Here is a 71606-nt window from a genome sequence, read left to right as displayed (position 1 = left end):
AGTCTTATGATATTCTTGTCGAGTCTCTTTTTAGGTTCTAGCTATATACCTCATGGAAGTTTTTGCAACGATAGCTCTGCGATGGTCATGGTATGGACTCTGTCACTCAGAACTAATAAAGAATCCAAAGATGATGAAGAAAGCACAAGGAGAAGTAAGCAGAGTGGTTGGAAACAAAAGAAACATGATGAACTAGTAAGTAGTAACTATAAATCTCAGTTGAAGTGAACGATGATTAGTCACACATTCAAAATTTGCACAAATGAAACACACCCAAACAGATTATATTTGTCCCACACTGCTTGTGTCCATACAAGAGACGAGCAAAGAGAACTACAAATGGGTGAGGCATGGGAATGTAGACCTGGACGGGGTCTATGGATGATCATGAAGGTCCATGGCCTAGGTTACTGATCTCCACTGCACATTTGGGAAGGGTGCTCGCCTAAGATCTCCCCATAGAGGGAGATTCTACGTCATAATTTGTTCACGAGGGGGAACGCGTCCGCGGCCCCTGCCAATTTCACTAAGCTAAACCTTGCATCCTTTGCTTATTCAAGGAGACCCTGGCCCTAGCAGCATTTTATCACCAGCATCAAGCAATGTCCTCGTTTAGTTTAGAAATTTGTGGAATTTTTGAATGGATTATGATTTTATCACACGATTCACACCTTTATAAGCTAACAACCCATTCACAATCAATGCCATCACTTCAACAATATGGTTTGCCACCCCAATACCACCTGAAATAGAAGTATGTAGTCCGGGCTAATAATGCCAAATGCCCAAATCCAGCATTTCCTGGATTCCCTAATTACCATGTGATGATTATCATCTGAAGTCTTTTTCTTTTGGTTTCATATCTCATGACTTGATAGTTTGTAAGAGGGAATCTTATTTATGTCGCTGAATTGTTTTAGTGCTGCTATGACTATGAAGCCTAGCAGCCAGTATATATGCGCACAAAACTTCACATCATTTAGGCACTGCAGTAAACAATTGAAGGAGCTAGCTGGTAAATAGTCAAATTCATTGTCATTTCTCGACATGCCAGTCATTCACATCTCGAACCATCTCCAAATACATAAGTAGTTTTAATACAAAACCTAACCAACTGCATTCACATCAAACAAACCTAAATAATATATCAGCCGCCTTCTTGGAATTACATAAAAATTATATAAGCATCTGAGAAAAAGCTCAAGTACAAATGATAGACTCTAGCATTAGACAACATATCTCCAGCATTACAGGATAACCTCACCAACTCATTCAGCAGAAATTGCACATGCTCAACACTGCAGCGCTCCTTTTTTATTTTGTGGGCGCAAAGACTGCAGTGCTAAAATCAGAGTTCACAATAACCAATTCATATAATGAAAAGAAGAGAAGTGCAAAACCCAAACAACCTTCTGGTTGTCATAAAAAAAGTATGGGTTCGTCGGAAAGAGAAGTATACCTTCTGGTTGTCATAAAAAAGCGGAGTAGCTGCACAGGTTTGCCCGTACCACGTAAAATGAACACTGAATCCACTTTGCTAAGAAGCAGTATATCAAAATTTAAAGCCTTACTCGGTTACACGTTGAAAGATCTCTTAAGATCTAAAACTGAGTTATGAAGAACCGATTTATGTTGTAGAAACAGAAAGTATAATATTGAATCTTGATAAGTTGTTTTTACAAGAAAAGCAGATTAAAGCAAATAAAGAAGAAGGAACAGGATACTTATAGTATCAATACAGGACTCGACAGCTAATAATGACCGACTGTTAAAAACAGTTAGTCAGTGAGCTGTCACAGGACACATGGCATCTGTGGAATTTCCATAAAGACTAATGCCTTCTTTTGTTAGCCTTGTTTTTTTTTGTTATCAAAAAACAAAAATTACCACAATTAAATAGCTTGAAAAATAAATTCCCGTCTTGTCTTATTTCTCTGATTCTCTCATATTCAGCAATTATATGAGCAAAAACCTCATTGTTTGCTCTTTCCGGTTGGCATGTTCCTTGCCACTGACGTGCGTGTATGTCTGTCTGTCAAGGCTATTAGAACTTCAGCGCGTGGAGAAGGATATCATTGAGCAGATTAAAGAGGTATGCGCCACTTATGCAGTTGTTTCATCAAGTAGTATCTTGATTAATCTGCAAAGGCTTTTGTTCTGCAACTGACACGGAATATGGAAGTATTGGATACATTGTTCAGAACATTAATGCTGCAGCTATAATTAGAGATTCTTCTGACAGACATTTGGGCAGTGAAGCTATATGTTTTGACTCCTTCTCCTTGATGGTGGTAGAGGCTAAAGCATATGGTCTTGGTACCCAACTTGCGAGAAGATTATTGTTAAAGGGGATGCTGAGGACATTCCTAAAGCTATAACAGGGAACATGAACGACATTCCTTGGAGCATTCATTCCACTGTTCTTTCAATTCAAGATTGCGTCAAAGACTTCACCGACATTAGTTTTATGGTTGTTCCTAGAGACGCCAATTCTATTGCTCATGACTTAGTTCAATTTGCAATTTCAAACGTTTTAAACAGATGGTGGGTTCATGATCAACCACCTAATTGTATTATGCAACACCTCGACTCTTTTGAATATTAATATAAATTAGTATCTGTTTCCTTTAAAAAAAAACTGATTATTTTTCTGTCCAAGCTATTGTATTATGTAACGAATTAAAAATAAAATCGTAATTCAATTTTTAAATGGTGATTTGACAACTAATTTCCAACCTTATTAATTTGGTGGCTAACTATGAGGAGTGAGAATTGTTTACCCAATTTTAAAGAAAAAAGGGAAAATAGAATCTGGTTTGTAAGATCGGATGTGAATTAGGAAAAGAGGGGATAGAAAATTGGTAAAACCAAAACAAAATATCTTTGTTTCTAACTTTTGCACTTCAGGTATTCAAACGCACTTTTGCTTCTCCTAGAAATAAACTTACGGAGATGATAGACTGACCGAGCTTTTCTCCCGCGATGTGTCCCGAGAGTGAATCGTGCGGTTCCGGCAGCGCTTCTCTGCATTGGGGTTAGAAAGGGTTCAAGTGGGGCCAGCTTTTTATCTCAGTCGGTATATTTTGTCGGGATAAACTTATCCCCTTAACCTTACAAAGGCCAAGTTTTAGTCTCCATCCCCCGACGAGATCTTACTGGATATATTCCTACGATTACCAGTGAAAGCTATCTCAAGATTCAGGTGCGTTAGCAAAAGCATGTGCAGTTTATTACAAAGCCCTAATTTCATTCAAATGCATCTCAATCATTCTATTGAAAACGATAAGTTTAGTCTCTTGGTTTGTAGAAATATTGATGGTGAGAGCTCAATCAATTCCATAGCTAGTAGAAGTGACTCTTTATTATTGTCTGATTATGAAGCTGTTGGAGTTGATTATCCATTCGAGTATCAAAACCCATCAGTTGAAATTATTGCTTCTTGTAATGGTTTGGTTTGTTTAGAACTTAATAAGACTGATGTTTGTATCTGGAATCCATCTACAACTGAGTTCAAGAAAATACAAACACTGCCGGATGCGTTCAAGGAGAGCCCGGAATCAAGCCCTGAGGCGAGACTCAGTAGGGGAAAGGCATACTCGTATGGATTTGGCTATGATTCCGAAATTGGGGACTATAAGTTGGTCAGGTTTGAACGCTGGGAAAATGTAATGTATTTTTCAAGTAGTAGCATCTATACCTTAGGAACAAATACATGGAAAGAATTACCTGCTATACGTTATGATGTAACCATGGGACGAAAACCTGGGGTGCATATTGATGGAATTCTGCATTTTACTGCAGTTCAAACCCGCAATCATGGGGATGAAGTCCAATGTTGTATGCTTATATTATCTTTCAATGTGTGTGATGAGAGTGTCGCTGAAACAGATTTACCTAACGGTTTAGTTGGCAAAGTCGGACTTAGTCTGAGTGTGTTTGGTGGGAACCTTTGCACCAAGTTCTTTAACTACCTTATGCTTCCCTGGCAAAAAGTTTTGATGCAATTTGAATAATATATCAGTCGCCTGCTTGGAATTACACAAAAAGATATATAAGCTTCTGCTGAAAAAAGAGCTAAAGTATAAATGATCTACAAACTCTAGAACAACTGGTAGTTTGAAGTTTTAAACGACATACGTACCTCCAGCGTGGATCTTCCAGTTGTTTATTTAAATGAAATCCTCACCAACTCATGCAGCAGAAATTCCACATGCTCAACACCACAACGCTCTTTTTTATTAGTGCAGCAGTGATCTAAGAAAGGACTGCAAAAATCAAAACTGCTACCTTCTGGCTGTATGAAAAAAGCTATGATTCTTCTAGCCATTTCCTTGACCATTTGTTGCTTAAATTTGTCAGACTTGCGTTTGAGAAACACTGCCGTCCCATTAATACGGTTTTTTCCGAAGTTTGGAACGCTCATCTCAAGTTTTGTCTGTCAGGAGGGAATCATGAGAGAGATGCCTTCAGCAACGAGCGTTATAGACTCTGGCGCCAATACAATATTAGGATCATTTCTCAAGGAAGCACCAGCAGCAACTTCTAACTCCGTGGATATTCTTGACAATATTAAAAACTCCGCTTCCTGGAACTTCTTAACCAAATTATCACCATGTCTTTCCTCTTTCTCCAACACAATTCCAGTCCCTCAAATGGTCGAGGCTTATATAGCTTCCCTTGAGTTAAAATACTAGTTGGTTTTGAAAACAATAACAACACAATCCGAAATTGTTCAGGAATTTTCACTAAACTCTAGGTACCATTGAAAACACTTAGGATTTAGTCCCACATATATTAGTTATAGTAGAGGGATGGAAACAAGACAGTATAAAAGAAGAAGTTCGACAATGGAATCAAGCATACCTTTCTCGGCCTTTTGGCTAAGATCAAGTGTAGTATCTGTTCTTATCAGTTTAATATCTGATATGCCTTCCATCGGTTGGCACGATATTAAATTAATTTTTTTCACGGGGGAGTTCCCTTCACAGCAGCTTGCTGCTGGGGTTCTCATGCGTCGCCTCTGCGTTGCACTACTGCAGAGGCCTGGCGCACCCCCACCAAATCTTTAAACTAAACTATGCTGCACCTACTGCAAGGCCCTGATGCAGAGCGGTGGTAAATGTGGTAAGCGAGAGCAGAATATCACTAATTCTATGTTAGCTTCACAAACATTATGCTACACAAGACACCACAGCCCCCCTACTTACTTCTTCTTCTACTAATTTCTTGCGTGCAGCTTCCAAATCTTCCACCAAGTACTGTCAAGACTTGAGGCTTTAGAACTAACATCCCTCTCACGATGTCCGCGTTACTAATGATAACCTGTAGTATACCAAGAAAATATAAATTCTGAGTGGCAACAAAGTACATCAAGTAATCCCACAAGAAACCCCTACATGAAGATATACAATAACAAAATAACTATACAATTACAATTATGTAATGGGTTTCCTTCACTGTCGATAGATTCTCTCTCTCAAAAAATAAAAACTGCATCAAAAATTGTCCCGGGAGTTGCAGAGAAAATCAGAATCAAAATGATAACAAGGAAAAAGAAAAGAAAGATGCACCAGCCGGGAATCGAACCCGGGTCTGTACCGTGGCAGGGTACTATTCTACCACTAGACCACTGGTGCTGGATGCTGTGACTTCTCGAAAGGATCATTTCCTTTTAAATTACACAAAATTCGTCCCACATTGCTTGTGCTCATACAATGAGAGATATTTCCAGACAAGCAATTCTGAGATACTCTGTCATCCCATTAAAATTTTCTGTTTCAATGTTTTCTACAGTCACCACAATTGCTTCCCCTTGAGAGAGAATTATACTAGATATGCCATCAGCAAGGAGCGGTATAAACTCTGACGCCAATATGATATCATCTCTTCCTTTTCTTTAATGGGAAGCAGATTTCTCAAAAGCAGTATCAGCAACAGCTTCCTGCTGGTCAAACAACTCCATGCTTCTTCCTGCTGGTCCGGCTCCATATCTTGTTAACCAAAATTTGAGTTTAAAGGAGAAGAAGACTTAAACTTTGTTCATACTCTTATATTCTTACCCCGCGTTGGCTTGCCATATTTTGGAATGAAAGGAGTTGATGATACTTTGGTGGAAGTTACAGGATTTTGAGTTCTTGTTTCAAGGGTTCCTGTCAATGATTTGCGGACTGGATCCTCTGGTATGATGCTGACAACATCTGCTTCATTAGAAGGTGTTAGTAAGGTATGCTCTTGTCGGCACCAAATAACACTTGATATCCCTTTTCAGTCTTTTGGGTCTAAAATTGAATATGTTTCACTTTAATGGTCATGTCCTAACATAATACTTTTTTCTAGGTTTTGTGGTGGTTAGTGGTTTTTGAATATGTAAGCTCAGCTGTTTATGAGACAGGATACATAACAAATTTTTGGACTTTCCTGAATTTTCAGGAGGTCGTTTCAAGGCTCGGAGGATCGTTGGACCATTTACTGAGATCCCACCCTATAACTGATGAAGCAGAAGTGATTCAGAGGAAGAAGGGTGTGTGGATGATGGAGGAACAAGAATAACACGTCCAACTAGACATAAATGATGCAGATTTTACCAGAACTTTCAAATATCCAATTAGGAGTGCAGGCAAAGGATCTCGAGGCCATTGCAGCACGATTCCAGATGTTGCCACCGAGTGCAGCACAGGAAGTTTGAATGATGTCCTAGTGGACAACCCCAGTGCAAGTAACCAATCAGAATAATCAGAATACGGGTATCGATCCTTTCAGCAACAGAAGTAAGTATGCTTAAGGCTAGCCATTTGTCTACAAAAACATTAAGCGAGGAGGAACTTGAAGACACTACACTTTTGTTTTATCATTTGAGACTTGCTTCAACCTTTGAGCAGGTGAATGGCTGCATACAATAAAAATTCCTACCGAGTTCCCATTTTCTTGTTCAAGGTCACTTAATTCCTTCTAGAGCTTCCAGTGATTCGAATAAGAAATTATCCGAACAGAAAAAGAAAAAGTTTATCAAGAAGAGATTTTGACCAGAAACTGTTATGTTGCTACACTAATCTATTTCTGGTCTTCCATATTCTTAACTGTCACCACTTCTTTTTCTGTAGGATAATTCTTGTTCGAATGACTAGATGATATCATTTATTTATACATCAAAGTCATTTTATATATATATTATTCATATATAATCATGTATTTATATAGCAAAGTCAAGTATTTCGATCCTAAAAATTAGAATATGATGCTACATGTGTATATATTTCAAAAGAAAAGAAGATATCATTTGTTTATACATGTTGAAGGTCTAACAATCGGTCATTATTAAACACATGGCACAATCAAAATGCATTCTTAGAACGACACATGCCCAATTAAGGATATACGTGATGTCATTTCCAATTACAGAACCCTAATAAAGACCTAAATTATTGATCTAAATGTTTGTATTTCTTCATTTGGTTAATGATATTAAAAATAAAGGGAGAAGTTTAAATGAAAAAAAAATGCGTTCAAACCAGACGCGCGCAGGACGCGTAAATTGGTGCGTCGGACATGCATCGTGTCAGCGTCCCACGCGCATCCCGTATCCGATGCGAGTCGGACGCGGACACGGCTCAAGAAATGGAGCGTCTGTGCAGCCCTATTGTTCACTGTTTTTTTCCATGGACTAATGCTGAATAGTCCACGGGCCAGAATTTGTCTTATTACTAGGGCTGCACATGGGTCGGTTTTGGTCGGTTTTGGCCTCACCCACTACCCAACCCACTGATGGAGGGTAATAGGAGTTGTCACCCGCAACCGAACCAACATTACAATGGGTCAGTTTTCACCGACCCACATTACGGCGGGTTGGATCGGGTGGGTGGTGGATATACCCGTTGTTTATTCTTGATGAAAATTTCTGTGATTCATCCACCTTTTCGGTTTATAAAAACCATTTTTATACTGTGAAACCAGAAATATATTTTTTTTAGATATGTTCTTAACGAAATATTCCACTCACATCATGATTAATATATATGAATCCCTAGATTTGAAACTAACATATCTTATATGAAATCCATCAACAGAATATCTTCACTTTCTAGGGTTTGAATTCAATTAGAGAAGTACCCATACGAGCACAATCCAAATTCACGGCACATAAAGAAAACAAAATTGTATCTTATGCTTATCAAAAATTACAAATTTCAATTTCAATTTATGATACCAAAACAATCAAAACGTAAGCAAACGATAAAACCCTTTATTCAAAAAGGAAAATGAAAATCCTTCTATTAATTTCAATGTTACTCACCCTTTTCGTCTCAAAATTAATCAATCAATAACTCGTGGCTTGGGCTTTATCTTGTTCATGTTAGGTGATTACTCTTAATCTTTGTTAAGTGGTTGTTCTTCTCAGCTGGGTGACTGTTCTTCAGATGCTTTGTTGATGATTGTTCTTCATCTTCGTTCGATAATCGTTGAGGTTCTATTCAGATTTAATTAGGCTGGGGATGCTTCTGTATGTGTAACTTTACGGTGATATGAGGTGGTACCGAGATGGAGTGAAGAAGACTGGAGAAGAGATGAAGATAATAGAAACTAAGAAAAAAAAGCGACTAGGGTTAGGTTAAAATTTTGTATTATATAAACGCATTGAACTGCTAGGATTTAGTGGTTGGGATCTAATCTAAGGGTTAGGGTATTCTAGGCGGGTGAGCGGGTTGGGTCGGGTGACAGAAGTTGCTACCCGCACCCGACCCAACATATGGTGGGTTCTGATATGGTCATCCATAGTTGATCCGCGCCTAGGAGGGTTGGATCGGGTGCGGATATTTTTTGGCGGGTGCGGGTTGGGTCGGTTTTGTGCAGCCCTACTTATTACCTAAAATCTGGCCTGTGATCAAATCTCAGCATTGTGACTTTCCACCTACCCAACGAGTTAAGAAGCAAAAAGAAAATTGCAAAACAGACTTGTATCAACACCAACTCTTCCACTGTTGTGGTGTTACATTAGTAGAGCTGCAGCTACTAGACAACTCCAGTTGTGAGTTTCTTCAAGAAAATGAATTAAAAGATGCACAAATTTTATCTCTCGTTTCTGCTGCATTACTCGTAGATTAGGTTGTCTGGAACAAGATTGAAACAACAAAGCGTTTGAACAACAATGTTGATATGGCCGAGTTGGTCTAAGGCGCCAGCTTAAGGCGCTGGTCCGAAAGGGCGTGGGTTCAAATCCCACTGTCAACAATATATTTTTTATTTTTTGAGGAAAAAAAAGTCAACAACATAATACTTTATGTTCTCGAACTTGAGAAAAACCATACTAAACTTTTAACTTCTGAAAAACACTTCCTCAGTAAATGTACTTGAGCAAACTTCCGGATGTCTCATTGCACAATGTCTCATGTCGAGCATGTCCAGTTCAACACCTCTACGTGTTTGGTCAAGAAAAACTTCTTCGAGCCATTCACTGATTCCAGTTCTAATCCATGCAGTCTTCTCTCGGGTGCTAAAGATCACCACCATGATGATGATCCACGACCACCATGATGGTTATGAGAGAGCAATATCATCTTGATTTCTCTGTTAACATCATCTTCCATTGATCTGTCACGAGAAACACCGCTAAGAATCACAACCGGAGAGATAAAGAGGGTGGTGGTGGTCGTACTCTCACAATTATGCAGCCGTTGGCGTGCTTCCGATCGTGTATTGTATAAATCGATGAACTGCTGATCTTGTTCGATTAAGAGTAGCCAATGTTTGCATGCAGACTTGAATTTCATGAGAGATTCCACGGGAAGTCTTGCTTAGTATTTCCCATAAAACAGAATCACCACCACCACCAGCATTAAAAATAGCTTGGCCAGTTTCACCAACAACAGTATCGCTTCTACAACTACCACCATGCATGTTCAGTGTCGCTTCTTCTACCTCCATGTTTTCTCCGCTACTCGTGTTCGTTTCTACCTCCATGTCTTGTGCCTTATGATATTGATAGCCCTGGGCAGCTTAGGCTATTTATATGCCTTCAATTCGTCATATAACAGGATCTGGAAACCGAAAAATCCGAAACACTGGACCCTTCTAGCTTATTCTTAATACAAGGAGTTTTACTGAATTAGGAAACCATGACAGTTTCCGAATCCGAGGTAATGCACAAAATATAAGATCATCAAATTCATTGATTGTAAATAATTTTTGACTTTCATTTTTAATGCAAAGAGGCGAGATAATATTGTAAACCCATATAGTTTTCATTATAGATTAAGTAATATTCCCTCCCTTCCATTTTAGATGATGTTTTTGGAGTTTTCACGAATTTTAAAAAATGGAAAGAGATATTAAAATTTTCTATTTATGCCCTTGAGAAAAGTCTTCAAACATTAATTGCTATTAGTGTGTTTAAAAATAAACTTATGATTCCAAGACAAAATATGAGGGTACTGATGGTAGTTTTGTGGGGAAAATATCAAAACTATCAAGTAACGTGGAACAAAAAAATAATCCTAAACACTCATCAAAAATGGAACGAAAGGAGTAATATTTTTCGAAAATGCTAGACACCACGCTCTTGTTGATCGACACTTTCATGCGTTCTCATGCGACAAGTTGACGTGGCTAGTTTGGGATGAATTTTCTTACACGTTAGCAATTGCAGTCAATAGTAGTGAGCAGTGAAAGAGAAACCAAACAGAACTTAGCGTTTATCATCCTTGTTCTTTCTTCATGTTCTTCTTAGATTTAGTTTCTTCAACCTCTTTTTTCTTTTTTCTCAACAAAACCAAATAATTAATAGACAGAAAACAATATTACCAATATCTCATAAAACAAACTAGGGCTCTTTCACTAATTTATAACGGCAGTGCTATTTGACTCCCTCTTTTCCACCTCCCTATTCACCTCTCAACAATCTAAAACCTACATTTGGGGAATGGTGAACCCTATCAGTACATGAATGTGAATCTAAATCTGGATGTGTCGTTGAGATTGGAGGGAGGTGAATAGGGAGGTGGAAAAGAGGGAGCCAAATGACATTATTATGGTTAAATAGCTTTGAGTTCATGTTGTTTCGGACATAAGGCAATTAGTTGGAGGTGTAAGAAATATTTTACGAATCACTGATGAGCTCTCCTATATTGCATAAATCACTTGAAAAAGAAAAGATCATGAAAGCTTTTGCACCAAGCATCTTTTAATTTAAATTATCACCACTTACAACAATAAAAAACCATTCAAATTGACAAAATCAAACTCTATATTTTAGAATTCAACAGATCGTAGAAGTTCCCTTCCTTTCAATTGACCAGTCAAAATCCACAGATCTTCAAATAACAAGCTTTCATGATTTGATTAGTCGATCGATTTGAAGATTATGGAGTATTATGACGATGATTACAGTGAATGGAGATGAGACGATGGTTATCTTCAAAACAACCATCGATAAGATGACGAACGTTTACTAGATCTTTCGTCTCAGTTTTGATATAATTTTCAACCAATTTTTCGATTAATGTTTAGACTTGAAAATTAATCAAGCGCTGGTCTTGAAAGGATTTGAATTAGTAGAATATGAGAAATGAAACCGATATGAACACAGAAATGAGAGAATCAATCGCATAGGGTTTCTGCAGAAGGAAAAAGTTATTTTGTTTTTGTTTATCTCTCTCTGACACGTGGAATCGATATAATCTATATCACCAGGCCACATCACCGTCCCAACTCAGCGTGCGTGAAAGCAGCGAGTAAGTAGCGATGCGCCTAGGGCGAAGAGGATATGACCTCATTTGGAGGCATTTTCTTGGAAAAATAAAACTCCCTCCGTTGCACGGAATGTGATCGAAAGTATCACTTTTCCTGAACGGAGGTAGTATTATATTATTTTCCGTGATCGAAAGTATCACTTTTCCTGAACGGAGGTAGTATTATATTATTATTAAGGGTTATTTTGTTTTTGGTACTCAAGTTTTGACCAACTTTGCTGTTTGGTCTAACATTTGTCCAGCTTGGTGTTTGGTACTTGGAAATGACGTTGACCCGCGTGGACTCGGTTTGACCTTGACGTGTCCACTTCTCTGTTAATTAATTAGAAAATTACTAAAATAAAATTAACTTTAGTAACAATGACCTGCTAAGTCCTAACGTTACACGTGTACGCTCAAAATTTCATATATCTCAACGGTGGAGAATTCTCCTTAATTTAACACTTATAACCCTAAAATCTATCGACTCAGTCAGTTCATTCTCGCCTCAGACACAAAGTGTTTAGGGTTTATAGAGACTTGTCCTTGAAATCATTGTAGATCGAAAAAAAGCTGCAAATCGAAGTGTTATTGTTGGTGTCTTGTGGATTTGGAAGTCGATCTGTAAGATTTTGGGGAGATTGAAGTGTATTTTAACCGTTCTTCATCTTTTTCAGTGGTAAGTGTATAAAATTTACATAATTTTGTTATATTTCTTCCTTAATCCATCTATTATTAGGTGGTAAGTGGTAAGATTTCAATATTTATGTTGTTTAATTTTATCTTTTTTTTTGATTGAATAATTTAGGGTTTTAAAAAAATTGGGGTTTATTCGAATCTGGTACTTTTTTAATACTTGAAAAGGGGAAAATAACGTGGGTTTGTCTTTTTGAAGGTGACTTTGTCGAATTTTGTATGTGTTCAACGAATTTTATATTTTATGGTTTTGTTGCTATGCTGCTGTTTTCGATTGCTTTTTTGTATGTATACAAATTTAACTTTTAGTGTTCTATTGTATGCAGAATGGATGGGTCTGAGTTGCCAAAGTTTTACCCCACTAAAGATGGTTATCTGGTGGGTACAAGTAGGTCTAAAAGGGACACTAGTGAAAATGTGAAAAGGCCTGATTGTTTGGTTGAAGAAGAGTTAGATTGGTTGTCATTATTAAACAAGTATGACAATCCAATTAGTACTACAGGACATGAACCTGAAGCAGTTACAAGTCAGGTGGGAGAAGTAAATGTGAACTTGAATGCAAGTGTAAGTGCAGATGGTGGTGCTGGTGCTAATGTTGTTGGTTGTAGTAAAGATGTAGAAAAGGTTGGTGGCAGTTCAAGAAAAGTTCGTAAAGGTGGTAGTAAAAGAAAAGTTAGTAAAGGTGTGAATGCAGTTGTGTCAGATGCAGTTGTAGATTTGAGTTGTGGTGTAAATGATGAAGGTGGGAATGGTGGTGGTGTAAATGTAACAGGGAGGTATTATGTTGTTGTTGATTTGAGTCAAGTGGAGTCAGTTACTCAAGTTGAAACAGATGAGGTGCAAGCAACTGAGAAAGTGGTCCACAACATTGATGAATGTAACCCTGAAGAAAAGTATGTTTCTGCTGGTGAGTCTGATATAGAACAAGAGATAGAAGTCCCTGAATGTGATAAGGATGATAAAGAGGCAGACTTGACAGAGAAAATTGCAAGTGTTATCAAGAAGACTGCTGAATGGAAAGATTATGTGAAAAAGACAGGCAGAGTGTATGAAGAGGAAGAGTTGAAGACTTGGAACAGTAATGTATCTATTCTGGACAAGATGTTTATTGGGTAAGAATGGGCTTCAGCAGATGAGTGTAGAGATTACATTAAAGATCAAAACATCTTCCAGAATTTTGATATTCAACAAGTGAAGAATACCCAAATTCAGCAACAATATAAATGCAAGCAGGCACCACGTTGTAAGTGGAATGTTTATTGCTCTAGAATTTGGGATAAAGTCACTTTTAGGTGCAAGAAAGGTGAATTTGAGCATACATGTCAGGGGAAACATGGAATCCACCATCCTTTAGCCAAAGCAAGGTTTGACTTGACTGGTCACTCCTCATTTTTTTTTTTTTAAGTTATTAAAATTAATATAATGTACATTGGATACTAACTCTTTAAGTTTATTATTTTGTAGGTGGGTATTCAGAGTTATGTTGGATACTTATAAAGCTCATCCAAAGTACAAACCACAGGATTTCATAGATGAAGTGTTGAGGGTTCACAAAGTGGAAATTGGTTACTGGACTACTTGGAGAGTTTGGCATATGTGTATGGAGAGAATTTATGGTAATTATGAAGACAGTTATGCCATGGGCCCTGAATTCTGCAATCAAGTTCTGAAGAGGAATGATGGCAGTATTGCAAGTTGTGCAACAGATGAAGCTGGAAAGTTCAAGCACCTATGTATAGCTTATAAGAGTTCCTTGGATGGTTTCAAGAAAGGTTGTAGACCTATTTTAGGTTTGGATGGGTGTTTTCTTAAAGGTAAATATGGTGGTGTTTGTTTAGTTATAGTATCCTTAGATGGAAACAATGGAATCTTTCCAATTGCCATATTTATTTGTAGAAAAGAAAATAAAGAAAATTGGACTGAGTTCCTTAGGATTCTTGCTCCATACTTGAAAGAACATCCAAGAGCTCTGACCTTCATATCAGAAAGAGAGAAAGGACTAATCTCAGCTGTTGAAGCAAACTTTAGTGATGTGAACCATCATCATAGGTATTGTTTCAGGCATATGTACAAGAATATGAAGAGATATCACCCAGGGAAGCATTTGGAATCTCTTGCTTGGAATGCAGCCAGGTCATATGTGGAGGAAGATTTTAACATCAACATGGATAAGATGGCAGATGTAAGACCACAAGCAAGAGGGTATCTAGAGAGAGAACAGTCAGCACAGTGGGCAAGAGCATTTTTTGACACTTCTTCAAGTTTTGAACACATCACTTCCAACTTTTGTGAGGCATTTAATGCTTGGATTTTACACATAAGAGGTTTGCCCTTATGCAAGCTTCTTGAGAAGTATCACTTGATGATTACTAGGTTGATGTTTGATAGGAGAGAACAAGGTGACACTTCTGAAGTTGGAGGAGTTGTCCCAAGAGCAGAAGGTATCTACAAACTGAATAGGGCAATAGCACCAGCTTTTCAAAGAGTACCTACCAGTAAAGATGTATCGACAATTCTTGATAATAAGGGAGGTTCTTGGGTGGTGACATTGTCCAAGCACCAGTGTTCTTGTAGATATTGGGATGTCACAGGAATTCCTTGTGAGCATGCTATCAATGCTTTCTTTTTTAACCAAAATGGAGATTGGAAAGAGTAAGTATCTCACTCTTTAGACTGTTCAATTTCTATTGTTAGTGTTTTTTGCATATTTGTCTTGTTTTTATTATGTCTAACTTTGGAACTTGTCTTGGTTCATATCTTGTAGGTTGCTTGATGAATACGATTTTGTGGATAAGTACAGAGCCACTTATGCAGGAATGGTTGGTCCACTGGACAATGAATCTAAATGGGCAGCAAAAGCTGACATAGCTCATAAAGTTGGACCACCACCATTTGAGAGGTTAAAAGGCATACCAAGATTCCAAAGGAGAAGAGATGCAGATGAAGCAAGAGGTGGAAATGCTCAGAAGAAACAGTGTAAAATTTGTGGTGAATTTGGACATAACCAGAGGACTTGTCCTAAAAAGTATGACCCTCCTACAGTTGGTAGGGCCAGAGGAAGAGGAAGGACAACTGGCACTACAGCTGCCAGAGGTGGAAGGGGAAGTGGCATTTCAGCTGGCAGAGGTGGAAGGGGAGGTGGCATTACAGCTGGCATAGGTGGAAGGGGAGGTAGAAGGGGTGGAAGGGGGGGGTGGCATAGGTGGAAGGGCAGGTGGAAATACATCTGGGAGAGGTGGTACAGCTGGAAGAGCAAGGAGAGCAGAGTACTTACTTTTTGGGGACCAAATAGAAGAACCAATAGCACCTGCTCCAGCATGGGTCCCTCCTGGTAGAGGTGTTACAAGAGCTGCAAGGGGTACAGGTAGAGGTGGTAGAAGGGGTGCAGATAGAGGTGTTAATATGGTCCACATAAGAAGAGGTGAGATAGTTGGTTATGGGATTTTAGCAGGGGGGCTAAATGAAGTTCCAAGATATAGAAGGAATCCTACTAGAGCTCAGGTGATTTCTCTACTATTTTTGTATTGTATTTGCTTGCTAAAATAGACATAGAAGAAATACTGTTGTATTTCATGCATTTGGAGATAGATACTAACTACAAAATTTTTGTCTTTAGGCTTTTGCAGCTGCTGCTGTACAAGAACAAGATGTAGCCGCAGAACAAGATGTAGTTGCAGAACAAGAACAAGATGTAGTTGCTGATTATTTTGGTGGTTTTATGGCATAAAAGCATAGTGGTGGTGTTGCAACCAGGGGTGGTGGTGTTAGAACAAGAGGTGGTAGTGTACCAAACAAGAGGACAAGACTCACCCCTATGTTGTCTGAGCCAGAGATGGACCCTGAGACAGAGATGGAGCATGTGTTGTCTGAGCCAGAGATGAAGCATGTATTGCCTGAGCCAGAGATGGAGCATGTGTTGTCTGAGCCAGAGATGTACCCTGAGACAGAGATGGAGCATGTGTTGTCTGAGCCAGAGATGGAGCATCTGTTGCCTTCACCACCAAGGAGAAGCAAAAGGATTCAAAGGGATATAGGTAAGGCCCTTAATGGAATTACAATTGATCTTACTGAAGAATGATCACCAATCACTTAACTTCATCTTTTTTGGTCAGCTACAACTGCTTTGTTTACATTTCAACCTGTTTGAACAACTTAAGTAGTTTCTTTATAAACTAGTTTTAAGACTTCGTTTTCATCTTTTTGAACCATCTATGAACAAGTTATTATTATCTTTATAAACTAGTTTTTCTACCATATGTTATGTTAGATTTCTTCTTTATATATTTTATGTATATGGATTGTTCAATAGTTGCTCAGGAGAAAATTACGCAGGAACAACAAACTAGAAATAAATATATTAGTACTTAGAACATCTTACTTGGTGCATACATCTTACTAGGTTAATACATCTCCTCATTCATTACAACTAGGAAACCCTTACATCTTAATGTTTTAGAGAAACTGAACTTTCTTACATTGTTGACATAAATAGTATCTGTTGCCAATAGATTCTGGTTTTATAGATGTGAGCAGCTTCATCTTACCATCACAGCATGGATCTGTGCATGATAAGAGGTTTATTTTACAGTTATAAACCATGTGATCAGCATCCCCACATGAGTAGCAGTAGAACTGTTTGTCTTTCAACCATTTGTCTTCATCATTCGGAGGGGGTGGAATAGGAGGTGGAATACCTTTATGTGAAGCTACATAATCATCTAACCAGATGAAAACTCCACAGTAGTTGCACTTCACATAAGGTTGGAAACCTCCTTCTCCTTTTACAGCTTTTATAAGAAACAGGTGGCCTTTGCAGTTGGTTAGACTGCATTTTGTGCCTTCCCAGGGACAATCTCTGCTAACATGACCAGCTGAAATACATATATGACACTTGATAGTTGATGATGAGCTTGAACACTCCATTGTGTCTTCTTCTTTGTGAAAATTTGGCAGGTGAAGGTTGTTGTTGAATAAGAAGATGATAAAGTGTTTGAATTTTTCTTTTATAGAGACCAGATCGGCCAGATAGTTCAACGGTCAAATTTTGAAAATCCAAAAAATCCGACCGTTGGATGTCGACATTCTGGTACGTTATCTATATGCAGACACGTGTCTAACGTCGAAGTTAACGGCGTTAAGTAATTACATATTTTTTAAAATTGAAAAAAAAAATACTAAACAGACGTCAAGGTCAAACCGAGTCCACGCGGGTCAACGTCATTTCCAAGTACCAAACACCAAGCTGGACAAATGTTAGACCAAACAGCAAAGTTGGTCAAAACTTGAGTACCAAAAACAAAGTAACTCTATTATTAAACACAGAATAGGATATACATGATGGTGAGTGAGTCTTGGTCCCCTGAGTTCTTCCTTTTTTTGCTAGAGGTTGAAAACCTAGACCAGTTATTTATTAAAGATACAATACAGATGAAACTCATTATTGATTTTTAAAACACATTTTTAGTTTCTGAATTTCGGTAGGGACTTTGACGTTTGTTGCTAACCCAAGGCTCTCCAGTAGCTTTATAATATACCATGGAATATCGAGCTCCCACCAATCGAGCCCTATCCGAGCGGAGAACTCAAAGGAATGATGATTATTGTGCCAGCCTTCTCCACTTAAGTTGATTAGGTTCACCATCCAATTGTTCTTGGATAAATCGTTGGAGTCGTACGTCCTTTTACCCCATATATGGCACACTGAATTGATGAAGAAAAAGGCATGGTGTACATACGCCATTCTAACACCCCAAAAAGTATTAGACCAAAATTGTCAATCTGTTCGACCATGCTGATGAAAATTTGGCTATGATCCCAACAACAAAATACAGGTTACTGGATTTTTCCTAGGATATGTACATACCATTCCATAAATAAGGTGGGGCAAGCCTCCTGCAATGTATAACAACAGTCCAAGTCCAACTACATGAAGAGGCATTGTCTTCTGAAGAAACCTGTAGTAAGTTTGCTTTTGTAAATCCATTACATTGTTCCGGTTTTCGCACCGCAAAACATGATGGCGTACATTCATTCCCGCTGACTTTATTTGTGGTTAGAGAGACAGGGACACCATAGAATACGATATTATGTAGAGTACTGCATAAATGCTAATATCCAAACTACCTACTTTCCCCAACCTCATACACCATTAGGAGTCTTTCAGTCATGGGTTATGTAGGGCTTTCGAGTTTTGTTAGATCAGGGTTTAGATTGTGTACGCCACATAAATATTCTTATAATAGTTCTAAACAAACAACAAAATAAACCACATAAAAACCGAATGCTAAAAAGCTCTCACAGTTTTGTTTTCTTGGTCCCGTAGGCCCCGCGGAGGGCAGCAGGGGGCCAGACATCTGTGAGAGCTTTATGGCGGGTTTTTTGCTTCAGGGTTTATGTCATTGTCTGCGAAGAATTTTTGAAATTCTTAAGCAGCTTTGGTTTACTTTTTACTTTTGATAAATGAAGTAGTGATAAATAAATAATATAAACAGTTATGACTAAACAGAGAACGAAACCTTTTCCCATAGATAGGTGTTTCGAAAAGTCCAATTTACGTGGCTAAACCAAAATCCTTCGATTGGGCTGTGTGGGTCTTTAACGGAATCTACGAACTGATAGTGATATCGATGAATGCTTGTCCAAAATATAGGGTCTCCCCGAATGACCAAGTTCAACAGAAACAAAACACTGAGTAAATAGACATAGACGCAACAAGAAAATTTGGGTAACAAAAAAGAGATATAGGTGTAAATGCATGTAACTAACCACTGCAGCATGAAGTCCAAAGTAAGCAAACAAATATCCACCTGCTAGAAGAAACGCCAACATAAGAACTCCACCAAGTGTTGTTGCATATTTTAGGTCCATTGCAAGTGCACCAATAGCCAAACCGAGGCCTTGGGAAACCAAAACATTGTAAAGAAGAACAAACAGTATACAGAAGAAGTTTATTGGCTCATGCTTTATCCCTGCCATCCAGTAGGTTATGGTTACAAATACTGTGGGTATAACAAGTACCGACTGGTACCGGAACCGTCCCTGGAACCGTACTTGTCCCGAATGGTAGCAGAACCGAGGAACAAGGTACAAGTACCGATCCAAAAACTAAGAATCGAGACTAGGGAGGTACAGGTACTCGGACTCGGTAAGAATCGAGCCGAACCGTACCGTGTGCACCCTTAGTCTCGGGGTTTTGTTATATAATTGAAATAACACAGGTTGTGCGTTGAATCGATCGATTGGTAAATCCAACATTTGGTTGTTGATTGAAATTGATTGATCCTTGAACATTGGTCTTTGGTACCGTTCAAGTTATCTCTCTTATATTCAATCGGGCTCGCAAATTATTATTTGTTTGATTGCCGATTGAATTGAGAGATTGAGATATAACTCTTTGATATACTTTTCGTAAGATTGAGTCTGACTGTCTAGTTGATTCTCTTGAAAGTATATTGGAATTAGTCCATACATATTGCTAAGTGAAATATTGGGTGTGGTTGTTAGACCCCCGCTTTTCAGTATGCTTTGCTCTAGAGCTTTTTGCAGATTTCTTTCTTCGATATTCTCTCTACAAAATCTTTGTAATTTCCGGTTTCTCTCTGGTTCCTTCTTCCTCACTCTTCTTATTCGTAAATGCTTCTCTTAGTGTTAGCTTCCAATCGCCAGACGGGATTACGCCTTTTTCCTTCTATAGAATTTTTACCGACATGAAATTTTAGTCCTCTCTTTTCCGCCTTTTTCCTATCTCTCAGAATAGTTGTTGAGCGTTTCACCCTTCTTGGTGCTCTTGCCATGATCTGTATTTGGTATTTCCTTACCGTAATTGTGTGGTTCTGATATATTTCTTTATACTAAATCCCGAATTGTATGATTCAAGATTTGGGATCTATGATTTAGTACAGGTGTGTCTTCCGTGCTGGTTCAAAGGTTAACATGTAGATCCCAAAGAATAATTATTCAAGGATCGCAAATTTATAACGAAGGTGGATTTTATTGAGATTTCATGATGGACAGGAAAAGGAAGGGACGAAGATGATAAAGGAGATTTTACAGGCAATAATTCCAAATTATCGACTAGCAAGTGAGGATAAATCCTTTGTGTTTCTAGCGCCAAAATGTAATTGTGTAAAATTCCACAACTTCACCCTTTGTAATAATAACACAAAGCTTAACTCATATTGATCAACTCAAACATTAATGATAGTATTCACCACTTTGACACTAATATGGTCTTCTCAAACACCTTATATCAAATGTATATTGTTCTTATAGTGGATTCAAGTTGATATTGTACACGATAATGGAGAAATACAAGGATGAAGGGTTGAGTTCTACTGGCTTATTTATTTCTTCTCTGATAAATTCCTTAGCTTATCTATCTCCGCCGATATATCTCTCACTCTATCATTTTTCAATCCTTATATAGGCAAATAGATCAATAGAATACAACCATGGTTCATGTGCAAGATCATAGTTGACTTATCCCTGTTTCAGTTTGTCTTATTCGTCCGGCTTTTAAAAGTTGTCTCTATTTATCGCGCTGATGCTTAGTCCTTCTCGCTTCTTCTGATGGAGTTAGTATCCGCGTTGTCTTTATCGTGTAGATATTCTTCGCGCTTTTCCTCTATTATCGCGTGATCATTCTTCTCCTTACTTCCCGGTAATTGTTGTATCTTCGTGCTTAAGATTGTTTTGATTAGAGCGAAGTTGCCTCTTTATCTTGTGCGACATTTCTCCCCTACAACGATATTAAATTAATTTTTTTCATGGGGGAGTTCCCATCTGGGGTGCTCACACGTCGCCATTGTGTTGCACTACTGCAAAGGCCTGGCGCAACCCCACCAAATATTAAAACAAAACTTTTGTTGTACTCTTGCAAGTCCCTGGTGCACCTTTTTTTTGCCCAAAAGCAAAAAATGTAGCTTTATGCTAAAGGATGGTAATTGGCAACAAGAAGTACAGCAAAAAGTGTGTTTTGGTCCATATTTGGGATCTGTTCTTGGTCGCAATGCAATCCACTAGGTGATTTTCTATAAGCTAAGCACCCAAGGCGTACTAGGATGCAAATAGTGAGGATAAAGGTTTTGACCAAGTGACAGACCCTACCCAACCTCAACTTAACCTGGAAAAGGGAAGCATAGTCGGAGTACTTCTCTCACAACGCTAGGGTTTATGATGTAAACTTTTAGGCCGCCAGACCTTCAAATATCAGGTATGAACCTTCTCTTTTCTTTTCACCATTCAAAGATGCTTTCCGTTTCCACAAAGAAATTGTGTAACGAAACCATAAAATCATCAGCATCAACTATAGGCCACATCAATGATCTTTTAGTAAACATTCTATATTTTTTACCAGTGAAAACTTTGTGTGCATTTAAAATCATATCACAACAATGGCTGTCTCTGATATATGATCCGTACTTTGAAAGAAACTATAATCTTCAGAGCTGTCGTTCTTCAATGCCTGCACTCTTTATGAAGAAAACATCGATAAACAGGAGAGAACTGGAATTTGAAACTTTGGTCATGGATGAACGCAATGGTATTGATTGCTTTCCCTTCACTAATCCAGTTGCTGTTAAATTAGAGCATTCTTGCAATGGTCTTATTCTTTTTGAAGTTCGAGATGAATCTACAGGATATCACACAACTTATTATGTCATATACAATCCGTCCAAGAAGCGTTTCAAAACCCTTCCTTCACCTCCATTCAGAATAGATCCTGTCATCCATTAAAAAAAAAAGACAAGCTAGGTGTCACTATAACTTTTGATCCTGCAAAATCAAGCAACTATCAGGTTGTGGGTGCATGCAGTGCAGATATCAGCAAAGATGTGTTCCATATTGAAATCTACTCTTACAAGACAGACTATTGGAGAGATGCAGGAGATCCCTTTCCTTTTTCCGCACCTGGTATATTATCGGTCTTTAGTGTGTATTGGAATGCTTCAGTGCACTGGATAAACCAGCTGACGGAAACTCTTCATTATTTTGATATTGATTGTGAAGCAATGAAGACAGTTGCAATGCCAAGGCAATCGTATTCTGAAGGAGATTATAGTAGGCATATTGTTTACTTTGGTGAGTGCAGGGGACATATGCATCTCATGGAGATGCTCAAGGATGACATTCCACATTTTGACATTTGGGAGATGCGAATGGACTATTCGGGATGGAACATCGAGTTTTACGTTGAACGGCCACAATCTCTACTCCTGCAAAATCTTCAGCAGTTGTTCAGCTAATATAGAAGTGCTTTGAGTTCAAATTTTCAGCTGCAATATGCATCTGTTTCTAGTGCTGAATTGATATTTTGTAAATGCTGAATTGTTTCTAGTGCTGCACCATTAGGAAACCAACCTTTACCTTTCTCCCATTGAGAACAAAGGATAAGAATTTAGAAGCTTTGAAGCCCATATTGATCCTTGGGTTTTCTTTAAGTTTCAAGTTTCAAGTGACAAAAGAATCTGAATAGGAAACACAACTCCACTCAAATCGCTTTGTAGTTAGCACGAGCCAATGATTCACGCAGCCGAGCGTGCAGTAAGCACAAAGTGAACCATTCTTTCGCCTTTTACTAAAGAATACCGCGTGCTTGCCATTTACAAGTGGCATACACCTATTTTTGGAGGGTTTCTCTTTCTATGAGAGGAACCCAACAGTGTTCAATTTAAAACTTTGTGTTTCCAGGGAAATCTCATGTGCTTTATTCTACCAGCTGATCTGTTTATTCAAGCTTCCAGCACTGCTGCCCATACCAGGGAAATATGCTCCAGAGTTATGTGTAAACCAAGATCCTCTTCCATTGTATCAAAAGCTAGTTTGCCATTATATCCATAGAAGACCTCGCATCATTCAGGCACTGCAGTCTTCTTAAAGAATCAAAGGAGCTGGTAAATAGGTCAATTCCTAAAATACAGAATCACTCACATTATCCCATCTCGAACCAGCTGGCTGTTGCACTCATAGTTTGATTCTGATGTTTATAAATCCCTTAGATTTACTTGGAGTCCTACTTGGTTTCTGATAAACAACTTCTTCTAAATACTGAAATCCTCAAGGGCATTTAGTCTAAGTTAGTGTGTTGCTCATTGTTTTGGGCATTTGGCCATCCATTTTTAAATTCTTGCGATTTCTTTACAACAATTGCACAAATGTTAGAACTGGTGATCTTTGGAACCTGACAGCAGTAGCTATTTTTTCGTTTTGCCATCAATATGGAATTATGGATTGATTTGCTAATAAATGTTCCGCTCATGTGATGTGATTACACTTTAATTTTCTTTTTTTGGCCAAGTCCAAGAATTATAAAAGCAGAATATATGAGAACATGGCTGATAGCTCAAACTGAGCATCTGCCACCTGAACACTGGCTATCGTCGAATCTGATTTGCTTCTGAGGAGGCACATGAAACTCTCAATTTGTTCTAGTCTCATCCCATGCCCATGGAATCATATCAGTTCAAATATGTCCCAACTCCCAAGTAAAACTGTAAAACTCATCTTACCAAAGGCAATGACCTTAAACTTTAGTCCCACACGGATTGGTTGCAGCAGAGGAATGGAAACGACACAGTATAAATTCGGGAGTTCAAGAAGAAATCAAGCATACCTTTCTCGGCCTTTTGGCTAAGATCAAGTGTAGTATCTGTTCTTATCAGTTTAATATCTGATATGCCTTCCATCGGTTGGCACGATATTAAATTAATTTTTTTCACGGGGGAGGTCCCATCACAGCAGCTTGCTGCTGGGGTTCTCATGCGTCGCCTCTGCGTTGCACTACTGCAAAGGCCTGTCGCACCCCTACCAAATCTATAAACTAAACTTATATAGCACTAGGTTCAGGTGCAGTCTGGTAAGCATCTATGATGTTTGGATAACTCACAACAAGCCAGAAATTCTCAAAAGCTGCTTAAAATGTAACTTTTGTGCAAGGAGCTGTGCTCTTTAGTACACTTTCGAGAATGAAATATCCATCAAAATTTTAATCGCCAAATAATGTAACTGGCAGCAAGAAGTACAGAAAAAAGTGTGTTTTCGTCCATATTTGGGATTTTTTCTTGGCCTCCCGCAATGCATAAACCAAGAGTGGAACATGTTGTTTGCTAATTCAATCACCAATAGTTAGCTTCACAAACCTTAAAACGAAACTTATGTTACACTAGGTTCAGGTGCAGGCTGGTGAAAATGTGTAAGCATATATATGATGGACGAACAGCAAGCTAGAAATTCTCAAAAGCTGCTTCAATGTAGCTTTGTGCTCAAGGAGCTGAGCCTTCCAGTACCCTTGGTCCATTTAAACACCTGCGAGTGAGAAATATCCATCAAACTCTTAATCGCCAAGTAACGTAATTGGCAACGAGAAGTACAACAAAAATTGTGTTTTGGGACATATTTGGGATCTGTTCTTGGTCGCAATGCAATCCAATTGGTTATTATTTATAAGACGGTAAATACGTTGTTTGCTAATTCAATCACCACTTGTTAGCTCCACAAATATGAGCTGCGGAGGAATCTGAATCAAAAAACAAAAATGCACCAGCCGGGAATCGAACCCGGGTCTGTATCGTGGCAGGGTACTATTCTACCACTAGACCACTGGTGCCAGATGATGTATCATTCCCCAACATTCAAAATAAATTATATTCATAGGTGGATAGGAAACCAACCTACAAAATTACATTGAACCTTCATAGTTCATGGTACAAAGAAAGCTACTTGATTTGCCAGAACAAACAAAGTAAAGGAGAATCAAAAAAAACAAAATTTCGGTGAATCAAAATAAATTTGATCATATGAAACAGTGGTGGAATCAAAGCCTTTTTTCTTAAAGGAGAATCAAAGTCTTATGATATTCTTGTCGAGTCTCTTTTTAGGTTCTAGCTATATACCTCATGGAAGTTTTTGCAACGATAGCTCTGCGATGGTCATGGTATGGACTCTGTCACTCAGAACTAATAAAGAATCCAAAGATGATGAAGAAAGCACAAGGAGAAGTAAGCAGAGTGGTTGGAAACAAAAGAAACGGTTCTAGTTATATACTTACATGGCCTAGGTTAGGGACCTCCACTGCACATTTGGGAAGGGTGCTCGCCTAAGATCTCCCCATAGAGGAGAGTCTACGTCATAATTTGTTCCCGAGGGGGAACACGTCCGCGGCCCCTACCAATTTCACTAAGCTAAACCTTGCATCCTTGCCTTATTCAAGGAAACCCTGGCCCTAGAAGCATTTTATCACCAACATCAAGCAATGTCCTCGTTTCGTTTAGAAATTTGTGGAAATTTTGAATGGATTATGATTTTATCACACGATTCACACCTTTATAAGCTAACAACCCATTCACAATCAATGCCATCACTTCAACAATATGGTTTGCCACCCCAATACCACCTGAAATAGAAGTATGTAGTCCGGGCTAATAATGCCAAATGCCCAAATCCAGCATTTCCTGGATTCCCTAATTATCATGTGATGATTATCATCTGAAGTCTTTTTCTTTTGGTTTCATATCTCATGACTTGATAGTTTGTAAGAGAGAATCTTATTTATGTCGTTGAATTGTTTTAGTGCTGCTATGACTATGAAGCCTAGCAGCCAGTATATATGCGCATAAAACTTCACATCATTTAGGCACTGCAGTAAACAATTGAAGGAGCTATCTGGTAAATAGTCAAATTCATTGTCATTTCTCGACATGCCAGTCATTCACATCTCGAACCATCTCCAAATACATAAGTAGTTTTAATACAAAACCTAACCAACTGCATTCACATCAAACAAACCTAAATAATATATCAGCCGCCTCCTTGGAATTACATAAAAATTATATAAGCATCTGAGAAAAAGCTCAAGTACAAATGATAGACTCTAGCATTAGACAACATATCTCCAGCATTACAGTATAACCTCACCAACTCATTCAGCAGAAATTGCACATGCTCAACACTGCAGCGCTCCTTTTTTATTTTGTGGGCGCAAAGACTGCAGTGCTAAAATCAGAGTTCACAATAACCAATTCATATAATGAAAAGAAGAGAAGTGCAAAACCCAAACAACCTTCTGGTTGTCGTAAAAAAGTATGGGTTCGTCGTAAAGAGAAGTATACCATAGATTAAAAGCGGAGTAGCTGCACAGGTTTGCCCGTACCACGTAAAATGGACACTGAATCCACTTTTCTAAGAAGCAGTATATCAAAATTTAAAGCCTTACTCGGTTACACGTTGAAAGATCTCTTAAGATCTAAAACTGAGTTATGAAGAACCGATTTATGTTGTAGAAACAGAAAGTATAATATTGAATCTTGATAAGTTGTTTTTACAAGAAAAGCAGATTAAAGCAAATAAAGAAGAAGGGACAGGATACTTATAGTATCAATACAGGACTCGACAGCTAATAATGACTGACTGTTAAAAACAATTAGTCAGTAAGCTGTCACAGGACACATGGAAGCAAATGAGCGGTTACATAGCATATACTAAGAGTAACTTGGATGAATCAGTAACTCTCTCTTATAGTCCCCCTCAAATTGAGCACTATGACAGTGCATCAGTTTTCTTTGTAGCTTGAGAAACTGAGTTTTTGACAGGCCCTTAGTAAACAGATCTACAAATTGTTGAAGAGTAGGCACAAATTCTGCACATAGAAAACCATTGGAGACAAGGCCTCGAACAGTATGGTAATCGATCTCAACATGTTTTGTACGAGCATGATATATAGGATTACCTGCCAAACTCCTAGCACCCAAATTATCACAAAAAAGAGTGCAAGGTGTCTTCAGGCGAAGCCGCAACTCAGCAAGCAAATAAGAGACCCATAAAATTTCTGAAGAAGCAACGTCTAAGGCTTTATACTCAGATTCATTGGAAGATCGTGAGATAGTTGGCTGCTTCTTCGAGGACCAGGAAACTAAAGTATTACCCAAAAACATACAATACCCTGCAGTTGATTTCCTGGAATCTGGACATCCAGCCCAGTCACTGTCTGAGAAAGCTTTAATTGTATCATAAGGCCCTGAGTGAATGATAACACCTGAACCCAGAGATCCTTTTAGATACCTCAGTATACGCTTGGCTAACTGTAAATATACATCAGTGGGAGAATGTATGAACTGTAATACATAGTTGATAGCAAAACTGAGATCTGGCTTTGTATGTGTTAGATATTGGAAACCACCCACCAGACTTCTGTAATAACTAGCATCAGGTTGTGAAGTTACATCAAGAAGTGAAGCTCTCTTGCCTTGAGACACTGGTGTTTTACATGGTTTACAATCAGTCATGTCATGCTTTTTTAGTAACTCCAGAAAATATTTGTTCTGAGTTAATATGAGCTTGTCAGAAGTATCATTTAACACAGCCTCTATACCCAGAAATTAACACAATTTTCCTAAGTCCTTCATGGCAAATTCAGAGCTCAAAGCTTCTATGAGAGAATTAATCAAAGAATCCGATGAACCCACCAGAAGTATGTCATCTACATAAATCAATAAAATCATCTGAAGACCAGAGATGTTGTAGTAGAACATGGAATTATCAACCTCAGATTTTGTAAAACCATACTTAACAATGAATGTGCTAAACCTGTCAAACCATGCACGTGGGGCCTGCTTTAATCCATATAGATATTTCTTTAAGTGACAAACATAAGAAGGATGTTCATAGGAAACAAACACAGGAGGTTGTTCCATGTATACATCTTCAGATAAATAACCATGCAGAAATGCATTAGATACGTCAAGCTGTCTCATAGACCATTTGTGACTCATAGTTATGCTCAAAACACATCGAATAATCGTATCTTTAACCACTGGGTTGAAGGTTTCATCACAATCCACACCATCCACCTGGTTATATCCTTTAGCTACTAAGCGAGCTTTGTGTCTCTCTATGGTGCCATCAGATTTAAGTTTTGTCTTAAATACCCACTTATACCCTAGCACATTTATACCAGGAACATATGATACCTCTTCCCAAGTATTGTTTTCATATAAAGCATTATACTCATTATGAAGAGCATTTACCCATACAGGAATCTTAATAGCTTGTTTAAAGGTTTTGGGTTCAGCAGTTGATAAGAGAATAACAGTGAAAGTTACTGGCAAAGGATGTTTAGTGTGATTTTGCATGACAAGATTACTAGCATGTTGTCTTGCATTTCAATTATTAAAAGCCACATAATCAGAACCAATGTCCTTGGGCTTGGTTATTCTATATTTGGACCTAGTATGCATCCTAGAGGTAGATGAAGCAGATGTTTATGGACATAACTCTTCTTTGGATGAATCAGTAAGAGTACATTTAGATTAATCAGATGCAGCAGGCTCAGATGTAGTAGATTCAGCAGGCTCAGATGTAGATGAAGTAGTTGCAGTAGGTGCTGGCTTAGATGTAGATATAGAATTACTAGCTGCAGTAGGAGATGTAGGTTGAAGAGACAATGTAGGTGGATGTACTACTACTGAGTTTGTTGCAAAAGGAAAAATAGATTCATTAAACACAACATTCACTGTAGTATACACCTTCCTAGTAGAAGAATCCAGACATCTGTATCCTTTGTGATTTGAAGCATAACCAATGAAAGTACAAGCTACTGACTTTGGACTTAACTTATCCTATCTTGCATAAGTGGGATTAGGAAAACACAGACAACCATAAACCTTGAAGAAAGAGTAATCAGGCATCTTGTTAAAAAGAACTTCATAAGGACTCTTGAAGTGCAATAACTTGGTTGGTAATCTGTTGATAAAGTAAGTAGCTGTAAGGAATGAATCTACCCAGAATTTCTTTGGCAAAGAAGCATTAAATGTTAATGTATTACCCATCTCAGTGATTTGTCTAATTTTTCTCTCAACAGCACCATTTTGTTGATGTAAAGTTGGACAAGAAATTCTAAGAGAAATTCCACTAGAATCCAGAAATGCTCTAAAAGGTCCTTTGACTAATTCAAGTGCACCATCACATTGAAACTCTTTAACTTTGCAATCCAAAAGATTTTCCATTGATGTCTTAATTCAAGTTCTTAGTTTCATTGGAAAAATCCAATTGAATCTACCATAGTCATCAACAAACAGAATGAAGTACTTGTATCCTAAAGTTGACAAAACAGGACTAGGCCCCAAGATATCACAATGCACTAGAGCCATAGGCTTATAAGAAACTGAATTTGAAGCTAAAAAAGGTAAGCTTTTACTTTTCCCTAACTGACATGAAGTACAAGTAGCATCAAAAGTCTTAGAAGATAACTTGATTGCAGATGTTGTAGCAAGGTGTTGAACAATATTTGGAGAAGTGTGACCTAACCTTTGGTGACAGAGAGTTGGAGAAGCCAAAGTAGAAGTATAAGCAGTATGAAAAGCCACCTTAAACAGTTGAGAAGACTGAATTGGATACAGATTCTGATACATGTCTCCCCTTGCAAGAACTTGTTTATTGTGAAGAGACTTTATTTCATATCCCCGTGGATAAAATTCAAAAGAACAGGAGTTATCATAGGTAAACTTTGCAATGGATAATAAGTTTTGTTTAATATGTGGAACTAGTAAAACATTTTTCAGATCAAATGTAGAATTACTAGCTGCTGGAGTTAAAGAACTTGAACCAATTAGAGAAATAGGAAGCATCTTACCATCTCCAACCATTACTTGATCAGTACCTAAAAATTCTTGAGGATCAACAAGGACTGCAGGATAATTAGTTAGGTGACTAGTAGCACCAGAATCTGGTAACCACACTGGACCAGATGGACTAAAACTCCACTCACCACTAGTCTGAGTATGAAAAACACTTGGACTAGTAGTATGTCCAAGATCAAAATAAGAACCACTAGATTGACTAGGATAAGCAGAACCAGAACTCTGACCAACTTCAAAGTAGGTTGGAGGAGAAGGATTAAAACCAGAGTTTACCTCTATTCTAGTAAATGCCGTATTTTGTTGCTCATAAGCAGTTTGAACATTATTAGAGTTTGATTAATACCTAAATCTGCACCTTGGAGCAAAGTGACCTTTCTTGTAACAAATCTGACAAGGAATTTCAGCAGGTGAAAATTTCTGAGCAGGATTGAACTCTGCTTTCTTGAATGTATGAGTTTGATTGGGGACATAATAGGTATTGACAGGTGAAGGTGAAGATGAATAGTAGTTACTGACAGGTTTCTTTGATGATGATGAGGGTGGAAAATTAGATCTTCTGACATAAAAAGAAGAATTTGTTGGATCAACTACAAGAGGTGAATAGTATTGATCTTGCTCCTTGAGCCATTGTTCATGTTGTAGCAGTCGTGATCTCAATTCACAAAACATAAGAGGTGTCTCCCTGTTCTGAATGGTAATAACAAAAGTAGAATACTCTTGACCAAGGCCATTTAAAGTGTACATTGCCAAATCTGAGTCATGGACCGGTTCACCAATTTCGGACAAAGAATCAGAAATAGTTTTGATCTGATGAAGAAACTCAAAAATGGAAGTATTACCTCTTCTCAACTGATTTAATTGACTCCTAAGTTGATATTTTCTTGCAAAGAATTTCTGTGTGAATAATCGGGAAAGATGATTCCATTTGTGTCTAGCAGTTGGCTTTCCAAGTAACTCAGTAGCTAATGAAGGAAGTATAGTTGCATTAATGCAAGATCCTACAAAATGATCTAGAGCTCTCCATTCCAAGAATAAAGGATTCAGTACTGGTAAGTTATTAATATTCAAGAATTGAACTTGAGGGTCAATTGAACCATCAACATATCCAAACAAGTTTGTACTGATAAGAATTGAAGATAGTTGATCTCGCCAGACTAAGAAATTAGATCCATCGAGTTTAGAAGATATAAAGTTTGAAATATTTTGTATTGGAAGTTGAAAATGATGGGGAGAATAGGTTGGTGGTGGATCTTGATGATGATATGGCGGTGGTTGATTTTGACTATTAGTTGGAAGTGGTGGTGGTGGTGGTTGAATTGGAGGAAAATTAGGTTGTAAAATTGATGAAGAAGGAGGAATAATGTTGTTACCTGAGTTGTTGTTTTTGTTGCCTGTGTTGGTTGAAGTAGTTACTGAGTTGGTTGCAGCGGAATTTATTGAGTTGTTAGTCTTTCTCACAATGAAAGATGAAGAAGAAAGCTTCAGATAAGTTGTATGTAGAAGAAGACTGGATCGACAATGGTGTTTGATACCATGAAAGATCTCTTAAGACCTAAAACTGAGTTATGAAGAACCGATTTATGTTGTAGAAACATAAAGTATAATATTGAATCTTGATAAGTTGTTTTTACAAGAAAAGAAGATTAAAGCAAATAAAGAAAAAGGGACAGAGTACTTATAGTATCAATACAGGACTCGACATCTAATAATGACAGACTGTTAAAAACAGTTAGTCAGTGAGCTTTCACAGAACACATGGCAGCAAATGAGTGGTTACATAACATATACTAAGAGTGACGTGGATGAATCAGTAACTCTCTCTTATACACGTAAAATCATAGAAAAGTAATAATAATAATACATTGAAAAATGCTTTGAATTTACAACCTAAAAATAATAAAGTAACATAAATTTTCAAATTGGTCAATTAAGAGATGAATAGAATGAGAAGTTAAACATTGCGGTGTTTGCGGGGTTTATGCCTTTGTCACTGTCATTGTCGTGTATGATCTTCTTTGCAGAAATTCTCTGTTTTTTGCCGGCTCAATTTTTTGGTCTACACAAAGTAAGTTCGTACTTTCATCCTTCGTCTTTCTGAAATATTTCGGTCTCTATTAGCTCTATGTGCTCTAATCAGCTTTAGATCTTCATCTTTCTTCAACTTCGCCTTGTGGTCTTCTTCATCCCAATATAAGTTTTTTGTAAGTTGTTGAACTACATCAGGCTTCCCTTTCAAAAATTCTTAATGCACAGTGAATAATAAATCAGTCGCCTGCTTGGAATTACACCAAAATATATATAAGTATCCTAAAAAGAGCTGAAGTACAATACTAAACTGGCATATATATATATATATATACCTCCATCCTTGATGGTTTTTTTCCAATTGTATATGTAAAGGATATCCTCACCAACTGATGCAGTAGAAATTTTACATGCTCAACACTGCAGCGCCTTTTTTTCTTTTTTCTCTCTAAGAAACCAGAAAACAATAGATGCAAATGTAAGTTAACATCAGTACTTAACCAAAATCAATCATACAATTAGAAGTGGTGCAAAAACAAATCTACCTTCTGGCTGTATAAAAAAATCTAGGATATTTGCAGCCATAATTGTCAAGATAGTCTTTTATCAATTTTTTAAGCAAGCATGTAGTTTCGACTTCATGACAGTCAAACCACAACACAATAAGACTCGGATAGAACTGTAACCATCGTCGAAGAATTCACTGCTACCCTCATAACAATGCATAAAATCACACATTCTATCTTATGCATATCCCTTTACCAATCTTGCTCCAAAAACGTACACCAACGTTCGAAATATGATAATCCGTCCTCACCCAAAGACCCAATCACACCCAGCCATAATCTGAAACCTTCAGTAACTTCCTCAAGCGCCAAGAAATTCAAGACACTGTTGTTTTTATAACTTGACGGAAACTATATCGTTGCTGAACAAAATTTCTCAATAGAAATTTCTACCTTCATCTCTACAGGCTTTGTCACTATTGAAATCAATTTCAATAAATATAGTAAATGAGAAAACCCCCAAATATTATCATTGCTATAATGTTTCTCTCTCCAATAGAAAGTCTCACACTGATCATCGGGAAATCATATAGCCAATGCATAATAAAAGGTTGATGGAAAAACACGCCGAAATTGTAGCCCACTCGAATTCATGCACCATGTTTTCTCTAAGTAGTATGCGCTAGCTCCCGTAGCCACACCACCATACATATTGTAGTATTGTATCTTTATCATTTAAACTCTTGAACTGTCCAAGCGATACCTTTTTAATTCCTCACAATGGGTCTTTACCAAAATAAGAACGTATCCGCAACAAAAATAAACCAACATGTTTCTCACAACGGTCTTGCACTTCAACTAGCTCCGATCGAATTCAAATGGTGTATAACAAAAACAACTCTTTGATGGAACGTCATCGACAAGAATCAAAATATCACAAACTATCTATCTTCTCTATCGGAAACAATACGAGAGAAACTCCAGAAAACATTGTTCAACCCGATATAATGTCAAACTTCAACACAGATAAACGAACCCTAACAAACTGTGTCGACAAACTGCTTCTTAGACAATAATAAGAATCCATAGCTCCGCCACAAAAAATATCACATATCATCCAATGATCCATGTCCTGCAACTTCTTTGTAGCCACATGCTGCAAATACTAAGACTGAAAATCAAACTCTTCACTTCTGGAACATATCAAACCCTGTCCAACGGACAATATTTCCAAAACGAAACCTACTACGAGATATCCCCAAATCCTTATTGCAACAAACAACTATGGCAGAACGAGTATGAATCCATGTTCACATTCTTCAACTTCAAGTTAAATACAAGCAGCAATATAATCCAATTGATGACGATTGATAAACAAATTATTGTTTCCTTGGTTTGAAAAAATAATGAGACTTTGACATGCTTATATTACGTCTTTACTTCCACAAACATACAAATCAATATTTTTATCCCAACTACAATATTCTTGCGTTCTTGTGTCTTTCCAAGCATACACCGATTAATTGAAAACCAATCTACGCAGGTCTTTCAAACAGTTCCAAGAATAGTACGAAGTATAGAGAATAAATAATCTTACTTGAAGCCATGCATAGGGTTTACGCTCCAATAAGTATCAATGTCAAATTTACAATGTATAGCACCATAAACATCAAGAAAACAATTCTTGACCATATCGAATGTAGATCACCTGATATAATCCCATTCCTTTCGAAGTACACTTCACTTTGCTTTGTTCCCAAAACTGATGAAATCAAATCTCATATTAACTTGAAAACATCAAACTCTGCATCTTCGGAAGATGTAACATCAAATCCTCACATACTTGATGAAACCAAATCCTTCGTCTTCAAAATTTTCTTCCAACCAGAAAATCCAAAACTTTCTCTTCAAATCTTCTACCCAACCTATAACTCTGATACCAATTGTTTGGGAAATTGGTATCTAACCTAATGCTATGATACCAATTGTTGGGGTTCAGAGCCATCTACATGCTAATCTTGCGGAAACATATTAGCTAACAAGAAACACTTCATCACTCGGATTGCTCCATGAACCTTACTATTATTTAGGATAAGAAGAAGAGAAAGAGAACCACATAGATGCAAGCTATAAACAAAGAAACATGAAGTAAAGTACTCACGGATTTAACGTGGTTCAACAATATACACAATGTGTGTAATATTGTCTACATCCACCAAACGGCTACGACCTCTTTATTCATTATAGAATCACCACTGAGAATTACACAACTGATTGACTAAATCAATCCATCGACTGACCACAACGTGACCGATCATAAGAACTCTCACAAGCACCCTATAAGATCCAAAGTAGCATCTTCACCCATACGAGATAATGTTTACCACATTATCTACCACAACGAGACGATCTTATCTGCACACCTTGATATAGATTATCATGGATGCCTTCAGCTCAACACCAATAATCTAATCCAGCACCACCAAGATGATCTTCTCCTTAACAAGATGTCTTACCAATATCTCCATATGAATACTCCATAACGAAATATCTTCCAACATCGATAAGTATATCATAAACACCATAATAATGTACTCCTTCCACCATTAGGTCTCTCACATAACCACCTCAATAGGTGGGATGAATCCCTCACATCTCTACGAGATTTACATTGAGATTTCATGATTAAAACACTTAGCCTAGAGCTCCTTATATAGGAGTCACAAACTTGGTTCCCAAGTCTTGGCCTCCTTGGATTAGGAAACCGACTCATACTAGGAAACCATGATCAATTTAGGTATCCCATCTTAATATGGTAATTAACGCAAACTAATAATTTAACCTAAACTAGGAAACCCACGTTTCCTTACAATTATCCACCTCAGATCATGCATTCATGCATGAGACGATCAACTGTTATCCCTCCATCTTTTGAAAATCGATTGCACCATCACTGGTTGCCTACATATCCTTAATAGGAATCAAACCGAAATGTAGTTCACCCAAACTTGTTCCATAGAACCTCCACCAGAAGAGAGCAAACCAAACTTGAACTTCACCAACTCAGACTTAACAATCCAACCTACCGGTGATTGTACAAATCTCCACCACGGTGAAAAATCCTCACCATCAAACCAACAATTATCATATGATCATCCTCTATGCAACATCTTGAGAAAATACACCTTACTCCTTTCTGTTCACAACTCCACATTGATTGACATCATTATAGTGTATTGCATGCCAACTCAACCAGACCATACACGATCGTTGTCCATATGTTACCGATCGAACTTAGTTACAGTCATTATGAGCCTTTGATCCTTCGCCACCTTCGAACTTGTTCAATACTACGAACACAGCTCCGTCTTGGTCTGCCTTGCTCCACCTAAGTTAATGTTTCGCTCTTCTAAGCCACTAACTCCAAGTTGCGCACCACATCCGTTAGGGTTGACATACATAACTAATCGATCAACAAATAAAACTACCACAATAGCCTTCATGCGTATGCCTAAGCATTACCTTATCATAGCCATAGTCTTCATCTTCGTTTCTAAACTCCAGCTGAGTCAATTGCTTATTTAAACAACTGATCACATACTTGCTCTTTTCCACGAGTATGTCCACGAAAGCGAGTTAACGAGATACTTCAGGTTAGTTTATAATAAACCAGCCTCCATGTTAGCTTCCAAGAAACTAACTATCTTGTATGTACCAAAGCATGTTGAGCATGCCTCTAACTGACACCAAATACAACCAATCCATGGATCATTTCCACTGCGTGCCAATATCGATCTCATATCTATGAATCTTGATTTACGAGCCTATTCCGATTGGATCATGATTCTACGATCATATTTCCCCAATTCAGTTTTACTCCTTTAAAAAACAGCTCATAATATCTCCAAGCATTGCATACATACCAAACACGTGTCCATCTTCGCATAGACTTCAACAACTGATACACCAATCATCTTCTACATCACTTCAACAACCTCAACGGGATTTGAAACCAATGTCCCTTTTACAGGCATAATTGTCAAGATAGTCTTTTATCAATTTCTTAAGCAAGCATGTAGTTTCGACTTCATGACAGTCAAACCACAACACAATCGGACTCGGATAGAACTGTGACCATCGTCGAAGAATTCACTGCTACCCTCGTAACAATGCATAAAGTCACACATTCTGTCTTATGCACATCCCTTTACCAATCTTTCTCCAAAAACGTACACCAATGTTCGAAATCTGATAATCCGTCCTCACACAAAGACCCAATCACACCCATCCATAATCTGAAACCTTCAGTAACTTCCTCAATCTCCAAGAAATTCAAGACGTTGTTGTTTTTATAACTTGACGGAAACTATATCGTTACTGAACAAAATTTCTCAATAGAAATTTCCACCTTCATCTCTACAGGCTCTGTCACTATTGAAATCAATTTCAATAAATATAGCAGATGAGCAAACCCTCAAATATTATCATTGCTATAATGTTTCTCTCCCCAACAGAAAGTCTCACACTGATCATCGGGAAATCAAATAGCCAATGCATAATAAAAGGTTGATGAAAAAACATGCCGAAATTGTAGTCCACTCGAATTCATGCACCATGTTTTCTCCAAGTAGTATGCGCTAGCTCCCGTAGCCACACCACCATACACATTGTAGTATTGTATCTTTATTCTTTAAACTCTTGAAGTGTCCAAGCGATACCTTTTTAATTCCTCACAATGGGTCTTTACCAAAATAAGAACGTATCCGCAACACAAATAGACCAACCTGTTTCTCACAACGGTCTTGCACTTCAACTAGCTCCGATCGACTTCAAATGGTGTATACCAAAAACAACTCTTCGATTGAACGTCATCGACAAGAATCAAAAGATCACAAACTATCTAGCTTCTCTATCGGAAACAATACGAGAGAAACTCCAGAAAACATTGTTCAACCCGACATAATGTAAAACTTCAACACAGGTAAACGAACCCTAACAAACTGTGTCGACAAACTACTTCTTATACAATAATAAGAATCCATAGCTCTACCACAAAAAATATCACATCTCATCCAATGATCCATGTCCTGCCACTTATTTGTAGCCACATGCTTCAAATACTAAGACTGAAAATCAAACTCTTCACTTCTGGAACATATCAAACCCTGTCCAACGGACAATATTTCCAAAAAGAAACCTACTACGAGATTTCCCAAAATCCTTATTGCAACAAACAACTAAGGCAGAACGAGTATGAATTCATGTTCACAATCTTCAACTTCAGGTTAAATACAAGCAGCAACATAATCCAATTGATGACGATTGATAACGAAATTATTATTTCCGTCTTTACTTCCACAAACATACAAATCAATATTTGTATCCCAACTAAAATATTCTTTCCTTCTTGTGTCGTGCCAAGCAAACACCGATTAATTGAAAACCAATCTACGCAGGTCTGTCAAACAGTTCCAAGAATAGTACGAAGTATAAAGAATATATAAACTTACTTGAAGCCATGCATAGGGTTTGCGCTGCAATAAGTATCAATGTCAAATCTACAATGTATAGCACCATAAACATCAAGACAACAATTCTTGACCATATCGAATGTAGATCACCTGATATAATCCCATTCCTTTCGAAGTACACTTCACTTTGCTTTGTTCCCAAAACTGATGAAATCAAATCTCATATTAACTTGAAAACATCAAACTCTGCATCTTCGGAAGCTGTAACATCAAATCCTCACATACTTGATGAAACCAAATCCTTCATCTTCAAAATTTTCTTCCAACCAGAAAATCCAAAACTTTCTCTTCAAATATTCTACCCAACCTATAACTCTGATACCAATTGTTGGGGAAATTGGTATCTAACCTAATGCTCTGATACCAATTGTTGGGGTTCAGAGCCATCTACATGCTAATCTTGCGGAAACATATTAGCTAACAAGAAACACTTCATCACTCGGATTGCTCCATGAACCTTACTATGATCTAGGATAAGAAGAAAAGAAAGAGAACCACATATATGCAAGCCATAAAAAAAGCAACATGAAGTAAAGTACTCATGGATTTAACGTGGTTCAACAATATACACAATGTGTGTAATATTGCCTACATCCACCAAACGGCTACGACCTCTTTATTCATTATAGAATCACCACTGAGAATTACACAACCGATTGACTAAATCAATCCATCGACTCACCACAATGTGACCGAACATAAGAACTCTCACAAGCACCCTATAAGATCCAAAGTAGCATCTTCATCGATACGAGATAATGTTTACCACATTATCTACCACAACAAGACGATCTTCTCTGCATACCCTGATATAGATTATCATGGACGCCTTCAGTTCAACACCAATAATCTAATCCAGCACCACCAAGATGATCTTCTCCTTAACAAGATGTCTTACTAACATCTCCATATGAATACTCCATAACGACATATCTTCCAACATCGATAAGTATCTCATAAACACCATAATGATGTACTCCTTCCACCATTAGGTCTCTCACATAACCACCTCAATAGGTGGGATGGATCCCTCACATCTCCACGAGATTTACATTGAGGATTGCTTGACTAAAACACTTAACCTAGAGCTCCTTATATAGGAGTCACAAACTTGGTTCCCAAGTCTTGGCCTTCTTGAATTAGGAAACCGACTCATACTAGGAAACCATGATCAATTTAGGTATCCCATCTTAATATGGTAATTAACTCAAACTAAGAATTTAACCTAAACTAGGAGACCCACGTTTCCTTACATCCCGCTGGTCCATCTCCATGGATTCTCTTAAATATATCAAATTCCTCTTCGTGGATCTTCTTGACCAAGTTAAGCCCCACTTCTTGGATCTGCTCAACCAAATTAGAATTTGCATTCTGTCTGCTAATTGATCACCTGTACTCTCTCCTCTTTCTCCAACACAATTCCTGTCCCTCTAATACACAATTCCTCTCCTCTTTATATAGCAGCCGTTGAATTAAAATTACTTGTCCTAGTTGGTTTCCCAAGCAATAACAACTTTTTAAGGAAATTGTTCAGAAATTGTAACTAAACTCTAGTTATCTGATGAAACGAGCTTAAGATTTAGTCCCTCAGAGCATCCACATTGGGCGAGTATAACCAAAAATTTGGGATGAGATCGTGACGCAGTGGGACGGAGTAAAGATCAAATCCCAGCCAAAGATCAAATTCCAGACCATATTTGGTCGCGATCAAATACCAAATCCTAATATAGTCGGGCGTAAATTTAAAGTACGCTTGTTGCTGGGCGTAAATTTAAAGTACGCTTGTTAACGGGCGGAGATTTAAATTACGCCCGATAAAAATTCAAATTAAAAAAAAAAAAAAAAAATGAGGCGTAAACTTAAAGTACGCCTGTTGACAGGCGTAAACTTAAAGTCCGCCTGGTGATTGATTGGGCGGACATTTGAGATACGCCCGATGAAATTTTTTTGGGGCGGATCTTTAAATTACGCGCGACCAAATTTTAATCGCCACCGTTACGTGACAACACGGACTAAACCCAAAATTTGATCTTTTTTTTGATCTTTGATCTTTGGTTTTGATCGCACCACTGCAGTTGCTCTCAGGGACTAGTTACAACGGAGGAATGGAAACGAGACAGTATAAAAGGAGAAGTGAAAAGCTAGTTCAAGCATACCTTTCTCGGCCTTTTGGCTAAGATCAAGTGTAGTATCTGTTCTTATCAGTTTAATATTTGATATGCTTGTCCATTGGACTCGCGCGATATTAAATTATTTTTTTTGTGGGGGAGTTCCCATCACAGTAGCTTGCTGCTGGGGTTCTCATGCGTCACCAAATCTAAAAACTAAACTTTTGTTGCACCAGGTTCAAGTGCAGACTGGTGAAAATATGCGAGCATTGCACTAGGTTCTGGTGAAAATATGTGCTTGACAGAATAGATAACTCACGCCAGAGATTTCCCATCACAGGTGTTTCCCAAGGGAAAATGGTTGGACCCCACGAATTTCTTATCAACAATTATGAAAATTCGAAGCTCTGTAAATAATTTAGTAACTAGTTCAGCTCAAGTTTGCGTGGCTAGGCTGTCTTTGGCACTCAAAGTAACACCTTATTACCTCCTACTGTAACTGTCAAGCATCTATTTGGACGATTGAATTTGGAAATTTTCATCAAGCCTATTCGATTTGTTGAAATGTTTTATAATCAATCTATTAATAAGTTCAGCCCAAGTTGCAGTTTCTAAACTTTTTAGAGGGCCTAGTCTTAAAGCTTGAGAGTAGTTAGGCTATTTTTTGACTTGGGGCAATGACGCAACTAAAGCGGTAATACCCAAGGCTATACGAGGTTCTCTTCAAATTCATCTAGTGTTCCCCCAAAGTTGCTGCAATACAACTTTGTGCTCATATTTTTTGAAGAACATCAGTAGACTGCGCATAATTGCTTCCGCTGAAGCTTCCAAAAGAAAACATGTACAACAAACAGTCATGAATATCAATATTGAACAAAACAACAAACCGCCCATCAAAGTGAAAGGAACAAAATTTGAACCTCGTTGCAAAAAAATAGAAAGAAAAAAGAGTCAAAATGTTAAAAATTATGCACCAGCCGGGAATCGAACCCGGGTCTGTACCGTGGCAGGGTACTATTCTACCACTAGACCACTGGTGCTACATGTCCTATCAGCCCAACATTCTAAATTTGTTGTGTCTGACAAAAAACCAAACCACGGCAATTACTTTGAACCTTCATGGTACAAAGAAAGCTACCTGGTTTTCAAGAACAAACAAGGTAAATAAAGTGGATTTCATACAAGATGTATTACCGCTTTAGTTGGAATCAAAGTCCACATTCGAGTTCTCTGCTCAAATTTTTAGGGGGTTTGCATAGGCAATTTTTCTTTTTAGCCCCCCTTAATCTTAATTTCTGGCGCCGACACTGCAGAAAGCACAAAAGCAAATAATTCTTCCACCTTAGAATACCATGTGCTGCTGATTATAAGGGGTGTACGCTTGTTTTTGGAGAGTTCTGGAACTTTTCATTTCTAAGAGATGGCTTTAAAATCCATAATAGAAGTTTCTGATGGTCATGGTATGGACTATGTCACTCGGAACTAATAAAGAATCCAAAGATGATGAAGAAAGCACGAGAAGAAGTCAGGAGAGCTAATTTTCCAGTTCAAGCAGCACTGTGTAAGGGTCCTCTCCACCATTTAGTCTCCAAGACTTGCTGCTGGTTCAGGCAGCATTTTGTAAGGTTCCTCTGCACCTAAACAGACAAAAAGGTAGAACCACCTGCAGAAACACCAAACACATTATTTAACAGCCAAAAATTGGCTTACTCTCTTCTATCTCTTAGTGGTTTCCGCAAGTAACGTTGCAATCGGGGGGAAGCAACAACAGATGCTCAAGGATACTAGTACCATGCGTCCAAATCCCAACGGAGTCATTATGTTGTACAATGGACGTGTCTAAGTTATTCAGATCAGTATAAGCAGTAACTGGATTACAAGATTATGCAATGAGTAAAACTGTTACCTTATTAAATTTTGGTATAAGCAGTCCAATTATTAGACCCATATTGTCCAAGTTTGAGTTAGGGGTGTGAATTAAGGTACTATAAAATGCAGCTGATGCATGACTGCTGAACTCATCTTTGCGCTTGGGGCAATGACGCAGCTAATGAGGTAATAACCGAGGCGCGTCAATTGCTGGTTGAAAACTATTTCCAAACCCCCTCCTCGGCCTCAGGGCCGTCGAGAATTTCTGGAAGGGCTCCCTCTAATCAAGGGTAAAGCCCTACAATACTTCAAACTAAGAGTTTCGGAATTTTGGCTAAGATCTAAATTAATTTTCTTATGGGTGATTCCTCATCACAGAAAGTAAATGCAGTACACTTGCGCAGGTTTTGCGAACTGGTCAAGTAACTTTTATGGCCTAAAATTGGTTAGTTCATAAATGGAGTACGTGAAACAAATTTAAACTGCAACAGGATACTAAAGAGAATCTTACAGTGAACCAAGCAAGGTAAGCTCACAGCAAGATTAATAATTTGAAATGCAGTATTGTCTGGTACTTTCAGCTTTTCTTGCAACATTTTTCTGTATAGTTCTAAAGCCTCTTGATCTTGCCCATTTTGTGCATATCCTGTAACTATGGCGTTCCAAGATACCATATCCTGTGATTAGGGCACTTGAAACAAGCAAATCACTCTCGATTCCATTAGGAATTGCTTTAGATACAAGTAAAGAAGCTAATCTAGCACAAACGCTAACCACACTTGAGATTGAGTATTTGTCTGGTTTCACATTTTCTGCAAACATCTCACTGAACAATATCCACATATCTTCAAAATCAAGGTTTCACATTTTCTGCAAACATCTCACTGAACAATATCCAAGTATCTTCAAAATCAACATCTCACCAAAACCTGTCACAGTTTATTTTCAGTCACAGATACACCTGTGATAAGTCCCGCAATAGTTAGAACTGTTATTAAATTTTGTATTCGTGGTAATAATTAGGAATATTAAATTCTTTTATTAGTCACAATAATATTTGTTGACAATTTTACAAACAATCACAATTATAATTCAAAGTGATGATTCCATTCAAATATTTCACCACATCTAGAACAACCCCAAAATTATAACACTTTGAATTTTACTTGTCACTAATTTTCCCACATTTGTACAAACTAACGATTATATTTCGTCTTCAGTTCATCCGAACGAGAAACTCAGGTTTAACTCTAGAAATCTTTGAACTTGGAAGACTGCCACATTCTTCTTCAAACTTGGAACTCATTTTTACTTCACATGCACATCTGGTTACTCTTGTCTTTCCCCTTCTCTAAAATCATCTTTGTAGCAATACTGATTTGTAGTTGAGAAGAACATCTACTTGTCGTTTTGATCAAATGCAGGTCTTTGGACACCCTTGTACAAGCATACTGATCCCACTCATAAACCAGGTGCAAACACACTCCTTGTGTGCATCTAGCATCAACGAAGAACTCTTTGCAAACGCAAGACCGTGGTGTACTGGTTTTTCCCTAACTTGCGCTTCTTTCTTCAGCCTTTCTATAAGCTTTATGCTAGATAATAATTGGCCTTCCAATTCTCTTTTCATGGCATCACATTGACAGAAAATGTTGATTCACAATCAGACTTTGCATTACCACCAAGGTACATGCATTTAAGAGAGATAAATTTAATCTTCCATCCAACTGGCTACGATGAGACACCTTCACTTCTACCGCATAGAAAGGTTCTCCATCTTATTTGCCACTGCAAAGGCCAATAACATCTTTACATTCAGGAATTTCCCCCAAAATTCCCATTACTACTTGTAATGTACTCGCTACTGATAACACCACAAAGATATGCATTCCAAATGCGTAATCTTTGCATACTTGTGAGAAACATGGACTTCAACATCTGACTTGCACCATAGAAGTCAGCATACTCTTTAGTTTCGTCATGCAATCACTTGAAACCCCGGTCCAATGATTTTAGCATGTTCGTCTAACACTTTGGGATGGAATTTTGACACCTTTGTCATAAACTTTCATGGCCTGTTGCTACTTGAAGCTTCAAAGTTCATTCCAATTGATCTTTCCACACAAGACCAACTTATTCTAGTCTCCATACTAATGAAACCCAAAAAATTCACCACTGAATTTGACAAACAAATTACACCAACTTGAGTAAAAGAGAGAAAAATCAAGAACAGTGTTCTCAAACACCGCTCTGATACCTGCTGTCACATGCCCATTTAATCGCCTAAAATTTTCATGGGACATGACCGGCAATACTCTGTAGTTTAGTGATTCAACATCAGCCACAAGTACTCAGCCTTGCATACTTGCATCAAAGTATGCATATGCCTTCACTCTAAAGGCTTTGCACAACGGAAGTATTTTCTTCTTTATCTCTAACTCTTCATGCACCCATAAGCATAAGAGGTTCTTCCATGCACTTAAATAATTCTCACACAAATCAGCAACACTATAACACAAAAAATACTGCAACAAACCCATTTTATTGCACTAAAGGAGTATTACAAAACTCGTCCATCACATGGACCAAAACAAGCCATTCACCCTCTTGGTGAATGCCTAAAACACTCTCTACATTAGTGATTCTTCTCTTAATTCAACAACACTAACATTATTTATTCCTAGGCTATTTATAATAACTAGGATCATGCCAAAATTTCTGTGCAACCGCTTGCACAAGCCTTGGACAGCAAAGTGTCCAAGTAGTTTCCATAACCGCCAACTTTAACTGCCACCTTTTGTATTGTCACGCCAAGTGGTGCCACACTTGTTCTTGTTGGTTATGAATTCTCTAATATGGTTATAAAAAAACTTTATAACCGTTCTCACTTGTCTTGCATCATTGGCACGCTTGTGAAGCTCGTAACCAACTCCTAACCATCACTTTAGCCATGTTGCACATTTCCTGCACCTTACTGAATTGTTCCTCGCTCTAAAGCTCATCCATCTCGGCCCTGCATGTTTATCACTCTAAGATAATGCAGGGACAATCCTTATGCTTCAATCTACAAGGCCAACTCCTTAGCTCAATCTGGTTATCTGGCGCCATATGCTTCACTTAGCCAATCTGCTTGACAATAGTAATGCGCACTCTCGCATTACTGGCTTGTTTGCATTATTCAAGCTTTGGCCAGCCTTGAACTAATGCATAGACCAACTCTTGGCCTATTCTACCTTCTTGCATCATCCTTGAGTTTGGGCCAACTCAATTCCACGGACATGCCAACATCGCATGTTGCATCTTGCAACTTTGGATTTGTCTTGCCTTCTACTTAATGAATCTTCATTGTGTCGGCCAATAGCTTCATTACTTAGCCAAATTCATTTAAAATGTAGTGCTACTCTTACAATTCATTGGCCCTGTGAGGTTATGCCTTTCTTGGCACTTGACAGTCTACACAGTGTTGCGCCATTCTGAATGCACACTGACTTGGCATGCAACTCTGTAACGCGTAATCATTATGCGCCACTTGCATCCCTGTTATAGCAGGGTACTATTCTACCACTAGACCACTTGTGCTTGATGTCGTTACTTCTCTAGTCAAATTTTTGAGAGTTCAGGCCCAATAATTCCCAACCGAAACTTTTCATTTCAAAGGGATAGCTTTAAAATTCATAATGGAAGCTTCTGCAAAGGTACGTCTGCAAACTGCAATGGCCATGGTATGGACTATGTCACTCAGAACTAATAAAGAATCCAGAGATGACGAAGAAAGCACAAGGAGAAGTAAGGAGAGTGGTTGGAAATATCCCAGAATTAAAGAAACATGAATTAGTAACTTCAAATCTCAATTGATTAGTCCCACAATTAGGTATCTAAGTGTTTGGGTTTAAATACAGAACCGGAGAATGTTACCTGGTCCTGAAGTGATTGGTATAACAATTAGGTAACTAAGCTGTCAGGAGATGAATTGCCCACACAAACAAGCATGCATAGAGCTAGGATCTTAGAAGCAGATACGTAAAGTGAAAAAAGTCCTTTCTCGACAACAATTGCGAAAGGCGCAGATTGAGGCTCGCTCCTTTGCAGTGCGTGGAAGAAATCACCAAGCAATATAAACTACTCCCTCTGTTCTTTTTTAATAAGCTGGTTTTGTTTTTAGAGAAAATTAAGGAAATTAAGTGAACTAATCATTGAAAGTGGTCCTCATGACACTTGTCAATAAAAGAAGTGAAGTGCAATGGTCCTCATGACACTTGTCAGCAAAAGAAGTAAAGAGAAATGGTCCACATGACACTTGTCATCAAAAGAAGTAAAGAGAAATGGTCCACATGACACTTGTCATCAAAAGAAGTTAAGAGAAAGTTGTCGAATATTTGACTTTCCCAATTAGGAAACCAGCCTATTTTTTTGAAACATTTATTTATAGAAACCAGCCTATTAAAAAAGAACGGAGGGAGTACGTGATAATCGCAAAAAGAAGTATGCCATAGATTAAAAACCGGATTAGCTGCATAGGTGTTACCCTACCAGGGTTTTTAAATAAAATTCGAGGATGTGAATGAACCCCGAATCCACTTTGCTAAGAAGCAAATTTTCAAAATATAAAGCCTTACTCGGTTATGCATAAATCATAGGGAAATAACAAAAATAAGACATTGAGAAATGCTTTGAATTTACAACCTTCAGAAAGCTAGCTAGACATAAATTTCGGAATGCTTTCTTGGATTTAAAAGTATGTTTGGCACGTTCTTTGCCACTGACTTGAGTGTATGTCTGTTGAGGGTACCAGAACTTCAGCGCATGGAGAAGGCTATTATTGAGCAGATTAAAGATGTATGCGCCACTCGTGGAGTTGTTTCATTCAGTATCTTGATTAATCTGCAAAGACTTTTGTGCTGGAACTGACATGGAATTTGGAAGTATTGAATACATTTTTCAGAACATAGGCACCACATGATATTTGTTGGAATATACGGTGCATTATAGATCAAGAAGACCAAGTCTGTAACAATACCTTCTAGATTATAGGATCAAGTCAGCTAGTAAATCCTCTAATGTAGATAAGTTTCACCTAGTCAAAAATATGGTTTGTTTCTTTATCTTCTAGGTCCATATCCTATCAACTATAAATAGGATCAATCTTGTAAATGTAAAAAAATCCCAGAATGATCAAACTCTCTGGAGATCAATAATCTAATTCACCCTACGGGGTTTCTGTCCGTGGACGTAGGCGTTAGTGCCGAACCACGTTAAGTTCTTGTGTTCTTAATTTGTCTTTGATTTAGTTTTCTGTAATCGATGATCCGTCTCGATACTCATAATTTATTATGGTATCAGAGCGGTGAGATCCGCTTATTTTACTTCCGCTTCATATATCTTTTACATAGGCATTCAATGGTTTTGTTCTTGTTGATGTTCAGTGTAGCAAAAGCAATGATCATTGAACTCAAACCTATATTTTCTATCATCAGAGTTATATTGCGCTTCTCTGTGAGCTCTGTTATTATTTTATTTTTTTTCTCCCAAACAAAATTGTATTGGTTTTACATTTATTTGAGTATTACGGATATTTTCCTTATGTGTTTGGTGTCACATACAAACACATATTGTGTAGTTCGCATATCAACGATTATCTCCGTATTTGGATATCATCAAATATGTCTTTATTCTCTTAAATCAAATCGATTTTCCAATACAGTATAGCTCGCGCCTCGCGAGATCATCTTTGTTATTGACAGATAAGTCATTCACAAAGCTTAAGTTATTGACAGATAGTCAATATCATGCCGAAAATCCTCCTTTCTTTCGGAAAATACATATCTTTTGTTATCAACCACGACTCTCTCATGCTCTTTTCCCATATTTTTTTTGGGGTTATATTAAGGGCTGATTCATTCACAAACACAATCCATTCTCTATGGATTTCTCGGAACCTTTCCGAAATCAGTTTTCATTCAAGAAAACTCTGTTGAATGCAAACTCTAGATATCTCGTATGTCCATTCAACAACTGTTTCTAACAGTATTCATGGCCAAGCTTATTCCATGGCCAACTAATCAATGTGCTCATACGTTCATTTTTTTTTTGATGATCCAACTATATCGTCATTCAGGTTTGTATCCAAGATGTGAACACTAAGATCTTGGATAATATCACATATTGCTCCGATATTATGAGCTAATAATCTTATATTGCATTAGTATTTTAGTTCGTCATTTATTGTGAACTAAATATCCATTCTTTCCGAATTATGGTAATCAAATTTTTTTTGGAAATGTTTTCCATATTTTCTATCTTAATATCTTAATTCCGAATATATACAGAAAATATATTCTCTCTTCATATTGGGTAACATGATATTCTCTCACTTTTGACCATGATATTCTATCAATATTTTGCCATTGTTCACGGCAAGATGTCATGTTTCCATCATTGGATAATTAATCCATTCATTCCTAAACCATATTTTTAGGATCTCATGTTCTATTTTTGGGTAGATATTTTTTATTCCGAAAAATTTCATTATCATTTTTTTTGCGGATATTTCCGTAATCCTTGGCATTTCAATGTCCTGTTTAATGTTTTCAAAATATTGATTGATACTACTACTCAGTCCGACCAACATTTCTCGGCATTTTTGAGGTAGTCAACTCTAGAGTTGTCAAGCAGATGTCATTGAAGATTCGTTGGTAACTACTGACGATCTGCTTCTGCCAAGATCAAGGTCCGTTAAGACGAGTTTGCTGCTTAACGTCAGAGATTTTAAGCCTATTGGGCACTCAAATCAGTTTTCAACACACTGAGTATTTGAAGATGGAGTTATGGAAGTTATGGAGTTATGAACCATTATTGTGTGTTTTAATTGAAGATCCAGTTCGTCTCAAGCGTGATCTTCGAAGTCCAAGTACAAGATATGGAGGAAGATATTGAAGAAGAACAATCAAATTGCAGCTTTTAATTACATGAGAAAGCCAGCTCATAAAGTTCAATCGCCATGGTCCGTGAAAGAAGATCATATACCATTATCGAAGTACGTTATACAAAGTTTCTTTACAAGGTTTCTTTTCAAGATGTTGTCCAAGTTGCACACTTCAATTCTCTCTGTGTCCAACTTGTGGGGGGGTGTTGGAATATACGGTGCATTATAGATCAAGAAGACCAAGTCTGTAACAATACCTTCTAGATTATAGGATCAAGTCAGCTAGTAAATCCTCTAATGTAGATAAGTTTCACCTAGTCAAAAATATGGTTTGTTTCTTTATCTTCTAGGTCCATATCCTATCAACTATAAATAGGATCAATCTTGTAAATGTAAAAAAATCCCAGAATGATCAAACTCTCTGGAGATCAATAATCTAATTCACCCTACGGGGTTTCTGTCCGTGGACGTAGGCGTTAGTGCCGAACCACGTTAAGTTCTTGTGTTCTTAATTTGTCTTTGATTTAGTTTTCTGTAATCGATGATCCGTCTCGATACTCATAATTTATTAATATTACGTGAGCTAAAATTTGAAAAATCCTCCTTGATATTCCATGCATCATGATATCAATGCCGTATTAATAATGTTAATCTTAGTAGAAAAGGTATGTGGTGCATTCTTACTATATCATTCACCCACAAGCTAGATACTACTATCAGCGTGTGATAGCAACAACCATCGTTGCTTTCAGGAGAGATTTGTTCCTTAAATCTCCAGTAAAGCTTCCATAAATTTCATAAGAAAGTTGAGAAAGAAGTTTACCTCTAAAGATTTGAAGAATTCAAAATCCCAAGGCATCAACAGTTAAATGTGCAGAAAATATCAGAAGGTTCTCATGAAGTTTACAATCATGAAACCCATTTTACATACACAATACATCGACGATACATTCTTCTTTACTTTTGGGGTCAATCAAGACTGTGTAAGTTAAAACTCTACCGGCAAGCTCAATTTTTTGTCTACACAAAGTAAGCTCGGACTTTCAGCCTTTGGCGTCTTGAAATCTTTTGGTCTCTATTAGCTCTATGTGCTCTAATCAACTCCAATTCTTCATCTTTCCTCAACCTTTTCTTGTGGTCTTTCCCAGTCCAACATAAGGTTTCCCCGAGTTCTTTAACTACCTTATGCTTCCCTGGCAAAAATTCTTGATGCAAATTGAATGTTATATCAGTCGCCTGCTCAGAATTACACAAAAATATATAATATAAGCTTCTGAAAAAGAGCTGAAGTACAAATGATTTACAAACTCTAGAAGAACAAGTAGTTTGTGTACGTCAATGAAATCCTCACCAACTCATGCAGCAGAAATTCCACATGCTCAACTCCGCAACGCACTTTTTTAATGCAGCGCTCTAAGAAACCCGAAAACAAAAGATAGAAAATCCAAGTTAACATCAGAATTATAAAAAAATCAATGTATACAATGAAACAAGCAAACTGCAAAAACCAAAACTACCTTCAGGCTGTATGAAAAAAAGCTAGGATTCTTGCAGCCATTTCCTCGACTATTTTTTGCTTCACAAACATTACTTTGCACAAAACTTGGATATATGAGTTGCAGATAATCAGAATAAAAAATGATAAAAAAGAAATAAAAAAAAATGCACCAGCCGGGAATCGAACCCGGGTCTGTACCGTGGCAGGGTACTATTCTACCACTAGACCACTGGTGCTGGACGTTAGAACTTCTCCAAATGCTAGCACTAAATAACAAGAACATATTGAATCTCAGGAACCTGACGTTTAGCTCTAAAACACCAAGGAATTATTAATACTCCCCTTTTCTAAAATCACCAACAACTGATTTAGAATCTGACTGGATTATGATTTTATCACAACTTAAGCTAACAGCCCAATTCAATTGCCAATCACCTCAGCAATATAATTTGCCACCTGAAATCGTACCAATAACCTGACATAAGTAGTCCCAGAATGTTCAATTCAAAACTATTCCTTTCCAAGTAACTCCTGTTGTCCCAATAAAAAAAGCAGATTCAGCAACAAAAGTAAGTGATTTCTACCGGAAGCTACTTCAAATGAAAATGGCCTTCGTTCGGTCTCTTGTATCTTTCGGTCAAGACGTAGGTGGTAATTGCAAAGTAATGAAAGCTCGTCAAGGTGCAGAGTTGTAGCAACGAAAGCTCCTCAAGATTCAGGTGGTAAATTCGAAATTACACAGGAAAAAACTTGTGAAACATGTTGGATTATGACTATGAAGCCTCCTAGCAGACAGCACAAAACCTCACATCATTTAGGAACTGCAGTTAAGAATTGAAGGAGCTGGTAGACACAAGAAGGTGATTGTCATTTCTCGAGATGCATAAACCAACTGCTTTCACATCAACTGGATTCATTTAGCTCAGCCTGGTATGGATCCACTTTTGGGCTATTTAAGCCTGTAGCCTTCTTAACTCGTTGACGTTTTTAGGCAATTGCTGTCTCTCCCAGTTTTCTTATATCTTCCAATTTTGTAGAGCTTGTGCTTTGTTGACTCGCTTGATCTGAATTTGAATGGAAGTATTCGACATGTTTGTGCCCACTACAATCATTTGTCTGGCATACATATTTCAAGTTTTCAACTCATATGTTTGTTTGAGAAAACAAGAAAACACACCCAAAGTTGAGTAAAGCTTCCATACATTTCATAAGGAATTTGAGAGCAGTTAACGTACCTCCAAATACTTGAAGAACTCACCATGTCCTTGACTGAAAATTGCTTTGTCAATAACTGATAAGATGACTCCAAAATCAAAAGAACACACTGATGGTTGTAGAACGAACCCCCATCCAGTCGAACATTTTCCTTTCCTCCAAATCTGTGTGTGAAAGAGAGAAATCATAAAAAATCCCATTGAGAATCATTTTAAGAAAAGTTAAAACAGACAGATATTTGGTGGTATTTTATTTGCGGAATTTAAAAGTAAAAAGTTAAAACAGATGGAGTATTTGGTGATATTCCGTTTTGCTTATAATATTTAGTCCCACATTGTGTGGATTTGTCTTTGGTTTATATTCCACCAGACCAGGGTCAATAGCATCGAGTTGAGCGTACAGGATCTGTAGTTTAACTCGTAGCTTGTTCCTTGCGGGGATGTCTAGCGACCAGTGTTGTGTGCTCTGCTGCAGCGAGTTGTAGTTGCAGTGGCATAGCCAATTAGAATCTGTATATATCTCATATATGAATTGTGAGTTAAGTTAAACTAGAAACCAGTTCACAAGGTGGGTCAGCGGCATGGAATAGATGCGTTTTTAGTGTTTTACATGCATGTTGTTTGCAGTATTTCTTTTGAATTATGCAATACACTCATTGATTCAGCTCTATGTGGTTTTTCATTTTCCTTGTCTCTGCTGCAGCATTCTCCCTTTTCGTCTGGTTCATTATTTGCCGGTTGCACCACTCTCTATCGAAAATGCGTGGTCTATAAACTAAAGCCGAATTTTGCAAAGAGGAAGTGGAAAAGCTTCAACTGAAAGTCAATGAGAAGGAAGTAAAAGCTTCAAAGGAAAGAAAAGTGTTAAATGAAGAAGTGGTCTTAAACCACCTATAATTTATTTACGTTTTGATCGATTCCAATGAATCAGGTTTTAACAATTAACCCACCTTAATTCAAGCCCCAGATTAGACTCTTGACTAGATGACTTCATTATTATGGGATCTTTATTCCCTCTCCTCATTTTAGCCATTATTCTTGCACTTCTGTCAGCCCATACTGCTATAATTGCAAGTGGCACAGGCCAAAGCTGTTTCCACTTCTCCATCTGCATTATCAGAGAAGAACCAAAAATGGTCCCCAAGAGAGCAGCATATAATCAACGCTTTCAGCTTGGGTATTGCGTAACTTGAAAAAAGTAGAAGTTTTGCAAGTTATGCACATATGTCACATTGTTTTTCTTTTATTCTATTATAATCACGGCTAAGTTGGACTGAGATTTTCATTAGTAAGCTGTATCCACCAAAGCCTGGACTACTTATCCAGATGATTGGGAATAATTACGTATATCCTATTCCCTTGTACATGTTTCCTGTATTAGGTTCATTACCCGCGGTTTTGTTTGTTCGTTCCCTTATATCTTTGATACTTTAGTATTAAGCAGATGCTTGATGATTTCTCTGCGGCATTGCACGGTGGTAGTAATGTATCATCTGGGCACGATGACTCCCATTGAACCTACACTTTTTTTTAGTTATCTGTCCTTCTAGAGTACTCAGATGTCTTGTATTCACATCTCAGATAATGTCGATTGAATGGTTTAAGATTTGTGCATTTTTCAGGCCCTTTTGTCAACTGCAGTTAAGAAGGGAGGGCTCTCGACAGGTGATGTTGAAGCGCAATACAAGCACAAGAACACAATCATGGATGTCAAAGTTGACACAGAATCAAATTTGGGTCACTTACCTTTGCAATGTGCCCTACAGTTTTAAACTTTCCATGTATATATTCCTGTAAGAGTTATAGTTTTTAATCATGATATCTATCTGTATCGTCGATCTGGTAGATTTTGTCAACCCTGACATTCTTGGAGATTATGCCTGCAACAAAAGCAATTGCTTCATTTAAGCTTCGTGCATATTTCAGCTGTTGGACCGAACCAGTCCCCTGCAGTTGATGTTACAGCAACCATGGGTTCCCCTAGCTTTGCTTTTGGTGCAGAGGCTGGTTATGATACAAGTGTGGGTGCTTTGACAAAGTACAATGCTGGAATTAGTCTGACTAATCCAGACTACAAAGCTTCATTTATTTTGTAAGTCTTCCAAGTTCAAGCAAGCACAACAAATATGGTTTTGGTTGTTTGGGTTATTGGATTATGGGAATGTTTTACTCTATAGCACTTTGCGTGACCCTTTCTATGGTTTTTATTTTTAGGTCTGACAAGGAGGATACTCTTACTGCCTCATATGTGCACCATCTTGATGTATTGAAGAGGACTTTTGCTGTGGCAGAGGTCTTGGATAAGGCTCCCAGGTGCAGACTGTCCCTTGCTCTCAAGCCTTGGGTGCCCGTCTTCTGAATATTCATTGTCTGGAAATGATCTTACGCTGCTGGGATTCGCTGACCTTGTGTTTTGTTGGTGGAAATAAATGTGCCACAGATGAAACTTTTTTCATTGTTTTAGGTTTCAGATGCCTGTGGATTTAATTGTTTTGTTCGAATTTTAGAACTGGCTTGCCAACTCTCAAACCAGACTTTCCATTATGCATTTTAGCTGAGCAATGCCTCTCCTATGGCCATGGGGCACTTTGAGTTGGTGAGTAATAACTGATAAGATGACTCCAATTCCAAATCTGAAACAGAATCCCCATCCAGTCAATCATTTCCCTTTCTTCCAAATCTGTGTGAAGGGGAGAAGAGAGATCATAAAAGAAAAGATATCATTCCTAGTTTGAATATAACTTTAGGATTCCAAAATTTCACTTATCACTTTGCTCGGGAGGAAAATTAAAAGTTTAAACAGAAAGACAGGGATTAAAATTTGTTGGTATTTTTTTCAGCTTATAATACTTTAGTACCACATCGTGTATAATAATCATACGCTTTGGTTTATATACCGCCTGACCAGAGTAAGTAGCATCGGGTTAAGCGTACAGGATCTGTAGTTTAACTCGTAGCTCGCCCCTGCGGGGGATACCGAGTGACCAGCCTCCACTTAAGGCGACGAACCAACAGTCGCCTCGCTGGGGCCTTCTTCCACATTTTCTTTTTGTTTTTGTTTTTGTTTTTTCTTTTTCTTTTTCATTGACGACAAGCAAAACCAACTTTAGTGACAAACACGAAGACATTATTGCTAAACTTGTTTACTTGATGAAATGAAAAGGGAATCGGTTTGCTTCACTTGTAAAACCAACACCTTTCGGTGAAACAATAACAAAACCTTAAAAGCAAGAAAACAAGGTCAGAATCTCCATTCCAAAAGCAAATTGAATGCTTTTTTGCTGTAATTATTCCTAGACCGACGAGAATTTGTCTCAACTGTACAACCCCATGAAGTCAAGGACACCTTCATCCTAACTCTTAACTTAATTCACAAGACAATCAACCCCAAAAATTGTCTTTCCTTTCTCCCTACTTTGAGGTCACCTCATATGTATAAACTGACATGGTCACAAGAGCAAACAAACAAACAAGAAAATCATAGAAAATTAAACATAAACTGTATTGAGAACAAGAAACAACAGATGCTGAAATCAAAGATGTCTTCCCAAAATGTTGCTGAAATAGTGTTTTTCGATTTAGAAACAACGGTACCGAGAAAAGCAGGAGCGAGGATTTGGGTCTTGGAATTTGGTGCTATTGTTGTTTGTCCACAGAAGCTTGAAGAGCTAGAGAGTTATTGTACACTGATAAGACCCACAGACTTATCGGTGGTTAACCTCAGATCTGGACGAGTTGATGGAATCACACGTGCAGCTGTTAGAACCGCTCCCAAGTTTGAAGATGTCGCTGACAGGATTTTTGGTCTGCTAGATGGTAAAGTTTGGGCAGGGCATAACATCCACAGATTTGACTGTCCACGCATTAGAGAAGCTTTTGTTGCCATTGGACGTCCCCCTCCAGTACCTGTAGGAACGATCGACTCTTTAGGAATTCTGACCCAGAGATTTGGCAGGAGAGCTGGAAATATGAAGGTAACAACGACCCTACTCATTAAAAAACGAAATGATACAACATCATTTACAATATTAAAAATGCTTTTACCGACAGTTCCATTACATCGGATAATGTAAAGGTGAAGCAGGAATAACTTTCCCATAAAGCCATGTTGTAGGTTACAAGAGTAGCCTTGAGCCATGGTTGAAGCCAATTTTACTCGAAACCGAAATGGACTAGTATATGTATAAACTAAAAATGTGAATTTAACATTATAGATCTTTGTATCTTCTCTATCATTTTTCTTTTCTGTTATGTTGATGTGCTCTACAGGCATTCTAGTTTGTTTAAGATGATCGAACACTAAACGATTACAAATTCGCAATCTAATGAACAAGTGATTCTTTCTATTTCAGATGGCAACCCTAGCTGCTTATTTTGGATTGGGAGAGCAAAAGCACAGGTATTGTCACTAATTTTAGTGACAGATAGAAAACTCAACAGAACGTCAGAAACTAATTTTTGTTTCTAAATTGCCTAACAGGAGTTTGGCTGACGTTCGAATGAATTTGGAGGTTCTCAAGCACTGTGCAACTGTATTATTCCTGGTAATTAATGCATACACAACTTCTAATGTTCACTTCTATTGCAGCAAAAAAGTAGACTGGTATTTCATCCGTTTCAACCTTTTTTTGTTCTAAATTTCTAACATTTGGGGTTTATATATATCATCAGGAATCAAGCCTCCCCGATATATTGGGTTGTCCCAATCAGGGATCACCAACAGTTGCCACAAGAAGTAGATACAATGGGAGGTTAAGATCATATGGAGGAGAAACAAGTCGAAAATCTCCACCTATTTCTAGTGTTGGATACCATAAAGTACTACCCTATGCACGGAATACTACAATACAGGTTTGATTCTTCTACAACTTCTTTTTAAACATACAACATCTTAAGATAAGAATACTAATCATTTTTAGAAAAATATTTACCAGATGACGGACAGACAGATCGATATTCTTTGCAAGGCAGGGTAATGGACACCGATAAATAGACAACTTCCTAAAAAACCAATCTCAATCAGGGTTGCAATGAAGAAAGAAGCAAACTGAAAACTAAGGTTTCAACTCCGAAACTGGTGATGGAAATTGGAACTTTCCTAATCTACCTAGGTGGCATAAAGCATGTTTGTACAGTCACTAACTCAAGGACTCAGCATTATAGTCTTCTATTATCATGGCTGTAATGATTGATCCATGTTAGAAACATGACATGCTCACTAACAGATTATTTGTTTTTAATTTATTTTATGTACTGGTGTCAGACTGCCAGTCAATGTAATTTCGGTTGTGATTCATCTCTCAATTCAAAAATAATTTTCTTACAGTAAATATCTCATAAAGAAGATTTTTAAATCTCTAATAAAGCAATGGATTCTATGGAAGCCAGCAATTTACTAGAGAGATATAAATAAGCATGGTAAGACATTGAAACGAGAACCCAACAGATCGTAATAGAGAGGAACAAGAATGAGCATACAGAACCTTGTTTAGCTTTCCATAGAACATACAGCTGAAGATCCCCCAGATAAAGTTGTGCATGGTGACCTTCCCTGCCCAATACCTGAATTATCAATAAGCTCGATAAAACTTGAAGGAGTGTAAGTAACAGATAAAACTTGAAGGAGTGTAAGTATCAACTACGAAGTTAATATTACAGGACTATTGGCATATTATCAGATCACTGATTAACTACCCTTGAATTTTTGTTTTTGTTGATAAACCATCAAAATTTACTGCCAAAAGAAGCCAAAAGACATTACAAACCTATCGACCAACTAGAAAGACCCTGACCAATTATTTCAGAATACACTACACAAAACGATAGTAAATTTGCTCAGGGCATTCTAAGTAAGAAAAGGAGGAATGGAATCAAAAGTAATAGATTTCCCTCTGTTAACTAAGCCCCTTCCTTGGTCAATCTATCTGCTGAAAAATCAACTAGCAATGTTTGAATTCAATTGCCTCAAAATGATTCTTCTCCATCTTGCTGTGACATACCTAGATAATTTACTTGCCAGAAAAGCATGACTAGCTAGACTCGAGTCTGACCAAATCAAAACCATCTTCAATTCCTGACTATTAAGCCCACTCCAAAGGAAAAAGTGATAGCCATAATTTCAGCTATGAAGTTAGTAGCAGAACCCAAAGCCCTCAGCTACAGCTTTTAACACAAAGACCAAAGTGATTTCTGGCAATAAAAACCATAAAACCCTTTTGCTGCACCATCGAATGATAAAGCATTCAACTGGAAGATCCTACGTACACTGAATTTTCATTCTCCAGAGTCCAGCCATTATCCCAAAGAATTGCAGAATTTGACCATCATAAAGCTCAGACCACCTATCACCTTTCAATCTCAACCCATAATGGTTAAAAGACAAATCAAATTTTCAGCTTCTTCCTGTCAGTACCAGACTCCTCGAAAACAACTCTACTTATGAGAAACTACAACTCCGGCATTGTACAAAAAGCAGCAGCAATCCAAATTTCCTTAACAACTGGACTCTTATTCTTAGTCATAGTGATGATGTCAGAAAAACCACCAGGAATTTGAAAGGGGAACACATTACACAACCATCTCCAAATATCCTTACCAAAACGGCAGTCGCAATAGAGTGTACTCCGTGAAAAACAACTTGAATTACAATGAAAAGAACACCATAACTTTGCTATTACAGTAATCAGATTAACAGTCATAAGAGTGTGATGTATGGCATGATCCTACCATAACAGAATGCAAGTAACAGTTGAATTCATCGATGTCTCTGAATCTTAAGTTTTTTCATTTATCCAATAATCATAATACAAACAAAACCTTGTTTCCATTTTTGTGCCGAAAAAAACACTTTAACTAACTTCAATAATGGAGCACTCAGATTAATAGGGGTAGAAGAAGAAGAAAGAAAGGAACCTGATTTGGGTATTTTTGAATGAATCCACCACTTTCTCTCAAGAAATTGAGAACTGAAGTTGGGATTTCAATAGGTTGGATGTGAGGAAGTTTCTTTTGTTGCAGCGAATGCTCCTTGTGTTGTGAAACCAATTGGTGATTCCTTTTGGGTTTTAGGGTTCATAGATGTTGTTGTTGATGAGAATTGGAGTAAATAGCTTTGCAACCTAAGCGTCTTTTAATCTCTGATTCTTAGTCTGAATGATGCATCACAAATTGCTTCTTAGGAAATTTCTTCTGGGGGTTTGAAGGACGAGTTTAAGAAAGAGAAACCCAAACCGGTGAAGCATGAAATGATACGGCACTTTGCTGCTGAAGCTCTCTTCTTCCCTTATGATATGAAAAAGGAATCGGTTTTCCATGGCTTGGGTCGGTCCGATCCTTTCTTATGTCCGAGGTCAGAGGGTCGAGCCCTCGGACAAGCAGCATTTTGGCATATAAAGGCGGACCAATTACTAGAAAGACCAGTAAATGATAACTTGCAAACAGCAGCCATCGAAATAGACTGGCACTGTCAATGTAGATGGACTAGTCAGATTTTGATTGTTCTGTAGTGTAAAATAAAGAATAAAATCAGTAGTAGATGACAGCAGTTTCAGTGAAGGATATTTGCCTCAAAAAGAAAGTTGGATCAATTTGGTGGAATCAGATCTTGCAACCAGTTCAGCCAGATAACTGTAGAAACTCTGACCCACAAGTACAAATTCAACAGAATGGAGCAGATTGCTGCTGGAGCCGGCGGAGAAGTTCCCGTCTATGATCGGAATAAAGAGTTGAAGGCCTTTGACGAAACGAAAGCTGGTGTCAAAGGGCTGGTTGATGCTGGAATTCAAAAGATCCCAAGAATATTTGTTCGAACACCTGAGGAGTTCACAGAGGACTTGGCATACAAATATGAGGATGATAAAATTGATATTCCTCTGATAGATCTCCAAGGAATTTCAATAGATCAACGACGCAAGGAGATAATTGATGAGGTTAGACAAGCATCAGAGACTTGGGGTTTCTTTCAATTGGTGAATCATGGAATCCCTTCAACTGTAATGAATGAGATGATCCAAGGCGTAAGACGATTTCATGAGCAAGATGTAGAGCTCAAAAAGCAGTTGTACACCAAAGACACCAGTCGAAAAGTGCAGTTTGACAGCAATTTTGATCTTTACAGATCCAGATCTGCTAATTGGAGGGATACCCTTCGCTGTCTTTTTTTAACTCATGATCCTATGAATCCAGAGGAACTGCCAGACACCTGCAGGTAATCTTCACCACTATATTATTGACAGTACATAAAACACTAATCATCTACTTAAGTCAGCCTCAATAACATTTATATTTCTCATCTTCATACAGGGATATAGTAGTCGATTACTGGAAGCATATTATGAATGTAGGAGATACTCTGTCTGAGTTATTTTCAGACGCTCTGGGGCTAAACAAAGACCACCTCAAAGGCATGGACTTTGCTCAATGGTTAACACTTAATTGTCATTATTATCCAGCATGCCCAGAGCCTGAACTGACCCTAGGTACAACTCAGCATTCAGACCCAAGTTTCTTCACTATTCTTCTCCAAGACTGTTTTGGTGGACTACAAATTCTTAATCAGAACTGCTGGGTTGCTGTCAAGCCTATCCCCGGTGCTCTAATAGTAAATATCGGCGATTTTCTTCAGGTAATTTGTCTCCTTCAATCCATATGTTGTTACTCATGCAAGAATCAATAACATTTGAGCAAGTACTAGATACTAATCAAGGTTACAGTATTGGTTTACTTTCTCTCTTCGTTTTCTTTTGATCAGCTTATCAGTAATGGCAAGCTTAAAAGTGCCGTCCATCGAGTACTTGCTAATCGTGTTGGACCAAGGGTATCAGTGGCATGTTTTTTCAGAGGAAGTACCGCAAGGTTATATGGTCCTATAGCGGAGCTGTCTGATGAAAACTCTTCTATATACAAGCATACCACAGTTAAAGCTTACACAGAACATTACTACTCTAAAGGACTTAGCAGAGTTTCGGCCTTAAACCACTTCAAGCTGTGAAGTGACTGTGGAGTTCCTTGAAATCGGGAGGACAAACTACTATTGATGGCAGCCTGAAACCTTTGTTAATGTTTACTACTGTTTGTTTGTAATAACTAATCACCAAGGAGCAAGGAATAAAATCAGGCATTCGAGAAACAGGATGTCTCTTCTTTCTGAAATGTTTACCTAGTTTCAGGGTATAAGTTAACACTGATGCAGAGTAATTAATGTGGTCACTTCGTAGTCTCAATGGATTAGTTGGGAATTTAAAACAAATTGATTTCTGGCAATAAACCAAAACCTGATGTGCCTGGATTCTCTTTTGCTGCACCATCGTAGCAAATAATAATAAAGCCCCTCAACTGGATGATCCCAAGCACACTGAATTGCTCTCACAAGTTTCATTCTCCTGCTCATTATCCCAAAGAATTGCAGAATTTGACCATCATAAAGCTCAGACCACCTATCACCTTTCAATCTCAACCCACGATCTTTGGTTAAAAGACAAATTCTAATTTTCAGCTTCCTCCTGGCAATACCAGACCCCCAATTCCACCATTGTACAAAAGGCAGCAACAACCCAAATTTTCTTAACAGCTGGACTCTTGTTCTTAGCCGCAGAGAAGAAGTCAGAAAATCTGCCAGGAATTTGAAAGTGGAACACATTACACAACCATCTCCAAATATCCTTACCAAAATGCAATCCCAAATAGAGTGTATTCGGTGAAAAACAACTCGAATTACAATGAAAAGAACACCATAATTTTGCATATACGGTGATCAGATTAACAGTCATAACAATGTGATAATGGCATCGAATCATAACAGAATGCAAGTAATAGTTGAATTCATGGATGGCTCTAATCTTACATTTTTCATGTCCATTTCTGATCTTGAATAAGATCCAAAAGAGTTACCTAAAAGCGCTCTTTAGCTGTCAATTCTGACCCAAATAACTTAAATAATATTCAGATTAACGAACAATGAAATAAAAAATTCCTTGCATTAATTAAAAGAAATTTCTGATTTTTGTCATCAGACACGCCGCATTTCTTAGTTAAGAACAATATATTGGGCTGAATCAACCAATTTGGTCTCTTAATAGCTGGAACTGACAACCCCAGATCTTGGAAACCCTTAATTTTAGGTTTTAGTGTTTTTTCTACATGAGAAGAAGAGAATAATGTAGAAGAAGAAGAAGAAGAAGAAGAAGAAGAAGAAGAAGAAGAAGAAGAAGAAGAAGAAGAAGAAGAAGAAGAAGAAGAAGAAGAAGAAGAAGAAGAAGAAGAAGAAGAAGAAGAAGAAGAAGAAGAAGAAGAAGAAGAAGAAGAAGAAGAAGAAGAAGAAGAAGAAGAAGAAGAAGAAGAAGAAGAAGAAGAAGAAGAAGAAGAAGAAGAAGAAGAAGAAGAAGAAGAAGAAGAAGAAGAAGAAGAAGAAGAAGAAGAAGAAATAAGGCACCTGATTTGGGTGTCTCTGAATCCACTCTTTCGTGTTGTGAAACCAATTGAGCTGCTTAGGGGTGAATCATTTAGGGTTTTAGGGTTTACAGATGTTGTTGCTGTTGATGCAACACCTGAGAATTGAAGTAGATTGGTTGAAATTAGTATATATTGATGATGTGATGAATTGCTTTGGGAAGCCGTTGCTGCTGCTTCTCAACCTAAGCATCTTTCAATCTCCGATTACAAGTCTCAATGATGCATGGCGTCACAAAATGCCTTCGAGGAAACATTTCTTCTGGGGGTTTGACGGAGGACGAGTGTAAGAAAGAAAGATCGAAACTGGTACGACACATGTCTGCTAAAGCTCGCCAAGTGAAATGAAAAATAACCCTGGGCTTCTTGATACATAAACTTGAATAAAAAAAACAAAAAAAAAAACTTGATTTACTTACGAGGAGTATTTCTTGAAAAATCCAAACTCGTGAGTGGAGACTCAATCCGCTGATCTCATACTTGAGAGTCAGGTTCTTGACCGATTGGGCTAACCCCTGATGGATTGGGCTAACTCCTGATGATTATTACTAGGGCTTCAACCCAATAGGATTTTGGAATATGATTTGGAATGCCAAAATATGGATATGGGACCTCATGTGACTCAAAAGTTGGATTCACCTTTTCCTAATAAAATTAATTAAAATCAAAACATAACCTAAGTCAAAAAAATCAAAATCCAATTACTCTTTCTTTTCGCTTTTGTTCTTCTCAAAAACACTCTCCAAAACCTAAACCTATCTCTCTCTTTTTTTAATTGATTCTTCAAACAGCTCAAGTTGATTCGATCTTACTGAAGTTGATTCTCAAGATGGCACAAGATCAAGAGTGATAAGATCCAGCAGATTGAACCCTGATTCTGAAATAGGACAAGTTATTGAAGTTCCATTTAATAGAGATATGGCGAACCAATCTGTTCAAACACCAGTGAATCCCCACAAATGGTTCATACTAGATAAGAATCGAAAAACCCACCAATTATTTTAGATTGGGAAAATATGTTCGATTAATGATTTTAGGGTTTTCAAAAAAGGTTTCCTAAGACGTTCACGACTAGGATTTCCTAACGTCCTAGCCATAATGTAGTGCTTACGGTTAGACATTAAGAACCCTCATCCGTAAAGTACTCGCACGTTTGGAAAAATTCGAGATCCCGGCCATGAGTTGGTTTTCACGGATGGGATTTCCAACCGTAAGTATTGTTGTGTCTGCAAAAAAATATTTGGGTGATGAATTTTTCGGCTGGAAATTTCCATGTCGTAGCTGTAATTTCCCAACCGTTTGTTGTGTTTCCTAGTCGAACTTTTGCTTACAGTTTATTTCCCAGCCGATTTACTGTTTTACGGATGGGTCGTGTGTTTTTTTTTCTAACCGTAAATCTATCAGTGTAGGGTGAATTGTTTCCTTCTTCTTATATGTTTCTAGGAACCAAGAAAGTGAAAATAAGAAAGAATCACTGATATTGCTAAGATGATGGTACGTACGCTAACTTCTTCATTGTGTATAAGTTTTTCAAATTATGTAGAAATATTGATTGAAGGATGTGAACTTGATATGAAAATAGGTCGAGCGAGCTAAGTGGATGGTCAGGGGCCTGACCCGTAACATTGAGGAGGTTTTCTATTTGGATTGCGATTAACAAAAAACAATGTTTCTCATGCTTCAGGATTTACATAATCCAACGAAGGATAATCTTTATGCTAACAACGAGGATGATAGGATGAGTGGTTCCCAGATTCCCCATAGTCTTCATCATCTTCTGAGGATGTTCCCAAGAACTTTGGTCTTAATGGATGAGTGGTTTATGTACTTGTTTAAGTCATTTCAGCTTTTCATTATGCAAAACTTGGTTTTAGTATGTTTTAGGGTTATGAATTTGGGTGGATTTCGTATGTTTTAAGTAATGGGATATTAATTTACTTAAATGAAAGGATACTAGTGTTTGATTTATCATAATATTCTTGTTTAAGCATAACAGAGTGAAAATCTGATAATGATAGTCCGGGGTGAGTTACGGCTAGGTTAGCCCTCTGAATAACTTTGTCGTATAGTTTAATCGGATGAGATAACAGCCATAACATTACTTACGGCAAACAATACTATCCGTAAATTTTACAGAACTCAAAATTACGGCTAGCATTAATAGCCGTAAATCTCACAGAACTCAGAATTAAGGGTATCTGATTTCGGCTAGGTTCTAGCCGTAAATCTGCTATAACTCAGATTTACGGGTAGCTTTCCAAGCCGTAAATCTACCAGAACTCATAATTACGGGTAGCTTTTCAATCCGTGAATTTGGTTACGACTAGGTTTGTCAGTCGTATGTCTGCAAAAAGCTGATTTTCACAACATTGAGTAGTTACGGCTAGGTCATGTTGACGTAAAACCTAGCCGTAAGTACCTCTAGATAACCAATATCTTTGGTTTTCTAAAAGTATAATAATAGCAACTTAGATTGTTTATTTATAATGAGTGATTCAAAATACATAGGTTCTCTTATAACCACCACCATTCAAAAAATATTCCTATCAAATCATCACAACTTTTACACCACATTTACTCATAGTTATCCTTATCGGAAGTCTCATAGTCATCCGCCAATAATATTAAATAGCATTTAATACTTCCCATGCACGTAGGAAAAACATGTCCTTAAATTTATAATTACGGTTAGGAACTCTTATCATTCCATCCGTAAGTCTTTGGTAACGGCTGAGAGTTCATCAAGAACGAGCCGTTAAACATAATAACGACCAGGAGTTCTTAGTTTCCCAATCGTGATTGGACCCGGCGGGTAGAAACTTGGGGTTTTCAGAAGGAAAAAAATCGAAACTTCTTGCAACTCTAACCTTCAAAACTGAAAGTGGAGTTAGAATAGAGGAATACCTGGTTTTCTTGAGCATTTTTTTCTTCTATTTCTTCTTCTTATAGGGTTGGTCCTTCAAAATCATAGTAAGGTTCATAATGGTTATGTTGAGTTTGAGAAAAAATTCATGATTTTTTGAATAATCAACAAAGAATTGATCGTTGTTGATGGGTAATAATATGCTATCGTGTTTTGAAGTGCAGGATTCACCTACATCATAAGTCTTATTTGAATCACTCATTTCCAATTTTTTTCCCCAATTTTTTCTCTCTCTTCTTCTTTTTCTTCTTCTTCTTTATCAGTCTTAATTGAATCACTAATCATGATTAGCAATGTTAATCAAATTTATTATCTCAAATCAAAAGGAGGGCATATTAGTTATGATGTAAAATATTTGGATATGGGATGTTCATTATTATTATTTCATGACCCTATGCAGCCGAAAAAACTAAGCCTTTTAAAGCCCTAATAATAGGATTTATGAAAAAAGGAATCGGTTTTCCAAGGCATGACTGAGTCGGCCGGACCCTTACGTGTATCCGAGATCGGAAGTTCAAATCATCGGACAAAACTTAATATGTAGATATTTACAACACGCACGTGTTTGTGTTGCATCGTGCCCAACAAATTATGTCGAGATGTTGAGACCCAAAAAAATAGAGTAGTAGAAATCAATTTGATCCCCAAATGAAATTCAAATGGTATTGTTCGAGTTAGGAAAAATGGCGGGGAGTATTTTGTTGTCACGGTTTTTTTTTTCGAAGGAAAATGGTTATATTAAGAAGAAAAAAACCTAGCCCAATTCAGGAAAGAAAAAAACAAAAACAATCCGAGTCACGAAGACTGCCTTACAAAGATGGAAAGAAATCCAAGTAGAAAACTGGAAAAAAAAGGTAATGTTTTTGCCAGAGAATTAATGTTTTCCTATGTTTTGTTGTCACGGTTTGAAGCTATAATAAAGCTGTCTAGAGAATTAATGTTTTTGCTTAGAAATTATATGGGCGTTTGTAGGTTTTTGCTGAGATTGGAAATGCAAAAGTAATTGTAAGGGCAGGAAAGCCCACTGCCACAGCCAAAAGTATCTTGGTGATAATTCGAGTGATAGTCAACCAAATATTATGAACTACGAAGTCTAATCAACCAAAATAAGAGACATAAATAATTTTACGTGGTTGGGTGATAAAACATACATCCACGAGAGTGGTTCACTAAGTATTGATGGATTCAAACTCTCAAGGACATGTAAAATTAAAGTTCTTTCTCTTTCCCAACCCTCAAAAATCTCAAACACTTTCATTATTCTATTTTCTTTTATATAACGAGTTGTACAAATTAATAATTAAAGCTCATATCGCTTGTTGAGATTTGGAGGTAAATGTTGAACGAACAATGATTGTTGTCTTTGCCCATTAAGGATACACCAATGCTAGGAGATGAAACCGGTGAAGCATAGGAAGCTATCTTCGTTGAAGATATTATTATCATTATGTCTACAAGCAAATCTATTTTTTCCACCTAGTTGATTAATTGAGTCTCTCGTAAATTTGAACGTTATGACTTTCAATAAATTGCATATCGACCCACTTCAAACTCGCATGTTGATCTCGTTGTACCTTTACACGTGTTATTATCCTAGGCAAGAGGTAGATGTCTCGTTTTAGGGTAAAGTAACTTTTTGGATTATATTCGGTGCTTCGCCCTCTACCCAGTATGGCTGCGTTTGTGAACCTAAATGCTTTCACGTGATAATGGTATTTCCAACTCCCACGGGTCACAATGATTGATTGTTACAGTGTCATTGGAAAAAAAAATTTAGGTTCAAGACTTGCAAATTACAATATTCACTAAAACTATATCAATGCAATAAACTTTAACCACAACTTTCAACAAAACTTGAATTTTTAGAACCCTTAGGAAAGAACGAAATATAACGTTACCTTGTGCCGTCAAAGTTCTAATCATAATAAGCAGGTTCTCAAATGTTGCACGGTTGGGTGATTTGTTTTCAATTTCAACCATAGTTTGAGAGTGGGATCTGTATCTACTAAACCTAAGACCACCTGATATGTCGGTGGTTCACTTTCTGCCAGTTTCTGAGGAGTATCGATGCGTTATCAGAAACAATATGCGGTAGGTGGGGATTAGTATCGTTTGAAATGGGGTTCTGTTACGTTGCACGACAATGGACCTGTCCAATATTTACATGATGACATTGTTTTCTTGTTTATTTAAACCAATTTTTTCCATCATATTCAGAGAAGGTTGGTTAACTTGGTTTTGCGGGAAGATTATCTGTGTTAGAGCACTGCTCGGTCGAACTCGCATGTGTTTCTATCTCAAACATGTTTGCCAAATTTAGTTGTCAAAACTACATGTCTTGATTTCTAGACTACTTATAGCTAAGTCTCGGTTTATGACAAATTATTGTAGTTGAGCTCCAGACTCCATGGCGATCATCTTACGAAGACGAAGAACTACTCAAGGAATAGGTGGAACTTCATCCGACTAAAAGGTATGTGGAGACTTGAACTTATCAATCACTCAAAAGTCTATCTCTCCATCTCCTACTCTTGAGACAAAGTCGTATAAGTATGATAGTTTTCATACATACACATTTGCTATTTCGAGCCGAGTTTACTCGCCTATATTTTTCTCGAAATACGTGTTGGTAAGCTTTCGCTTTAACCACTTTTCATCTTTATCCGTGAAGAAAGTCATGATGACTTTTCAATCTTGAAGATAGCTTTGATGACGATAGTTGTGAATAACGACTGTTATAACATTATAGAAGAATATTTCAATGATTGAAATATAGAGTTGAGATTATGTAACCAACTATGGATATAAGCATATATAGTCTGTTCGCACATTAGTGTATAAATCCATGTTCCGGAAACCAATTGTGTGCCTTGTGCATGCGACATTGGTAAAGGAGACAGGTTGGGTACGCGTACTAGTGGAAGTTTTCTAACCGAAAATTTCTGCTGGAATTTGTAGTTTACAAACCGGAAAACCAGACACCTTAGGTATGCGTACTCACGGAAGTTTTCGAACCGAAAATTTCTGCTGAGTTTCCAAACTCAAATACGGTAGCTAAGGTACACGTACCCGTACGCGTACCCAAGATGGTTATTTATCAAATCGGAGGTTCATGAACTTAAAACAATAAATCAACAAGGAATGAAATCTTTGCAAACCATGGCTATATTGTTCATGAATTGATTCAAGTGAATCAAACCGATTTTGTTTCAATTGTTTATATGTATAAAGACCTAAGCAATTGAACAACTCTTCAACTAGTTCTTTTGAAGTCATTTGAACTAGTTATGAAGAAGATGAATATGGTTGATATGAAAGGACTCATATGGCTAACCTCGGTTAACTATTTGTGAACCAACCAAGTGTACATGTTTAGGTACGGTTACTCAAACCTAAAGGAAACACATTTCATTTGTGTATGACAAGCTAAGTTTCGATCTAATGGTTGAGAGATATTATCTTAGAGAAATCAGGTTTTTCATCTAACGGTGAATATTGAATGCTTTGTTACCAAGGTAACTTAGATTGCAAACCCTGATTTGAAAACTATATAAAGGATACATCTAGCAACTGGAAAATCTAATCCCCATACCTCCTGTGTGATACTAGTTGGTTTTGATAGAGTCGATTCTCCTTTAAACTTAGGTTTCTTCCCGAGACCCTGTAAGTTAATGACTGAAAAACTTCATTGGGATTGTGAAGCCAGACAAAACTACTTCTCTTGTAGTTGAGAGATCTGATCTTGCCATTTTCTATCGTACAAGTTCAATTGAATAATTGACTTGAGATTATATCTCCGATAGGGCAAGATAAAAAGAAATCACAAACATCTTCGTCTCATCGTTTTTGATTCCGCAATATCTATTTTCGCTACCATACGATTTAGATTATTGTGAGGTGATTGATAATACTATGATGTGCTTCGGGAATATAAGTCTGGATTATCAATTGGTTCCTGTTCACATTGATTTATCAAAAGACGGAACAAAAACTCTTAGGTTTATCTGTGGGAGACAGATTTACCTATCATAAACTTTTCTGTGTGATACAGATTTGTTTATTAAAGTCTTCGACTTTGGGTCGTAGCAACTCTTGGTTGTGGGTGAGATCAGCTAAGGGAATCAAGTGCGCAGTATCCTGCTGGGATCAGAGACGTAAGGAGAGCGACTGTACCTTGAATCAGTGTGATATTGATTAGGGTTCAACTACAGTCTAGACCGAATTTAGTTTGTAGTAGGATAGTGTTTGTGACGGCTTAATACAATGTGGTGTTCAATCTGGACTAGGTACCGGGGTTTTTATACATTTGCGGTTTCCTCGTTAACAAAATTTCTGGTGTCTGTGTTATTTCTATTCCACATTATATTTTGTTATATAATTGAAATATCACAGGTTGTGCGTTAAGATCAATCAATTAACATATCCAACCTTTGGTTGTTGATTTAAATTGATTGACACTTGGATATTGCTCTTTGGTACCATCCAAGTTATTATCCTTGTATTTGATAAAGACTCGCAGATTTCTATTTGCTTGAGTAAAGATCAAATCAAGTGAGAGAGATATTAACTCCTTGATATACTTTTCTCTAGATTGAGTCTGACTGTCTAGTTGATTCTCTAGAAAGTATATTGGAGTTAGTCCATACCGATTGCTAATTGAAATATTGGGTGTGGTTGTTAGACCCCCGCCTTTTCAATCTGTTTTCCTTATTCCATTTCCAGTTTGTTGATACTGATAGACACATTTATGTGTCTAATATGTCTCAATTGTACGTATTGTTAGTGCTCGATTTTGTATTTATTTTGTTATTTTATGTCTTTGTAGGTATTTATAGAGAAATAAGCTCTTGCGGAGAAATTGGCTCGAAAAGTGGTGTTTTACCCCCCAGGATAAAGTACTAAAGGCACCCCAGAAAAAAGTTGGAAAAACCCCAGAAAAATTACTAAAGGCACCCCATGGGAATGTGTTATTCGGACTCCAACAACGGAAAGGGGCGACCACTTGATAAGGGGTTTCCTTCTTCTAAAATTCAAATTTCATTTTTGGCGGGAAAATTTCCTTCTTCACTGGCAGATTTTTGATCGAAGTTTTGAACGTGTTCTAGGGAGATTCAATGGCTGATTTTTGGTAGGAAGTTGTGATATGGCCTAGCAAACACGTTGTGGGCTTTTGGTTCGATCAGAATTAGCTAGAATCGGCTAGGCAATCCACGAGTTGCAAACAGGGAAAACATGTACATGGAGAAGATATCCACGGGTTCTGGAAGAACTTGTACGTGTTCTGATGATGTGTAATGACTTGAACAACTTGTTGGAGCGTGACAAAGATAAACAGGGATAGTTTTCACGTAATTGACAGCTGCAGATACGTGATCGAGATAAAAAAAAGGGAAGAAAAATATATCGTTTACTGCTGAGTAATGGGAGAATATTTGGAGTGATTGAGCAAGATTTTATGAGGCTGTTAGGTATAAAAAAGGATTCTCGAGAGTCAGAGAAGGGGGTCGAGAGTTTGGGGTTGAGAGGAGAGCTCAGGAAGCAGAAATCACGAGTTGCAGAATCTCGGTTCCTGCTGATGCTGCTGAAGAACGCGAAGAACATGAAGAACGGACGTCCAGGAACCGTCGTTCTTCAACAGTGACAACCACAGGTAAGCGTGGGTCATAGGTGTGGGTCTTAGAACCACAACGACAATAGCACTTCTCTTTTATCGTTCTTTTGTGACGCTTCCTGTGGGTCGCACATTAGCTGTTTACACCATTTTCTCTTCTTCTCTTCATTGTAAACACCATTTGAGCAATAAATAAATATTTTGAGCGTGTTTTTATCATGATGAGCTAAACCCAACACTGGGACGACGGAGGAGGGTGAATTTCATACACGGGTAAATTTATTTTATTCTTTTTTATGACTTTTGCATTAATTTAAAATTGAAATATGATTTGAATTAATTGGTTGTTATTTAATTTGATGATGTATGCTTAGCTTAGGTGTTTTGATACATCATGCTTAGGACTTACAATCGATGTTTTGAGAATCTATCTTGGCAAAATCAGAGTCCATGTTAATTTTATTGAGTTTTAAATTGTCAAAGAATATATGAATGGACCCTGTGTAGTGAATTCGGCCAAATCCTTAGTCCCAGTACCTCTCGCCCATTGTTAATATTTTTGTATATATAATTTTATTAAACCTAAAATTCCATTTCCTTCACAAGTCTGAAAAGAATCTTTTTACCACTATCACTACAACAATTTTGAAAATTCCATCAAATTTTGGCGTCGCCGACGCGGATTTGTGCTTAGGTAGAATTTTTAGGTTTTTATTATTTTTTATTATTCCATTTGTTCTTTTTACGTCTCTTTGGTTGTGTCTTTGTATTACATGTTTGAAGTAGGATACTAAAGACCTTGGAATCAAAGCTTAAAGCTAAAAGAGAAGGAAAAAAGACAATGCAAAAAAATAAAGAAAAAAGAGAGAGAATTATTATTTTTTTATTTTTTAAGAGACTTTCCATT

At 37.5% G+C, this 71606-nt stretch overlaps 3 protein-coding genes, 1 long non-coding RNA gene, 10 other non-coding genes and 3 pseudogenes across 14 annotated transcripts; 12 read left to right on the top strand and 5 right to left on the bottom strand.

The window, feature by feature from the left end:
- Positions 1–356: 356 nt before the first annotated feature.
- Positions 357–518, top strand: LOC113292165. Its single transcript, XR_003331704.1, has one exon. It is a non-coding gene; the product is annotated as a U1 spliceosomal RNA (small nuclear RNA).
- Positions 519–4859: 4341 nt separating this feature from the next.
- LOC113292246 lies at positions 4860–5057 on the top strand. The gene has a single exon (XR_003331739.1). It is a non-coding gene; the product is annotated as a U2 spliceosomal RNA (small nuclear RNA).
- A 508-nt stretch (positions 5058–5565) lies between these two features.
- TRNAG-GCC lies at positions 5566–5636 on the bottom strand. The gene has a single exon. It is a non-coding gene; the product is annotated as a tRNA-Gly (tRNA).
- A 3508-nt stretch (positions 5637–9144) lies between these two features.
- On the top strand, positions 9145–9225 carry TRNAL-AAG. Its single transcript has one exon. It is a non-coding gene; the product is annotated as a tRNA-Leu (tRNA).
- Positions 9226–21875: 12650 nt separating this feature from the next.
- Positions 21876–22660, top strand: LOC113290475 (F-box protein At5g07610-like). Its single transcript, XM_026540076.1, has 2 exons — positions 21876–22139; positions 22214–22660. The coding sequence occupies exons 1-2, from the start codon at positions 21876–21878 to the stop codon at positions 22658–22660; spliced, it is 711 nt and encodes a 236-aa protein (XP_026395861.1).
- A 289-nt stretch (positions 22661–22949) lies between these two features.
- LOC113291980 lies at positions 22950–23069 on the top strand. The gene has a single exon (XR_003331675.1). It is a non-coding gene; the product is annotated as a U5 spliceosomal RNA (small nuclear RNA).
- A 954-nt stretch (positions 23070–24023) lies between these two features.
- LOC113292306 lies at positions 24024–24221 on the top strand. Its single transcript, XR_003331786.1, has one exon. It is a non-coding gene; the product is annotated as a U2 spliceosomal RNA (small nuclear RNA).
- A 728-nt stretch (positions 24222–24949) lies between these two features.
- On the bottom strand, positions 24950–25020 carry TRNAG-GCC. The gene has a single exon. It is a non-coding gene; the product is annotated as a tRNA-Gly (tRNA).
- A 433-nt stretch (positions 25021–25453) lies between these two features.
- Positions 25454–25580, top strand: LOC113292223 (annotated as a pseudogene).
- A 14680-nt stretch (positions 25581–40260) lies between these two features.
- Positions 40261–40454, top strand: LOC113292313. The gene has a single exon (XR_003331793.1). It is a non-coding gene; the product is annotated as a U2 spliceosomal RNA (small nuclear RNA).
- A 731-nt stretch (positions 40455–41185) lies between these two features.
- On the bottom strand, positions 41186–41256 carry TRNAG-GCC. Its single transcript has one exon. It is a non-coding gene; the product is annotated as a tRNA-Gly (tRNA).
- Positions 41257–42236: 980 nt separating this feature from the next.
- On the top strand, positions 42237–42383 carry LOC113291960 (annotated as a pseudogene).
- An 8287-nt stretch (positions 42384–50670) lies between these two features.
- Positions 50671–50741, bottom strand: TRNAG-GCC. Its single transcript has one exon. It is a non-coding gene; the product is annotated as a tRNA-Gly (tRNA).
- Positions 50742–52852: 2111 nt separating this feature from the next.
- LOC113290474 lies at positions 52853–54311 on the top strand (annotated as a pseudogene).
- A 657-nt stretch (positions 54312–54968) lies between these two features.
- On the bottom strand, positions 54969–59041 carry LOC113286916. Its single transcript, XR_003329573.1, has 2 exons — positions 57203–59041; positions 54969–55625 (listed from the first exon to the last, which is right to left on the bottom strand). It is a non-coding gene; the product is annotated as an uncharacterized LOC113286916 (long non-coding RNA).
- LOC113286914 (protein NEN4-like) lies at positions 55213–57042 on the top strand. The gene is made up of 5 exons (XM_026535559.1): positions 55213–55693; positions 56072–56118; positions 56200–56263; positions 56391–56570; positions 56654–57042. The coding sequence occupies exons 1-5, from the start codon at positions 55244–55246 to the stop codon at positions 56693–56695; spliced, it is 783 nt and encodes a 260-aa protein (XP_026391344.1). The 5' UTR covers positions 55213–55243; the 3' UTR covers positions 56696–57042.
- A 153-nt stretch (positions 59042–59194) lies between the features above and the next one.
- LOC113286913 (1-aminocyclopropane-1-carboxylate oxidase homolog 1-like) lies at positions 59195–60940 on the top strand. The gene is made up of 3 exons (XM_026535558.1): positions 59195–59925; positions 60021–60342; positions 60469–60940. The coding sequence occupies exons 1-3, from the start codon at positions 59384–59386 to the stop codon at positions 60706–60708; spliced, it is 1104 nt and encodes a 367-aa protein (XP_026391343.1). The 5' UTR covers positions 59195–59383; the 3' UTR covers positions 60709–60940.
- Positions 60941–71606: the final 10666 nt, after the last annotated feature.

Source organism: Papaver somniferum, chromosome 6 (assembly GCF_003573695.1).
Source record: "Papaver somniferum cultivar HN1 chromosome 6, ASM357369v1, whole genome shotgun sequence".
Classification (NCBI taxonomy): domain Eukaryota; kingdom Viridiplantae; phylum Streptophyta; class Magnoliopsida; order Ranunculales; family Papaveraceae; genus Papaver; species Papaver somniferum.
Note: the sequence above shows the minus strand (reverse complement) of the source record. Positions and strands in the feature narration are given on the sequence as shown.

What these genes read in the sequence shown, in the direction of transcription:
- LOC113290475 (XM_026540076.1), top strand. Translation starts at nt 21,876, where the DNA reads ATGCCTGCACTCTTTATGAAGAAAACATCGATAAACAGGAGAGAACTG. An exon ending in CTCCATTCAGAATAGATCCT is followed by an intron (nt 22,140 to 22,213) that starts GTCATCCATTAA and finishes AGCAACTATCAG; the next exon opens with GTTGTGGGTGCATGCAGTGC.
- LOC113286914 (XM_026535559.1), top strand. Translation starts at nt 55,244, where the DNA reads ATGCTGAAATCAAAGATGTCTTCCCAAAATGTTGCTGAAATAGTGTTT. An exon ending in TTGGGAGAGCAAAAGCACAG is followed by an intron (nt 56,119 to 56,199) that starts GTATTGTCACTA and finishes ATTGCCTAACAG; the next exon opens with GAGTTTGGCTGACGTTCGAA. An exon ending in GTGCAACTGTATTATTCCTG is followed by an intron (nt 56,264 to 56,390) that starts GTAATTAATGCA and finishes ATATATCATCAG; the next exon opens with GAATCAAGCCTCCCCGATAT.
- LOC113286913 (XM_026535558.1), top strand. Translation starts at nt 59,384, where the DNA reads ATGGAGCAGATTGCTGCTGGAGCCGGCGGAGAAGTTCCCGTCTATGAT. An exon ending in GAACTGCCAGACACCTGCAG is followed by an intron (nt 59,926 to 60,020) that starts GTAATCTTCACC and finishes ATCTTCATACAG; the next exon opens with GGATATAGTAGTCGATTACT. An exon ending in ATATCGGCGATTTTCTTCAG is followed by an intron (nt 60,343 to 60,468) that starts GTAATTTGTCTC and finishes TCTTTTGATCAG; the next exon opens with CTTATCAGTAATGGCAAGCT.